We start from the raw sequence: 60,948 nt of genomic DNA, 5'->3' as shown, positions 1-60,948 counted from the left end.
GGTGAATCTCCAGGTAGGAGGGGAGGTATCCCTGTTGAAATCTTGGACTGTCCTCAAATGTACCTCTGCAGCACTGGTATATTTGAAATCAGTCCTTTGAAACATTTCCCAGCTATGTGCTATAGAACCTACTCCCACCCCCCCCCCAATTTCTCACTATAATAGCAAAATTCAACTCAGCCAACTCACCCTTAACATAATATTGTCTACTCCAGGGGTCAGCAAACATTTTCAGCCGGGGGCCGATCCACTGTCCCTCAGACCTTGTGGGGGGACGGGACGGGACGGACTTTATTTTGGAGAAAAAATGAACAAATTCCTATGCCCCACAAATAAGCCAGAGATGCATTTTAAATAAAAGGACACATTCTACTCATGTAAAAACACACTGATTCCCGGACCGTTTGTGGGCCGGCTTTAAAAGGCCATTGGGCCGGATCCGGCCCCTGGGCCTTAGTTTGCCTACCCATGGACTCTTCAGAACCTCAGGCAGAGCCTCTTCCCCATCACTTCCTGCCTTACTGAGCTGCTGTCTGTCTTATCCACAACTCAGCAGTTCCCTTATACTTTTCATGGGGGCCCTTCATCCTTTGCTTACAGGGCAGCTGGACACATTGCAAAATGGAGACCCCAGCTGCTCACAGTCTTAAATTCCAGAGGGTCCATCCAGTGTACTGGCTCAAAGCATTATGTTGCACCCCATTACTCAGAGTAAGGCCTGCAAGCATGAGCCAGAGGTTTTTCTCTCTGCGAGTATATTTGCACCTGTGCATATAAATAGTCATATGCAAATTTGCATCAAGCACTTGTGTCCTAAATCTTTAAAGCTTTTTAACCTAGCAACAACCTTCTACTTTGCAAACACACTCGCCTGCAATTAATTCTTCCACCACCCACCAGTCCTCTCCAGTGCAATCTGACACACATTTCCAAATGGTCCCACTTACACGCACAAAATAAGAAATCTCAGCTGTTTGCTGCAGAGCTGTTTGCCAAATACGGGGAGGTCATGTGGATGTAAAGGTTATGTATTTATATCTTCCGTTGCAATTTACGTTCCAGACAGAGATGTTTTCAGAGATTTTTCAAGACTGAAATGTCCAGCAGATGAGGCTCATGTTAACGGTTGCATTTATTTTGGCGTTTATTATTCAAGAGATCTTCCTGTCTGCATGGCTGAATGTGGGAACATCTGATTTCCCATCGTGTCAGCCAGTGCTGGAAAAATATTATAAGGGTGGGGAGAGGAGGAAAACACTGTACAATTTGCAGCTATTGTGATGTGCAAAAGCATAACTCTAATGCTTTGAAAAATTTCAGGAACTCTTACTGTAACTTTGCGGCCTGACTACCTTGCACTTTCTAAAATGAGATGTCATGCTTTGCTTAACACTTTTGCTGTGATAATAAGGCAATCCGAACAGCTGCAAAATTAACCCTAAAATGCACTTACTGGCCTTAATTATGCTTTCAGGTTTATCACAAAGTGGCAAGCAGAGCAATTTCCTGGGTAGAAGTCGTCTATGAGAGTCAATGCCTTTTGTGTGTGTTCTGGCTTCCTAAAATTGCCTCTTAAATTGGGCTGTAACAGTGCAGGATTTTTAATGTCAAACAGTATTTGCTTCTTGCACAGATTTATTGGGCAATGCTGTCATCTTTGTCATCTCATCCTGTAAAAAACAAGAAAGAAAACCTCCAATGAGAAGGGCTGCAGTAGAGCCAAGTCATGCCATGTCCTAGAGATGGTATACACATCAGTGGTATACTGATACGAGAATTCATGTACACTCCATTTCTAAATTCTCCTAATTCTTGTCACAAACGGAAATGTGGGAAACTTGTGGTAGAAACAGTGTAACATTGGTGCATTTTGATGGCTGTTGCAGAGATTCTGTGGATTTTATTGTAATACTGGATCCAAATGGTCTGATTTCCACATAATAGCGCATAGGGTTATATCCTTAGTTATGAATGGCAATTTTATACACTGCCATTTACAGTGCAATGTTAAGCCTGTTTACCCAGATGTAAGTCCCACTGTGTTCATTGGGGCCTATACTGTATAGGATTACAGCTGTAATGTTGTATGAACATCTCTCGTCCTACAATAATAAATACAGTCGCTAGGGAGGAAGCTTCGCTGAACACAGCGGGATTTATTGTCCATGGGAAGGATGCATCTGTGACCTTCGTTTCTGTGGCTCAGATTCCATAACCACCAGAGTTATTTGCTCCTCAGTCAAACCCCACTTTAAATTTGATGGTTTGAATTTTGATCTAGATTTAAAGCCCCGTTTCATATGTTCATATTATATTTTATAATCAAAAAGCCTTCTCATCTGGTTATTCTGAACTACAACACGATGTTCCTTTTGCTTGCTAAAATGCTTGTAAGCTAGAGATTCCATCAAGTAGAAAGATTATTTGTACTGCAAAAGCTATTATTTTATATAGCAGTAGCAAAATGGCTAGATTAGAAATTGGAATGTCTCCTAAGCAACTACTGAATGGAGATGTTTTGATTAACAGGAACGGTTAGAATAGTTAGGAAAGTTGCTTCTGAACTGTATTTTAATTTACAGACGATTTGATTGACACTATATGTGCCCACTTCTTTTTCAAAAGCATGTTAGCCAACCAAGACAATTTACTTAACATTATTATCTCATCCCCTCCCCCCCCCCAAAAAAAACTTCCCCCTCGGTGAAATGTTCTTCCCAATGAGATGTGCCAAGAACCATCATGAGCATCCCTCTGGCCCCAGGTAAAAAATTTTAACATCACTCAGTTGGCTAGAGTGTGGTGCTGATGACACCAAGGTTGCAGGTTTGATCCCCACATAAGACTGCATTGCAGGGGGTTGGACTAGATGACCCTTAGGGTCCCTTCCAACTCTACAGTTCTATGACCCTATCATCACCCAAGCATTTCACAGATTAGGGTGATCTGTTGATGGCATGTTTTTGCTACAAACGTTCCAGAAGTCTAGTCATGTGAAATGAGTCTTCTTCAAGGTTAAGTTCTCCAGGATAAGTGAAGGGCAAAAAGAACAAAGAACAAAGCTCCAGGAACCTGGGGAACAGTGTTGTTGTTGTTGTTGCTTAGTCGTTTAGTCGCGTCTGACTCTTCGTGACCCCATGGACCAGAGCACGCCAGACACTCCTGTCTTCCACTGCCTCCCGCAGTTTGGTCAAACTCATGCTGGTAGCTTCGAGAACACTGTCTAACCATCTCGTCCTCTGTCGTCCCCTTCTCCTTGTGCCCTCCATCTTTCCCAACATCAGGGTCTTTTCCAGGGAGTCTTTTCTTCTCATGAGGTGGCCAAAGTATTGGAGTCTCAGCTTCAGGATCTGTCCTTCCAGTGAGCACTCAGGGCTGATTTCCTTCAGAATGGATAGGTTTGATCTTCTTGCAGTCCATGGGACTCTCAAGAGGGGACTGTAGCAGAACAAAACAGAGACCTGCCCTACGCTGTAGCTGCTGTTATAATTTTTAAAAGCAACAGAAGAATTGGAAAAGGAAGGATAAGGAGGCACATGCACAGAGAGCTGAAAGAACAGTCAAGGGCCTGTCCCGTAATTTGCCAACCGGCCTGCTTAAAAAAGGAGAAAACTACCGGTAACTGCTACCAGGCCTAAGTTCTTCTTCTGAAGGACTGAGCAAGAAGGAGCCACATGCAAGGCCCGAGGAAACTGTAGCTTCTGGAGACAGCTTTTGGACCACAGGCTGCTGAACACTGAACTGTACCACTTTGCCTTTGGAAAGAGTTCCTTGCAGACATAGGGATGCTTTGAGAAGGGTAGAGGATAAATTGCTTATCTTGCTTTGTTTTAACCCATATGTTCCCCATCCTTTGTACATCCTTTCGACCTACAAGTTCCTTTGCTCATCCATTTCTTTTTTAGAAACTACCTAGCTCCTTATTAAATCCCATATGCCCAGCTGCATAACAAATTATTTGGCCTTCCAGACATTTTCTGACACGGCACAAAATGTGCCTAGCTACATGTTAGAATAAACCCTGTGTTGACTGACTGATGATGATGATAATAATAATTTAAAATGCAGCGTAGAAGGTGAGATGTGTGGAAGGTACAAAAATATGAGGGTTCATTCACTTCTTCCTCCACATTGAGCCACTTTAATTAAAGCCAACCAGGTTTTATAGGAACATTGATATATGCGTGGGTGTCCTTTCATAAAGAGGGAATCCAAAGGGCTGTGAGTCAGGCAGTCTGACTGTATGAAATGAGGAAGCTTTAATTATGACAGTGTTCAAATTAAAACTATAGAAAACGTGTAGATAAAACGCAATGGCTTAAAGTAATTGCTGGTTTTATATGGGATTCCCTTTAAAAACTGGCAAGTGGTTGGATGCAAAACTGCATTCCTATAAAGTATAAAGTATAAACTTAGTAAGTTGCATAAACAGAATCACATCTAGGGCACATCATGCAGCATGAAAAGGGAAGCCTGGGGATAAATCCTTTGGTCTCTTGATTGTTCTGTTTTTAGCAACTTCTCAACCACATGCATCCTGCTCCCCATCACACAAATGCCACTGATAGCGCCACATTAAAGCTTTCATTCTACGCCTGGAATAATCATCAGCCAACATGTTATTCCTTAAAAAAACTTTTTTTTTTAACAAGCTGCTTTTAAAAAAACTTTCTATTTTTGCTCTTTTAAAGCTAGTAACAAACTATGGTAATTCAGATTTACTGAGATCGTGAATTGCTTTATTCCTTTAAAAAAAAAGCTTCTGTTCAAGAACATACTCTGGCACAACATGCAGATGTTTAGAACCAGGTTGATTATCAATAAAAATTGTGAATGAAATTGAAAAATAGCAAGCCAGCTAATACTATAGAATTGCACAACAAGAGTTCTTCAGAATATTCTCATATACAACTGGCAGATGGATAGCTGCAGCGGTGCCAACTTGAATAAAATATTGGGGGGCGGGTAAGTATTTTTTATTCCTTTTTTAAAAAATGTACTCCTTTAAGATTTTTATCTTTCCTTTTCTGCTTTGTTCTCACTTTTGTTTTGCTCTGCTTTTTGTGTGTTTTTTAATCCTCTACACTGGGTTAAGGAGGGCTTTGCATACATATGAAGGTGATGGATGGTTGGTGAAGGACCCTCTGCAAGAGGAGGGGAAGGGAAGATCTCTCAGGGTGGGGGGCTGGGAAAAGGAAGGGAAGTTCCCAGTTGAGAGCTGGTAGGGTTTATTTCTTTCTGTGTGGGGCAAATTAAGATCTACCTATGAGAGGACTTTGCATACTTCTCTCTGTGTGTGTTTAGATTAGTTTGTTTTTTAATTGTATCAAACTATGAAATGTCTAGAAGGGACGCGGGTGGCGCTGTGGGTTAAACCACAGAGCCTAGGGCTTGCTGATCAGAAGGTCGGCGGTTCGAATCCCTGCGACTGGGTGAGCTCCCATTGCTCGGTCCCTGCTCCTGCCAACCTAGCAGTTCAAAAGCACGTCAAAGTGCAAGTAGATAAATAGGTACAGCTCCAGTGGGGAGGTAAACGGCATTTCCATGTGCTGCTCTGGTTCGCCAAAAGCAGCTTACTCATGCTGGCCACATGACCCGCAAGCTGTACCCTTGGCCAATAAAGCAAGATGAGCGCCGCAACCCCAGAGTCGGTCATGACTGGACCTAATGGTCAGGGGTCCCTTTACCTTTACCTTTTATGAAAGGTCTTGATAAAATCTTTATTTAAAGAAAGAGAATTGCACAACATGGCTGTGTAACAGGCTCTGCGCTGCATGGTAACACCCAGTACAGTACATCCTCCAAAGGTGTCTTGCGAGGGAAGCAGCTTTGGGGGGGGGGGAGGTAGGGTGTGAAACTCTTGCATGAATGGATTGCTGCTTACTCTTCTCTGGATCCAGCCATAATCCCCCCCCCCACTATCTAGGAAGAAGCAAATGGTTGTGGTGGTCTTCTCACGAGCATCTGGTAGAACAGAGTGCTGGACCAATGAGCCTTTGGCCGGATCCAGCAGTGCTCTTCTTATGGCTGTGCTCATATCCAGTGAGAGCAGAGATGCTCGTGGGCCTCAACACTGCAATGTTCATCAGAGCCCTGCTGACTGGGCTGGATTTATGGCACAGAGACCTCATATGGGGCAACCGCTTGCTACTCATTTACCTACAGCAGGCTTCCTCAACCTCTGCCCTCCAGATGTTTTGAGACTACAATTCCCATCATCCAACCACTGGTCCTATTAGCTAGGGATCATGGGAGTTGTAGGCCAAAAACACCTGGAGGGCTGAGTCTGAGGAAGCCTGACCTACAGGTTGACCAGGGATAGTCTTTTCAACATAATTGGGACTTCTGAGTAAGTATGGAGAGGCTGAGGCTACATGAGCCAGACCCACCAATTTTCCAGGGACAGACCCAAATTTACAGAAGCCGTCCCAGTTTCTGATTTGATCCTGGAATGTCCTGCTTTTCCTTAAAGGTAAAGGTACCCCTGCCCGTACGGGCCAGTCTTGCCAGACTCTAGGGTTGTGCGCTCATCTCACGCTATAGGCTGGGAGCCAGCGCTGTCCGCAGGCACTTCCGGGTCACGTGGCCAGCGTGACAAGCTGCATCTGGCGAGCCAGCGCAGCACACGGAACACCGTTTACCTTCCCGCTGGTAAGCGGTCCCTATTTATCTACTTGCACCCGGGGGTGCTTTCGAACTGCTAGGTGGGCAGGTGCTGGGACCGAACGACGGGAGCGCACCCCGCTGCGGGAATTCGAACCGCCGACCATACGATTGGCAAGTCCTAGGCGCTGAGGTTTTACCCACAGCGCCACCCGCGTCCCGCTCTGCTTTTCCTTAGGACGTCCCTATTCTCATCAAAGAAATGTTGGAGAGTATGGAATTATGCGACCCCTGAGCCAAGGAGATAACCTTTAGAAGACATCTGAAGACAGCCCTGTATAGTTTTATGGTGTTTTTATATATATTGGAAGCTGCCCATAGTGGCTGGGGCAGCCCAGTCAGATAGATGGGATATAAATAATAAATTTATTATTATTATTATTATTATTATTATTATTATTATTATTATTGAATAGCATGTCCCTATTTTCATTGGAGAAATGTCGGAAGGTATGCATGAGTGAAATTATATACACCCTTATTTATGTAATTCATTACATGCTGTCCTCTGGCAACCCCCCCCCCCCAAACATTATGGGCCAGCTTGCAGGATAAAAAATAATAAAATGACAAAGCAATATTGTGCAACTGTACAAAATTGTGCAGCGCTAGATAAAAGATGCGGACAGATTATTAAAGGAACTAGTAAACCTTACTGGAATCAACGGGATTCACTTCTCCGTCATAATTGGCAGCACAGGAGAGCAATTATGGGGTGGGGTGTGGGGGGGCGCATCCACCCTCATAGCATGTTTACTCAGAAGTAAGTCCTATTGTGGTCGGTGGCGTTACTCCCAGGTAAGTGTGCACTGGCTCTCTCAGCCTCCACGATCTGGTTTCAAGTGCCAGTTAGAGAGGCGGTGGGTGGGCGGGTGGGAGAGGTCGCCTCCCGTGCCCCTCCGGCCCGCGGCAGCCCCTCCGGCCCCCCGATCCCTGGCTCCCCGTCCCCCCGCAGCCCCGCCCCGGACTTCCTCGCGGGGAATCACCTCTTCGCTGGCTTCTCGGGCGGCTCCTCCCCTTCTCGCTGAACGCCGCACGTGGGGCTTGGCCAAGAGCCGGGCGAAGGAAGGGAAGGTGTGCGCTGCTGCCGGGGCCGGTCTCTCCCGCGCTCGAGCAGCCGCCAGCGGGCACCTCCGGCCCCGGGATCCCGACCGGTCCAGGAGGGATGCTGATGTGCCTTTAGGAGCTGCAGCGGAGGCGGCGGCGGCAGCAGCAGCAGCAACCGGCTGGGGGGGGGGGGATGATGGCCACCCCTGTGGCGGCAGGTTTGCGGAGCAGCGCAGGGAGGGTTGCGGTGGAGCGCCGCGGAGGACTTTCCCCGAAGGGCGGCGGGGGTCGCCGCCTCGGAGAGCTCGCCTTCTCGCCTTGGCTCACGCCAGCGCCGCCCCTCCTCTCGGCTCGCCTCAGGGAAGACAGGTAAACCTGGCCGCTTTGGGTGCCTGGTGGAAAGGGGGGGGGGGTTCAAGTACAAAGGAGGGGCATCCTTTCAAGTTAAGGGATCCTAGGTAGGGAGCAAAGAGGGCGGCTCAGAGCCCTGGCAGAGCTACTGGAAGAAGCCTCCATGTGCAGGGGGAGTGTATCTTAATGATGTCAAGAGGGGAAGAGGACAATTGCCGAGATGTCTGCTGGTTAACACTGGAGGCGTTGGGTGGCCCACCTTGTCATGGATGCTTCAGTTGAGATTCCTGCGTTGCAGGGGGGTTGGACTGGATGACCCTCGGGGGTTCCTTTCTGCTCCACAATTCTATGATCCTATGCTGGGTTATAGGGACGCGGGTGGCGCTGTGAGTTAAACCACAGAGCCTAGGACTTGCCGATCAGAAGGTCGGCGGTTCGAATCCCCGCGCTGGGGTGAGCTCCCGTTGCTCGGTCCCTGCTCCTGCCAACCTAGCAGTTCGAAAGCACGTCAAAGTGCAAGTAGATAAATAGGTACCACTCTGGCAGGAAGGTAAACGGTGTTTCCGTGCGCTGCTCTGGTTCGCCAGAAGCGGCTTAGTCATGCTGGCCACATGACCTGGAAGCTGTACGCCGGCTCCCTCGGCCAATAAAGCAAGATCAGTGCCGCAACCCCAGAGTCGGTCATGACTGGACCTAATGGTCAGGGGTCCCTTTACCTTTACCTTTTATGCTGGGTTATTAGATAAGCAGGTAGATTCTCAAGAGAAGACTCTCTCTGGCAAGTAGGGGGAAAGTTCATTTGTTTTAGAGCAGGGGTGGACAACATGGAGGACAACTTCCAGTTTGGGCTACAGCTCTCCTCATCTCTGGCTATTGGCCATCCCGGCTGGAGCTGCTGGTAGTCATTCCGGCATCATCTGCAAGGCCACAGCCCCCCTCACCTCTTTTTTTAGGACCTCCCTCCTCCTTATTCATCCCCCCTCCCAGCAAGAATCAGAGCTTGCAAGCCTTCCCTTCTGAACAGGTGATCTCAGTTTGGGCATCTGTGGGCCAAAGAATCTCTGGCAGGGGGCCCTGTCTGAATTAGGTGAAACTCAAGGCAAAGAACTTGGGTGTCTTTGAACAATTGGGGGAACGTTGACATCAGCACAGAACTGCTAGAAATGTTTCGGAGGCCTGTGTAATTATATATTGGATTTGATTTTGGAAGTAAAATTGGGTTGAAGGTATGTGGTAGAAAATCCCATCAAACTGTCACTTTGCATGGATTTTTAAAAGTTACTATTTCAGTGGGTTTTGTGATTGGCATTCTTTTATGTTAATAACATTTTCCACAGGCAAGGGTGGGGCACTCTATTGCTAAATCTTACCTGGGGAATAGAGAGTACCTGGTTCTGTTTACCATGACAAAAGAACTTTCTGACAAGGAGTCAAGTGACAAGGATAATTTTCTGAAAGTGAATTGAGGCACCATTGTTTCATGTTCACTTTTGTCATGCTTAATGAGACTGGGGCTGCTTCCAGACCACCTGATTTGTTTGCACTGAACTTCTTGGGGAGATCAGGTGATATTTGCTACCTATGGAGCATTCATTCTGATATGTGTGTGGGGAGATGAGACGATATTCCATCAAGCAACTTGTGTTATTCCACTTTACAGGGCTTTTCCCATATTGCAAAATAAGGCATAAGGCACTTCCTTATTGCAAAAAGTCTGACTTGTGTGTTGTGGGGGGAGAATGGCTGTGCATGTTGTGTTGGTTCAGGGAGAAAACAATACTGTACATACCCCAGGCCTTCAAACAAAACCTTGCTTTATTATAACATAACTAGACTGAGGGAAAAGCTCCACCCAGCAGCTAGAATGGGGCAAAAACTACAGAAGGCCAACTGGACCAAAAAGCACCAACCAGTGGCGTAGCGTGGGTTGTCAGCACCCGGGGCAAGGCAAGTAATTTGCGCCCCCTAACCAGTGGATTTGCGCCCCCTAACCCGTGGATTTGCGCCCCCTAACCCTAACCCCCAGATGTTGCGCCCGGTGCGGCCGGCCCCCCCTGCACCCCCCACGCTACTGGCACCAACCGAACCCATCAGCATACACAACAGTAGATGAGTGTCAAATCAATTTTAACTTTGCAACCTGAGTTTTATTGGTATGTGATTGAATCCCCCATGAAAAAGTGGCAGTCTGAAAACACCCAGGTTCTTCCAGTAGCATTCTCTTTAGACTTGCATTTTGACTGTTTAAATTAGATGGGTTATACAGACTTATTTATATATGGAGACATTTGTGTATTTGACATTTGAGATTTCTTGCAATCAAGCAGTTCTATGTTTTTTTAATTTATTGAGGCTATATTGTAGTAAAGTAGTCAGATGGATTTATAATTGCGTACATGTAAAAAGGCAGAATAAATGATTCTGTTGAATTTTCACTGTCTGCTTATTTATGAAATTAATAAATGCAGAAACTTTCCATATGGGCCATAAATGTTCCAGATGCCTAGCAGGTAAAGAGCAGCAGGAAAGTTAAAGAGTAACTTTAAAGCAGAATCGTCAGTATTTATGGTGCTGATGCTAATGGGTAATCAGAACAACTGCGTGTTTTTATTGTTCTAAAAGCTTTAATGGAAAAAGATCTTAAACAATGCATTTGAGATTACCTGAAATGTCACTCCTGATCCCTGCCAGGGACAGTTCAAGACATTTTGTGATGTGAAACATAACATTTGAATGGTGCCAAAATTTGCTGACCATCAATGGGAGTCCCTTGTATTGTTTGCCTCCTGAACTAGCTCTCTTATACTGGTTCATACTAGCGCTAGCTCTGGATTGTGTTCATATTAATTTGAATTTAAATGGGATTTACCCAAAGTAAGTATGCAAGTCTAAAGTTGCCCTTTTATGCAGTCATATTTTGGAATGAGCCCCATTGAACTTGGTGGATCTCACTTCATGAGATCAAGCAGAATGTTTGTGATCCTCATAAGTTAATGATTAACTATGGTTGGTTTCACTTGAACTTTTTACAATATAATTCCTTTAAGGATTAAGACTGTAACTTCAAGCTTACCCAAACCAGAAGACATCACTGGAAATTGTTCTATGGTGCTTAAGATTTTTGTCTCACCCTTGAACCTGCATTATTTTGACTTTGAATTGGCTAAGTCATTAATGAGAAATGGTGGCCAAAGATAGCCAATATTCTAGCACTGTTCTTGTGACAGAAGCAACTACTGTTTCCTTTATAGAAAGTTATTTCCCAGAATCTATGAGATATTTTAGCAGATCAGGTTTTGTACAAGCTTTGAAAGGGCACAGAACTCTTCATCAGGCAGAAGTGAGCAGCAACTGCCTAGTTAGGTTATTTGCTTGCTTATTTAATTTCATTCCATTTATGAATAACTTCCCATGAAACATCTCAAAGTAATTAATAATTTAAAAATCATAAAATCATCAGCAGTAAAAACATGTAAAAACAAGTTTATATCCAATCTAGGATACACTTAAGATAGACTTAAAAGGATTGCTGGAAGAGAAAGGGTTTCAGTAGCCCCTGAAAAGACAATAGAACTGGTGCTTATTGAATTCATAGATTCATAGAACTGTAGATTTGGAAGGGACCCCGAGGGTCATCTAGTCCATCCCCCTGCAGTGCAGGAATCTTTTGCGCAACATGGAACTCGAACCCATGACCCTGATATTCAGAGTCTTGCTACCTTTAAAGTCTGCCTAATGAAATCTCTGCGTCTTTCAGCTTTACATTTTTTCCTTCACAAACATTTTTCATTCTTTGTATTTTTTGCATTTTGTCTTGGAATTAGAGAATTATTTTGTATGAACTATATATTATTCTCTCTCACCGTAGGGGGAAAAAGACAGAACTTGATGTACTAGAAATCCCATCCATACCAAATCCCTTCCCAGAGCTTTGCTGCTCTCCGTTTACATCTGTTTTGTCAGCCAGCCTGTTGCCCAAGGCAAATCCCAGGATAAAACAGGTAAGCCTTACTCAGTTCTGACAGTTAAAGTGCAAAAGAAAACAATGTTTTTTTCCTCAGATTGTTGAGAAAACTACTCCAGTACATAAAAATGAACACATTCAAAATATTGAATGATTTTGTTTTGCTTTTGCAGTTAGCACAGTAAATGTTTTCTTGTTTGTTCACTGCCGCAAGCTTCCAGTGTAGTAGTAGTACAGTGGTACCTCGGGTTAAGTACTTAATTCGTCCCGGAGGTCCGTACTTAACCTGAAACTGTTCTTAACCTGAAGCACCACTTTAGCTAATGGGGCCTCCTGCTGCTGCCGTGCCGCCGGAGCACGATTTCTGTTCTTATCCTGAAGCAAAGTTCTTAACCTGAACCACTATTTCTGGGTTAGCAGAGTCTGTAACCTGAAGTGTATGTAACCTGAAGCATATGTAACCCAAGGTACCACTGTAGTAGTAATAATAATATCTATTCTGTTTGAATGGTGAGTTTCACTGAATTTGATGTTAAACTCCTTTGCTTCCTTCTGCCTATACAAATCTCCCATGTCGTAGGCCAGGGTTGGGACACTGTTATCTCTCCAGATCCTGTTGACTCCAACTCCCATCAGCACAGCCAATGGATGATGGGAGTTATAGTCTGTAGCCACATGTAGAGTCCTGCTGGTTCCCCATCCCAGATATAGACTGTTAGATTCCTCACACCTTCAGCACTCTTCTTAATCATATCTTTATTCAGTAAAGCTTTGTGATCGCCCAGGGAAATAAGGAGGCGAGAAATAAGCTTGGGTGAACTGGGCTACTTTTATTAATTTAATGATAGCAGGAGATCTGGGATACTGATTAGGGCTGAGCAATGCCTGGTTTTCAACATCACGCTATACCGATATATCATGATGTCTGAAATAAGGATGGAGCTATGTAGAGGCGAACAGGGTGATGTCTTGGCAACTGCCACTACTTAGGGGTAAAAAACCCCCACACGGATCCATTTTCATTTACTTTTAACCTATTGTTACAACTGTTGCAACAGGGGCAGCAGGAATCATGAGAGAAGCGATGACCAGTTTTTCCCACATCATGGTTTTGTACATAGCACACCCACACATTGTGCTCTGCGATATATTGCCATGCCGAATATTATGAAACTGTTACCACGATGTCCTGCCCAGAGGCCAGGGAATCCAGATGATCACAGAGCCAAGGGAGAGCAGGAAGCAGCAAGACCAGGGCCAAGAACTACAGGCATTGTTGCCAGCATCTGACTACTGCTGGAAGCTCTGCTTCAGAAGACTGAAGCCAGCTGGTTCTCATCTGCGCCTCCTCCTCTGTGTCCTTGATGGCTGATCAGCTGCAGGTGGAGTCACTCTGCCTTCTCCCCCTTCAGGCTGCTGTTCAGCAGGCAAAGCTGACTCCTGACCCATGACAGGGAAGAACTATTGCCATAATTCAGGCATAGGCAAACTCGGCCCTCCAGATGTTTTGGGACTACAACTCCCATCACCCCTAGCTAACAGGACCAGTGGTCAGGGATGATGGGAGTTGTAGTCCCAAAACATCTGGAGGGCCGAGTTTGCCTATGCCTGCCATAATTGTTGCTGTTACAGTAACAATGTAAGTTAGCCCTCAGTTCTGATTTTATTATAAATAAACAAATTCTTAGGGGAAACTGGTATTTGAAACCCTATTGCAACAGCATGGCTCTTTCTTATTTGTCATCCTTTTTATAAATTGATTTACCTTTTCCTCATAAGGAAGGTATCATAGCCCCCTGATTATTTTAGTTTCCCCTTTCGGTACCTTATCCAACTTTTGGGGACAGGAGAAGAACTGTAAAGGAGATTCCAAATGTGGCTACATCATAGGTTTGTTTAACAAAAATATTATTTGCTATCTGGTTTACTGTCTCTCCGCTAATAATCCTTAGCATGGAATTTGCTACTTTTGCAGCTGCTGCACATGGAATTACTTCTTTCCTGACTTAGCTACCACAGCCCCTTTCTGATTGCCTCAATTTGCACCCCTTTATACTTAATTAAACTGAACCTTATTAGCTATTTAATTGGCCATTCACCCATTTTGAAGAGAAGCTTTTGGATCTCTTTGCAATCCCCTTTTGCTTTTACCGCCCTGAGTTATTTGATGTTACCAGCAAACTGCTCGCTCCTTCTAGGTCAATTAGGAACAAGTTAAAATGCACAGGTCCCAATGCAAAACCTTGGATCTGCTTCCCAAAGTTGGTTCTACTCTTTGCTTCCTGATCTTAAACCAGCAACTAGCCCACAGAAGACTTGTCCTCTTGTCCCATGACTGATAAAGTTAATTCAAGTTAATTGTGAAAAAACCATTGGAAGCCCAGGTATATAATGTTTACATCCACATGCTTGCTGACACTGCTGAGATACAATGTGCTTTCAGCTACCCTCTCATTGGCTTGGTAAGTACAGTTTTGTTTACAACAAAAAAGAGCATACCACACATGCTTTGAAACAGTGGGTTGTGGAAACAGCCAGAGGGGACCCTGTTGCAAGCGGTGCCCTGGATCAGATTCGAGCTAGAAGTGCTGTTGAACTCACTGGGAACAGTGATAACTGTGAGATCAAATTCAGTGTATACAAGTGGAAAGTTGCCTAGAAAGTCCAGCTTGGTTACATTGGATTGCGAAAGCAAAAACTTCTCAAAAATGAAGGGATTAGTTAAAAGCAGGTCAAATGCTTCCAGAGTCCTTGAAGGTGTAAAGTGTGACTTGGTGAGAGTTGGGAGAGTTTTCTTAAAACAAAATCTCATAATGTGGGAAGGTATACAAAATGTGAAGGCTAGTGTACAGTTATTGATGAAGTCTTTTGTGAGGGATCTCCATCTATCTTGCCTTTCTGTGGATTGTTTCTCAGTCTCTTCACTGAGGCTTACTCTCAGGTAAAGGACGATTCTTTGCACATTTATTTAGGAGTAAATCCCATGGAATGAAGTAGAACTTCTTAGTAAGCGTGCCTAGAATTGCAGTACATAGTAATTAGTGAGTCTACATTAGAGTCTTAAGGGAGGATTGGCGGGGGGGGGGGAGTGGGGAGAACATTCTCTTGAGTAAGCAGAAATCCTTTTCCTGATGGAACATTCCCGCGTTGGATAAAACTCTGTGGGTGAAGTCCAAACTTCTGGCAGGCAGCAGCAAGGCTTAAAAGAGCAGTTAAGCGACCACCATATTTAATAGCCTTAGGCCTGGGTAAAGAGAAATGTTTTTGCTTGGCACCTAAAGACATGTAGTGATGGCACCAGGCAAACCTCTCTGGGGAGAGCATTCCACAATTGGCCCGGAGGACATAGAGAAGGGCCTCAGATGACAAGCGCAGGGTCCAGGTCAGTTCTAATGGGGAGAGGTGATTCTTAAGGAATTGTTGTGAGTTGGGGGAGAGCTAAGTCTAGATATCATCTTTGGGATCTTGCCCGTGATTTTATAACCCCAGGATTATATTCCCTCGAAGAAAATGCTGCCAAAATGCTCAGACCTGTCAGCCAAGTATGCTGTGTTTGTTATGTTGAGTCATAGAAACTTATGGAGATTTGGGGGACGGGACATGATGTCATTGGAGACTTTAATAACAATAGGGCTGGCGGTCAGTGCGGTATTTGGGAGCTGGAAGAGACACAGCCCCCTGGCTTGCTCTTTCTGCAGAATCCAAACCTATGGCTTGGAGAGGGCCCCTGAGGGAGCAAGATCTGTGGGGAGTGTTAATGCTGTGAGCCATTTATCACAAAGGCACCACAGCCATGACCTTCCTTCCAGGGAGGCCCAACCCAAGGAATGTGCCCAGACCCTTGGGAACTCTCACTGCTCGGGGATTGGGGCCTGCACAGCCGTATTTCAATATGCCTCTATTTTCAGCGGCACGTCGGTTGCTTTGGGACACAATGAATTAAAATAAATCAGCGGGGGGGGGGGGGTAGAAGGTAAATGTGCAGCTGAAGGATGAATCTTGCTTTGGTCAAAGATAAGCTAGCCGTGACTTCCTCACAATAAACAGTTCAAGGCAAAGTGGGCTACCTTGGAACACGATTGCAAGTGCCAAAACAAAACTCAAGGGTATTTAAAGCCAGGAACATTTTCTTCTGCGGAAACATTTCTCTGCATGTTTATCTCACTCTTAGTTGTTCATAATTTGTAGATAATTTCATCGCATTAGACCAAATAAACCCCATGGTTTATTTTAGAAAAACTGTTGACTGAACCTCGGTGCTGACTAATGCTAGAATGTAGCCAAATACTGGGAACTTTGAAAGAATGTATGGTACAGGACATTTTTTTGATACAGATTGTTGCTCTCTGCCCTCATCCACCCCAACCCTTCAGTGTGAAGTCTGGAACTCATGGCAAGCACAGTGGTACCTCAGGTTATGCACTTGATTCGTTCCGGACGTCCGTTCTTAACCTGAAACTGTTCTTAACCTGAAGCACCACTGTAGCTAATGGGGCCTCCTGCTGCTGCTGCACTGCCGGAGCACAATTTCTGTTCTCATCCTGAAGCAAAGTTCTTAACCTGAAGCGTATGTAACCTGAGGTACCACTGTATAATATTTGACTTGAGGTAAGAAGAACAGAATTTTCTCAGGATTATCTTAGTCCTGGTTTGACAATGCAACCCATGTTTCTTTTGCATAATGGCATAATGGCAGGCAAGCCTCAAGAAGGATTTAAAACAACAACATGGGGGCAGGGAGTTGTAGGAGAGGGTTGCAACTCAACTGCATTGCATGAAGAAGTTTCCAAGTTTAATCTCCAGGTAGGACTAGCCCTGCTGTACATTGGGGCGGGCTGTGTGGAGAGAGTCTCTTCCTTTAAATTCCTAAGAGTTTATCTTACTTGGAAGTAGACCTTACTTGGAAAATCAATACAACCCAGGTGGTTAAGAAAGCCCAACAGAGACTCCATTTCCTCAGAGTATTGCGAAAGAACGATGTCAATCAACATTTGATCACTCCTTCTACCGGTCCACAATAGAAAGTGTCCTTTCATACTGCATCACGGTGTGGTACGCTGGTTTGACATCAACTGATAGGAAGTGCCTACAGAGGGTGGTGAATACAGCACAAGATATTATGGTCTGTCCCGTGAATCCACTGGATGACATTGTGGAAGAACGTTGCCTAAGTAAAGTGAGGAAAATTCTCAGGGATGATTCATACCCTGGCCGGCACTTTCTTGATCTCCTGCCCTCGGGCAGAAGATATAGAAGCATGATTAGTCGCACTAACAGGGTAAAGAACAGCTTCTATCTGTGGGCTGTTAGGCTGCTGAATGAAAAGATAACAACAGGGCAACTGACTTTCGGGTTTGGTGGGTGTGTGTCAGTAAACGAGGGGAATTAAGACTAAGAGAGCTGAGTGGGGGGTGCTCGTGTAATCTCACTGTATACAAGTTATACAAGTGACAATAAAGTATAAAGGACGGGGGGGGGGGAATCCTGCCTGAAACCCTCAAGAGCTGCTGCCAATCAGTGTAGACAATACTAAGCTAGAAGAATCAATGGCCTGGATCTGTAAAAGGCAGGTTCCTATGTGGGATTTTGGATCAGGTCATCTTTATGTGGGAACCACTATGGGATAGCTAGAATAGATGGGTCCTGCAACAAAATGTTGCATTGTGGAATGCTCCTGTTCAGGGTTCTGGCCATTCAGCCATGTCATCTCACTCAGCATTCGGAGCATGCTCAGTCCCCCATTGGGCTGTTCTTGGGTTCTTCCCCCCTTAGGTTTTCATAAAGTAGGGTGAGCAGGAATCACAAGTTAGGCCCATCACATGGAGCTGCTGTTGTAAGAACAAGTTCCAAGGGACCTTGCATGCATTGGGTTGATTACAAAGATTGGCTGGAACTTCTGTGTAGCCTGCCATTATGTTTCATATTTGCATGGGAATTGATAAAACTATAAGGGATGGTGGCTTGCAAAACTTAGGTGGTCATAGAAGAGCATTGCTGCCTAATGTCTCTGCAAAAAATAACACAACAGATTTTTCTGAAATCTTCCAGATCCTCTGGAGGTTTTTCATATTGATACATACATAGTCTCTCATTTCTCTCTCTCTCTCTTTTAATTGGAAAGCAAACATGACAAGATCCCAGAGTTCATTGTCCTAGCTAAGCGGCTACTTTTCTAATGAATATTTTTTAAAATATAAATGACCTATGAACTTCAGATTTCTAGCAATTGCTCCTTACGTTAAAGGAGTTTGCCTTTCACACTTGATTCCCTCTCTTCATTGTTGCCTGAATAGGCTGTGACCATGAAGTGCATGAATATTTTCACATTCTTATAATGGAGAAAGTACTTTGCTTAATTGTTCAGTCTTGCAAATACATTTGGTGAGCTTGAGCAGTTTAGATGATGAGAAATAAAAATAGAAAATGTGCCGAGAACTTATTGAAGTGTAGGTATGGTGCTGACAAAATTACTTGTTGGTTTTTATTTTTAAAATGGTGTACCGTGTAAGGAGCAGCAGGGGTGGGTAGCTTTTACCCGGCAGCAAGTTAGTAGCTTTGGGCAGCTGATTTTGGGCATGTTGACCCTTAGAGTCATTTCCGATTCTATGAAAGGAAGGTGTCATGTTTCAGGTGCCAAAATAACTTGGCTGGTCTTGGATTCGTTACTCCTTGATCTGAGAGGGTCTTTGTACCTTTTGATTGGTTGGCATCCATCTGCCTCAAGAGACAATGGAATGTGCCTCCAGGGGTCAAGTCAAACTTCTGCCTTAGCAGCACTGAAGTGACCAAGCCTGGGCAGTGTGTATGGAGGTCTTGGGGTGCCCAGATGACAAAACCTCCCTCTTGGCCTTGCTGGTGTGGTCCAAAGGAAAGCACCAGCTTGACTGCAGGAGTTGTGGGAAGGAGGCACTCAAGGTGCCAACCAACCGCCTCAGGGACTCCACTCTGGATTTGTGTAGGGTTAACTCCTGAGCCTTTTCTTCTCCCAAAGATGTCCCACAAGGCCATTTATGTGCCATTTATTTACTTACCAAAGGTATTTATAACCTGCCCTTCTCCTAAATGTCACCGGGTGGAAATCTTCACAGTTCAAACCAAAAAATTAAACAATAAGATTAAACAACTCTAGAGCAAAATACAGACTTCAGCTACAAATATAATCCGCAGCAGCAAAAAATTCAAATGCCCAATGCCCCTTGCTCCTCCCTGGAGGCCTAGGCAAGGAGTGCATCTTCTCCTGGCAGTGAAATGACATGAATGTTGTAGTGAGGCACACCTCAGAAGGGAGGTTGTTCAAAAGGCAAGGGAGGCACTTCAGAAAGAGCCTGTCCAACAGATCTCTGCCTCACATATTTCATTAGGCATGGGGACCACCAGTAGATCTTAAACTTTACCTGCAGATCTTAAAACTCAGGCAGGTCACCTTAAATTTTAACATGTTAAATTAGGCCTGGAAGACAATAGGCAGCCAATGCATTTGTTGGCACCAGGCAAATTTCTTTGGGGAGTGCATTGCATATTTAGGGCACCCACTGTGATATTAGCTTTGTGGTGTGAGCTTCTATATTGTACCGTTCTCTGCTATTTCTCCTTGTTAAAACTGTTTGCTTGTTTTTTTTTTTTTAAAAAAAAACCTTCAGCATTACTCCATCCCTGCTATACTCAAACCTCTGCCATTATTTAAAGCCACTGTTTTTGTCTCAGTGTTCTTCCATCCCTGCTTTACTCAAAACTTCTGCCATTGTTTTGAGTATAGCAAGAAGGTAACTGAAATAAAGACACTGAAATAAATTTTTTAAATGGCTGTTTTAAACTTCTCCCACTTCCATTCCTCACCTCTCTTATGCGAAAAAGATAAAGGATACAGAACCCTCAACTATTCCATAGTATCTTCGCACAAAGCATTTCACTCATGGTACCATATGTGTTGTCTTCAACATGAAGTTCCAGATTTAATGTAGTAATTTAGAAGAGATTCTTTTAATTAACAAGCAAATAGCCATATACATAACAACATAGATCAGCTGAACTTGTCACTGATATCTTGGTGTCAAGGTCTGTCGATAGAAAGTCAGCTACCATCTTAAAAAAAGAAAAAGAAAAATCTTGCAAGCCAAGGTGTATGGTGATCCCATGAGCTACAAATAGCCTGTTAAGATGCTGTGTTTATGAGAGCTCAGAGCTGTGAATAGCTGCAAGCCCGTGATAATGAGGATATAGAAATTCTAGCAAACATTGGAGAGACATTCCTAAAAACAACAACCCATGCCTCACTTTTCATATTTGCAAGTGCTTAAAGCAGTAAAGCAGGAAAGCCTTGAAAACGGTTTGTTGTCTTAACAAAATGATGGGAAACCCGTGACTGTTAAGATATTATTGGACTACAAATTCTATTATTTCTGAGCTTAGGTTATGTTGTCTGGAGCTGATGTGAGTCCAGCAATGTCTGATGGGTCACTGGTTCACCCAGACACTGCAGTTTGACACATCTGGGAATTGTAGCTCCGCATGGAGAATAGGGGTCTCCTAAGAACTCTTAACACCCTTAAACTACAGTTCCCAGGATTTTTTAGGGGAAGCCAGGTCTGTTAACATGAGCCTGGATAGCTCAGTTGGTTAGAGTGTAGTGCTGATAATGCCAAAGTTGCAGGTTTGATCCCCGTATGGGACATCTGCATATTCCTGCATTGCAGGGGGTTGGACTGGATCAGTGTCTCTAGCCAGTGTGGTGTAGTGGTTAAGAGCGGTAGTCTCGTAATCTGGGGAACTGGGTTCACATCTCCGCTCCTCCACATGCAGCTGCTGGGTGACCTTGGGCCAGTCACACTTCTTTGAAGTCTCTCAGCCCCACTCACCTCACAGAGTGTTTGTTGTGGGGGAGGAAGGGAAAGGAGAATGTTAGCCGCTTTGAGACTCCTGAAGGGGAGTGCAAGGCGGGATATCAAATCCAAACTCCTCTTCTTCTTCTTCTTTTGGACTACAGTTTCCATCATCCCTGACCACTGCTCCTGCTAGCTAAGGATGATGGGAGTTGTAGTCCAAAAACAGCTCGAGACCCAAGTTTGGGAAACACAGAACTAGATGATCCTCAGGGTCCCTTCCAACTCTATGATTCTATAGTTCTATGATAATAGTGCTATAATTTTGTGGTGGAGGTGGGACCCCAGTGTCAGGAGCTCATCCTGCTCTCGAGTAGGACCCTGGCAGAGACACATGCCCAACTGGCATGTTCCCTCCCTCCTGGTCGATCGTTCGGGAGCTTCAAAAGCTTTCTTCTGCCTGAACATCACAGCAACCGATGCCAACAGTCATCGACACACTTAGGGATCTGCAGTCTTTGCAGCTTGCCTAACAGACCTCAGCAACTCAGCATTTTGGCTAATCTACTTTATTTACGTATAAACACACACAGAGCACTGCAACATGGCTCCCTCTCTCTCTAGCATCAGACAGCAAAGAGAAAGAACAAAGGACAATAGTCCCACTTCATGGAACACAGTAACACAAACATCCTGTCTCCGTCACTTCCCACTTTGTGGAGTCAAAACATACACCGTCATGTGATAGACAAAAATCCCATGACTGCAATAATGGAGCAGGAATTCTAACACCCAGGTCCACCTGCCCACCACAAGAGGTCTAGGGCAGCCATTAGGGAAGCAGCTTCCCGAGAGCACTGGGCTTGTTGCGTATTATATTATACAGAGCTGTATTCATCTGACAGTTCAGTGAGATGCTGAGCTCAGTTGGACTGAGCACACAGAGAGCATTGGGACTGTCTTCTGACTCAGTTTTGTTAGCAATGATAGCTGAAATGATCCAATACTAAAGGCACTAGATTTCTAGTGTAGGGGAAGGGAACTTCATTCCACGAGCTGCAGCAGAGCAGAGGTTGTATTGTGGAAATTTCCAAAACAAAGCAGCCCCAGATTCTGTGCCTAAGCCTCAAGATAATAAAGCAAATGGGTATTTAGTCTAATGCTGAAAGTGATTATATTGTTACTATGGATTTGCTGCTGCTTGACTGTAGTGATATGAGCCAAGGTTGGAGCTGAGCATCTCTTTACTTTGGCAACAAACTGAGAATTGCTGTGCTGTATTTGGCTTTATGGCTTCTGATGTAAAGGTAATTTGACAAGGAGCAAATGTTTGACCCTCCAAGCCAGATTATTTTTTTTTATGACTTTGGCTGGGTCTGCAAGCAGTTCCACATCTTTCACAATCAAAGATGCTGTTGCATATAGACTATTTGCTCGAACATGCATGCTTTTTGAGGAACATTGATTTGCTTCCCTAGTTGCAATAAACAGGGAAAGCTTTGAGAGAGCAGCACCCGGGGTCCTATATCTGACTATCCTTCTAAATTTTGGTCCCATTAAAAGCAGTGCAGAACAATCATTAAACTGATTGGCTACTCAATAAAAGTCTGAACAACCACTTAGGCCTTTTGGCATAAAACAATGTCTTGGAAGTCTGAAGCAAGGATGCCTGCTGAATCTTTGCTGGAAGAGCATTCCAACAGCATGCAACCAGTGACACTAAACACCTGACCTCTGGTTGAGGCTAGACAAGCCTTTGTAACTTGGGGAGAAAACCAACAGTGGTGGTCTATGATCTCAGTGATGCAGATGGTGCTGAAGGTATCCTGGACCCAAGTTGTTCAGGCCATTGTATATCAACACAAGAGCATTGAACCTGGACTGGTAATATATGAGTAGCCAGTGCAGACATGTTACATGCTATCAGCCATCTGCATCCATTAGTAGCCTAGCCACTGCATTTTGGACTAGTTGGGGCTTCCAGAAGCATCAAACTACCACAACAAGTATGTGGATTTGCTAGTAGGAAACTCCTGATTTCCCGCAACTCCTAAAGTGTATGTGCTGTGTATTAACTACAAGTGAATGACTTCTCTTTAGTCATTGGTTGAGCTGATGGGATGTCACAGAAGCCTGGAGACTAGAGTTGTCATAGCTCTGGTTTCACTTTATTGATCTGACATGTCGACGAGGCTGAGCCCAGGAGCTCCATACGCACTGTACAGGCTTGTGCACTGGGGAGGTCACTTCAGTGCTGCTAAGATAGCTGTTTGACTCCCCCCTGTAGAGGTGAACGCCATTGTCTCTTGAGACAGATGGAGGCCAACAACATGTAATGCCATAGAGTGTTCATGAAGGGAAAAACAAGCATTAACCAAAAAGTTCAACACAAGGGGCTTTTGATAATAAAGTCAGAAGAAAAATTAAATATCAGGAGTGAATGAAATGGATAAAATTATAAAGTGGGTATCAAAGCACAGCTTGAATTGTACAATGAAGGAAATAGGAAAAGAAGAAGGTCTTGCCTGTTTATAGATACTGCCAAATAAGAACTTATTTTAAAGGTGTTTGCCACCCCCTGTGTGACTGCAGTGTCCTATTTTTTTAAATAAATAACCTCTAAATAGAGGTGAAATTGGAAGACTCAGTATCACCCCTAGCTGCTTGAATATTACATGTCAATTCTCCTAGATAGCTAATGAACATAACTTTTTAGAATTGGTTACATAGCATATAGCATGAAAGGGACGCGGGTGGCGCTGTAGTCTAAACCACAGAGCCTAGGGCTTGCCGATCAGAAGGTCGGCAGTTCTTCCGTTGCTCGGTCCCTTCTCCTGCCAACCTAGTAGTTTGAAAGCACGTCAAAGTGCAAGTAGATAAATAGGTACCTCTCTGGTGGGAAGGAAAACGGCGTTTCCGTGCACTGCTCTGGTTCGCCAGAAGTGACTTAGTGATTCTGGCCACATGACCCATAAGCTGTCTGCAGACAAACACCGGCTCCCTCGGCCAGTAAAGCGAGATGAGCGCCGCAACCCCAGAGTCGTCCGTGACTGGACATAACGGTTAGGGGTCCCATGAAGCGTATTTCTAGCCCTGAGTGATTACTAGCTGAGCAGCTACCAGAAGACATGCAATTCACATTATAAGATCACATACATTTTAAATGCTTAAAATAAAAAAATCTCTTGCAGAGAATGTAAGAGACTGTGCTTGCGGTGGGAAATAATGCAGAAAGCTGAGAAGGGCTGAATCTCCAAAGTTTCCTGTGCATTTGCCCAGCCTTCTGTTGACTGGCGTTATGGAGCAAAAAATGATTCTATCACATTGCACCTTTCTTTGTTGTGCAAGGCAAATCACTAGGGAATTAAGGCTATGGGGAAGGACTATAGTTCGTTGGTAGAGCCCCTGCTGCTGCTGCTGCTGCTGCTCCTTTGGCGATCACTCGCAGCTGAGTAAGATTATCTTCCATGGTCTTAGAGGTGTGTCCATAGGTGACTGTGGAGGCCAGTTCTGGATCCAGACATCCTTCCACAGTGGGGAGATGCAGGAGGTCCTGAGTTCAAGTCCTGGTGTCTCCAGGTAATGCTGTGAAAAGATACCATCTAAAACCCAGGTTAGTTGCCAGTCAGAGGAGGTAAGACTGAGCTTGATGCACCAATGGTCTGACTCAATAAAAGGGAGCTTCCTGGCGATATAGATTTAGGGTAAACCCTAGAAATTAATGAATGCTAGGATTTTGGTTATTTGTGATATGAAGGGAGAATGCAAGCTGCAAAGGAATTCCTGCGCTCGCTTACGCAAAGCAACTTGGCTGAGCTAGAACAGGTGAGGGACATTAACAATACAAGAGAACTCCTTTCCCCCTTGCCCCAGGTGTGAACAAGACAGGAGATTTGGAAGATTGCCAGGGTAACTGCGGGGGGGGGGGGGCAAGGGTTGCTGGGAGGAAGAAGAGCTGAGATCCATCTTGGACAGGCTTGAGGCTGCCTGCGCTGCTGCCATGAAATGACCACATCTGGACTCCCTCTATTCAGACTGAAGGTGTAAATAAACCATATTTCTTAAAGCCATGACAGTCTCTGAAGCATCTTCTATTCTCCAAAGGAGCACGGACCCTGTGTGAGTGAGTGCCTGAGACCCCCATGGGCGCTTGGCAGAGAGAGGGGGAGACACCCAAGTTTTGTAACACTGTGTTCCTGTGTTGTGGTTTAAGGACTGCCAGATCATGATCACAGGTTACTGCTTTTGTCTGGTCCCCATCAAAATTTATAAACCTAATTCTGTGAATGGCTTACCGAGATAAAAAAAGGATAAGCTTCATAACGTTAGCTAGACATGCTCCAGCATGTTTGTGCGCCTGTATTTAAGAAATGAGTTATTGGATATATTGGCATGGTCTTTCCTCCCTTGTAACTGATTAAGACTTAATTCTTTAAAATTTCTAATTAATGAGACCTGGAGGTTGTTTTTTTGATGTGTTTTTAACCCTCTTGTCTATTGTCTGTCATTGGCTACATTCCAGCTATTTCAAGAAAACACGACAGCAGTTTTGGCAGGGATTACTAGTCCTGAGTGCTGAAGGAGCTATGAGCTATTCAGGGATGTGCTATAAAAATATGGTTGTGCATTTTCCTGTAGTGTGCAATAGACACTCCTCTTTTTAAGAAAAGGCCAGAGAAATATCCCATTGTCAAAGCTACTGCTTCAATTTAACTGTCTGCCCTTATTGGCACAAAAAGAAATTACCCTGGCTTGGCCAAAATGGGAAGTAGGGAATTTTGGGGCCTATTTTTGTGACCAGCTCAATAAGTAAGTTGGCAACTGAGACGCAGGAAGATAATTGACTCTCCTGGACCAAATCTATTACCAGTTTAGCAGTATGTAACTCCCTCCCTTTGTTGTTGGAATATATCCTCGTCTGATAAAAAAGCAGATCCGGATTATGCACGTTGCTTATATTTTCAGCTCCAATTCATGCCATTTCTAAGGGTTGCATAACAGTTTGGAGGTAAGGAGTGTGTGTCTTTCATTTCAAACTGAAACAATTAATCTATCTGGGAGAGGAGTAAGATGCAACTCCCCGCTGCAGCGGCGAAAGCACTGTAGGCAGACGAGATTTTGAGTGATTTAAATGCTTGTTCAATCTGGGTCTTTAAACTTAAAAAGCAGAAGTATCGCAATGTGTTTCCAAGGACAGAGGAGGAGTCCTGCCCATGTATCGGCCTACCATTGGCTAGTTCTGTCTGGGAGTCATCCTTAATTGGCTTTCCGAAGGAGTGGATTCACTGAAACAGCATGCCTTTTATTGCTTTGCTAGTCGTCTCTATGCACCGACTTTCATTAAGGTGTGGATGACTGGGAGCTGATCCACAGAGGGGTTTTTTTTTTGGTCTTCTTAATTTTGCAAGTGGTCTGGACAAGAGTTTCTAAGCTAAATTAACTGTGACCGACAGATATGAGCTTGTACGGAAGAAGGGCAACCTTGCCTGTGGTTACTCCAATAGTTCTGCAAAAACGGGTAGGTGACTTCGGAGGCTGAGGGGCAGGGTAGGCATGTCTCTGTTTTGGAAGCAGAAGTTACCCATAAGTAGAATGTAAGTATTGCCTCCAGTGTGGAAGGCATGCTGTGCATAAATTGCTGCCTTTCCTCTTAATTTAAATGTGGGATCTCCAGCCTTCCTGAGGATTTAGCATGTGTGCTCCATTGCAAAATTATGCAGTTCATCAGTTGCCCTGGGAACTTGGGCAGCAGGTTGGAAATGACTGAAATAAATGGATAACTAAAAAAAAACCCCCGAACACATCTCAGCCTTTTTCTTGCTGCTGTTTCTGCTTTGATATGTAGATAAAGCCACTCCTGTTGTTTTAAATGTACTGACATTCTATAAGATGGTCACTGGAAATGAAGTAGTTTATAAGACCCAACAGAGTATTAGTTTTTGTTTTTTTTAAAAAAAGAGGCCTGGCTTGTGGCAGTCCCTTGTCTACGAAGTAGCTAGCAATCAGTCAGATGGGTGGCATATGAATAATAAAATTATTATTATTATGGGGCTTTAGTATTTTGATTAAGATTATGTAAGCAATGTTAGATTCTTTCCTCCCTTGTCCGTAAGTGTGGTGATTTCTGTTCTTGTAGCCACTCCAGTGAAATATATTGCTGCTATAATTCATTTCACAGTGAAAACTGGAGGCGTTTTAGATACATAAAAAATAAAAAAGTCCTGTTTTATGTTTTGGCTGGTTTATTTCTTCCCAACTTGGGGATCAAGTCGTATTTTTCCCAAGCTGACCAGAAATAACCAGCCAAAACATTCAACAGGGCTTTTAAACGTTTTAAAGCGGTATGTGCTGAATTTCTGCCTGTCATTAACCTGTTACAGGCCAAGAGTTTATTTCAGGAGAAGGAAAAGCCCCAGAAGTTCATAAACTCTTCATTCTACCTTTACTGAACTTGAAATCATGAATGTTCACAAAAGCTGAAGAGGGGTGGGTAATATCTGTAACGTGGGAATCAGTTTTCATTCATGATGAGATCTCTCAAATAAAAGTCGCACGAAATAACCCCGCTCCCAAAACATGATTCAAGTGCTTGTTAACTGATTCGAGGACATGTCCGGATACTTCACTTCCAATGCTGTGTTCCGCTGAAACTTCAGAACATGAATGATGGTAACAAGGTTGGCCCCAGAGGGTGTTGAGGTGAGGTTTTGCCAGGCCCCGCAGACCAGCAGAAGGCTCTCCACCCAAACAGGCATGCCATTTCTATTTAGTACGGGGTGCAGCTGGTGCTGTGGGTTAAACCACAGAGCCTAGGACTTGCCGATCAGAAGGTCGGCGGTTTGAATCCCCACGATGGGGTGAGCTCCTGTTTTTTGGTCCCTGCTCCTGCCAAGCTAGCAGTTCGAAAGCACATCAAGTGCAAGTAGATAAATAGGTACCGCTCTGGCGGGAAGGTAAACGGCGTTTCCGTGCGCTGCTGTGGTTTGCCAGAAGCGGCCTTAGTCATGCTGGCCACATGACATGGAAGCTGTATGCCGGCTCCCTCAGACAATAAAGCGAGATGAGCGCCGCAACCCCAGAGTCGGTCACAACTGGACCGAATGGTCAGGGGTCCCTTTACCTTTACCTTTACGGGATATGCAAGATCAGATGCAGCCCTAAGACAATTCCATGGCTCACCTCTTAGAAGGCAAGGGATGCTCACTGGGGATTGCTGTGCTTGGGGGCCCCCAGAATCTTAGATCCAGCACTGACTCGCACCATTTCACTGTGATACACAAATTTATTAGCATCCCTGTCTTTTCAAATAGTGTCTGGCTTGCAAGTTGTACTAATGTGCCATTGTACAAATGCATCATGTGCCCGACACTCTTCACAACTTAGAGCAGACTTGCCGAACTACAACTCCCATTATCCTCTCCGTTAGCCCTGCTAGCTGGGGCTGGTGGGAGTTGTAGTCCTGCCATTTCTGGAAAGGGCACATGTCCCCCACCCTTGCAATACTATTACTGTGTTATGACTATTTACTTAAGCCCTCTTGAGTTTAATGGGGTTTTACTCCCAAGTAAGTGTGTACTGCGTAGGATTTCAGTTTTAAACTCCACAGGCCGTACAACAATCCTGCAAGGTTGGTTGGTATATCTTGTAAGCTGTTCAAAATGCTGCAGGCAATATAGTGCTTTGCCCGAGGCCTCCTAGTAGAATTGCTAGCTGACCGTAAAAAATAGTGTAGATTACTCCTGTGCCTTTAACATCCCTTTGATCTACAGAAACCAGCAGGCGAAGCTTCCCACCAGGTGGAGATCAATATTGCTTGCCAGCTGCTGGAAATTGGATCACAATTAAAGGCACAGGGCTTGGTTCAAAAGTTGACAACCCTGCCAGCCAGAGTGGTTATGGGCAGTGGTGAGGTTTAGATCAGGGACTTGCTCATTCTGAACTCTGTTCCAGCCAGTATCAGCTATGTTTTAAAAGTTTGAAGATAAAAACTAGAATGTGTGTCACTGGAAATTGGAGTAACACACCATTTTCTGTTTAAATGGGTTGTGGGTGCTGCCGATGTGTACCGTTATCCAGGGAGCTGTACTGAAACCAAAGCTATAGTTGGAAAGACCTCAAAGAGAGGCAGAATCCTGAAAAGAGAAATGAATGTGATGACAGCCTTTCCTAGTGAACCTCTGCTAGACCTAAACCACTGTTAAAATGAGGAAGATAGTATTCTAAGCAGTGGATTCGGACCTCTTAAAATGTGTGTATGCTTCTTGGGTGACGGTGGTATTTGGTTCTCATGTTCTGGATTATGCTTCTGCAAATAACATGTAGCAGTTCATTCTGTTGTAGAGTTGGGGTTTGATTTACTCCTGACCACCATCCTCCCAAGTCTATAATACCTCACTCCTTTACTTCATTACAGTTGTAGATAGGTAGCCGTGTTGGTCTGCCATAGTCAAAATAAAAAAAATTCCTTACAGTAGCACCTTAAAGACCAACTAAGTTAGTTCTTGGTATGAGCTTTCGTGTGCATGCACACTTCTTCAGATACCTTAATGGACTTCCATTTCATGCGGCTCAATGTGGTGCCTTCCATGGTTCCAGTTACAGATAGGTAGCCGTGTTGGTCTGCCATAGTCAAAATAAAAAAATTCCTTACAGTAGCACCTTAAAGACCAACTAAGTTAGTTCTTGGTATGAGCTTTCGTGTGCATGCACACTTCTTCAGTCAAAATAAAAAAATTCCTTCCAGTAGCACCTTAAAGACCAACTAAGTTAGTTCTTGGTATGAGCTTTCGTGTGCATGCACACTTCTTCAGAAAATTTTTCTTACTTCATTACAGTTAGTGGCAGTGGTTTGCTCTAAGTATTTGTGCGTATATGCCCAAACCGAAAGCAATTTCAGACAGGATCCTTAGTTATTTGTCTCAGATTTCTGTGCTGAGCTCAAGTTACCCTCTTATTCATTTGCATGATACTTTGTAAGATTGGACATACCATGTTGTTTGATTTGTGAATGGAGGCCCTTCAGGTTATACCATCACCAAGAAAAGCCTGCCAGTTTAGGACTTGGGGAAAGGCCTTCTCCGTAGTGGCACCCCAGTTTTGGATCACCCTTTCCTCGTTCATTGCTAGCTGAAAACCCCTGTCTTAATTCAGGCCTTTTGTCTTAGGTGCATTGGACCATGGAGGTGGTGTGGGGATATTTATGTACTAAATTGCAGTTGTTTTTAAAAAATGATTTTTTTTATATTTTAAAAAATTGGTTTGAAGTGATTTTTATTGTTGTGAGGTCATTTTAATGATGAAGGATAGGATATAAATGCTGGAAAGGAAACTAACTTTGTAACTTTTTAAATACTTTGTAAACCACTTAGAAGCCTGTTTTGGCATTAAGCAGTGTGCAAATAAATAAGAAAGAACACTGCACCCTTTTGCTGAAGTGCACACATTTTTTATCCAAAGGTCAGCAGCGTGTGCTTTGATTCCTTTCCTTTTTCTTTTCTGATATCTTTCAGTGACCTTCATGGAGCTTTATGAGTTTTCATTTTTTTAAAAGGAAAGCTGAGCTAACAGCTATATTGTATGGGAGCAATTGCATGGAAAAAGGCACAATCAGTGAAAATGTTTTATATGCCCTTGAACAAGAACATGGTAATGAGCCAATGCTTACCACCTTCCTTGGCTTGATGAGGTTTCTACCTCTCCCTGTTGTCCCCCCCCACCCCCACTTAGATTTTTGATTTCTCTTCCAACCCCTCTGCTCATTTCTTCCAAATACTTGAATATTCTTCATATAGTAACCAAGGAAATTGGCAAGGCTAGCAGCATCCAGCGCTCATAATCCTCTTTCCTTGGCAGAACTCCCTGCCTTGGAAAGGGGGAGAGGGAACAGATTTCTTGCTATTGAGGAAACCGGCGCTCCATGTCTTTGTCCTAGTCTTCTCTCAAATAAATTAGGCTTCCAGAAGGTCAGAATCTAACCTTCAGACTGTTAACTTGCCTTGGAAGTATATTGGGCGGCCTACCGAACAGTTATTTCTGCCAGCAGTAAATCTTGACTGAGTGGACATTTGGATTCTTTTGTGGATGCAGATTGAAGAGTATTGTAGCCTAGAAACTGCACATAAGGAATTGCTTACAGACCTTTGGTAGTAAAGACTTTTTTTTTTTAACGCAGCACTGAAGCGACTTTGATGAATTATGTGTAAATGTGGGTTCTGAGTTTTTCTGTAATATCCCACAAACTAAACTTGATACACAGATGCCTGAGGTCTAGACAGCTTTTCTTCCTGCAAGTTGTGCACTGCATTTGAATCTCCTCTACCATTTCGTGTGTGTGTGTGTGTGTGTGTGTGTGTGTGTGTTGTTAGATGCATGAGTTTTAAAAATTGCTTTAAAGATAGGATGGAAAATGCTTGGGCTGCTGCTTTGAAGTGTTTTAAAGAGGTACACATGATGTGGCATTCCGCAACAGAGGCAACACTTCTGTGTTTGCAAATGTTACACCGCATGGTGTCATATCAGTGTGCTGAAACAGAGGGCAATGGGTGGAAACATGCATCGTCATATCCCTTTGGAGGGCCCTTGCAGCAAAGGGCAGTGATCGACAACAAAAGTGTGAGCAGAACAACTTCCCCTCCTCACCCTGCATGTGCCCTGTGCCATCCTCAAGTGTGCTCCAAAGAGTTGGCAGGGGAACCCCCAGCACAGATTTGGGGGACAGAGGGGGAGGAGAAATCCCCTTCCGCATCAGAGTTGTTCCGCTTTCACAAAGTGATGCATTGAATGCAATCTCTTGTGTTCTCTTCTCGTACGCACCCTTTCGTAATAACGGGCATTTTTGCTAATATAAAAACAAATCTCTTTCAAATCAGAACCAATGAAGGCAGTGAAGGTCCTGTGTGAGTGCCTGGAGGCGGTTGGAGGATGGATGGCGGCTAACAGATTGAGGTTGAATCCTGACAAGGCAGAAGTACTGTTTTTGAGGGACAGGAGGCGGGCAGGTGTGGGGGGACTCCCTGGTCCTGAATGGGGTAACTGTGCCCCTGAAGAACCAGGTGTGCAGCCTGGGAGTCATTTTGGACTCACAGCTGTCCATGGAGGCACAGGTCAATTCTGTGTCCAGGGCAGCTGTTTACCAGCTCCATCTGGTACGCAGGCTGAGACCCTATCTGCCCGCAGACTGTCTTGCCAGAGTGGTGCATGCTCTGGTTATCTCCCGCTTGGACTAGTGCAAAGCGCTGTATGTGGGGCTACCTTTGAAGGTGACCCAGAAACTACAACTAATCCAGAATGCGGCAGCTAGACTGGTGACTGGGAGCGGCCGCAGAGACCACATAACACCGGTCTTGAAAGACCTACACTGGCTCCCAGTACATTTCCGAGCACAATTCAAAGTGTTGGTGCTGACCTTTAAAGCCCTAAACGGCCTTGGTCCAGTATACCTGGAGGAGCGTCTCCACCCCATCGTTCTGCCCAGACACTGAGGTCCAGTACCAAGGGCCTTCTGGCGGTTCCCTCCCTGCGAGAAGCCAAGTTACAGAGAACCAGGCAGAGGGCCTTCTTGGTAGTGGCACCCGCCCTGTGGAACGCCCTCCCACCAGTTGTCAAAGAGAAAAACAACTACCAGACTTTTAGAAGACATCTGAAGGCAGCCCTGTTTAGGGAAGCTTTAAATGTTTGACAGACTATTGTATTTTAATCTTTTGATGGAAGCCACCCAGAGTGGTTTGGGAAACCCAGCCAGATGGGCGGTGTATAAATAATAAATTAGTACTATTATATAAAGTTTTAGAAAGTTGGTAAAGGGTGAAGTGATATTTAGACATTCTTAAAACAATGCTTTCATAATTGAATACCTCCAAGCTAGAACATCTGAGCCCACCTTACATACTGGGTCACGTCATTGGTATTATCCTGCACAATGTTATCTGGAGCAGGGCTTGCCAACGTGGTTTCCATGTGTGTAGCCCACAGAGGTCTTCCCCAGTGGCTACAGGGGCTACAGGCTTCCCCTTGCTCATCCCTTCTCCTGATGAAATTAGGTTTGAAAGAAACATTCTATTGTAACCTGTAGAATAGGGTGCCATGTGTGGGTGAAGGGGGCCCATAACAGTTTGCAAATGTGCCCATGGGCCCCCAGACGTTGGCAGCCCCTGATCTAGTCTGACTCGCAGTAGCTCCAGAGGAACTTAAGCAAAGGACTTCCTCAGTACTTCCCATCAGGGAGAAATGCCAAAGGGGGTTGCCTCTGTACACACCTGTGGTCCCAACGTTTCCATGTCACACATGCTTTAAATCATTGGCAACCTATATTCAGGGCTTTTTTCCCAGCCGGAACACACCAGAACTCAGTTCCAGCACATCTCAGGTGGGTGCCGATGCCATTACAAGCGAACAAGGAAGTTGTTCACGGTGAGTTCCAGCAACTCTTTTTCTAGAAAAATAGCCCTGCCTATATATGTGTATCTGTTGGATTCCCCCCCCCCCCAAGTTATATCTATAGACGGTTCTTAAACCGGAAGTAATTGCGTCAAATATCGCACACAGAGCAATTCTTACAGAGGAAGGTTCTCCCCATGCTGCAAGGATAAAACAAAATCACCTGCTAATGAAACCAGCATTTTCACATTTTACACGTCTGTGTGTATCAGCTAATCTTCTTTTGTCTTTTTAACAGGTAATCAAAATATATAGTGAGGATGACTCTAGCAGAGCTTTGGAAGTACCAAGTGATATAACAGCCAGAGATCTGTGCCAGTTGCTCATACTAAAGAACCATTATGTGGATGATCACAGCTGGACTATGTTTGAACATCTCACTTCCTTAGGTTTAGGTAAGTACCGCTTGCTTCAGAAAGTGTGTCGTTTACAGAGATATTGCTAGGGGGAGCTCCAGGTCTTTTGTGCTGGGCCTCGGATTGCCTGTTCTTCTTAATCTGCCCTCTTAATATGCTCAGAGACCTAAGTCTGCATTTGTAGGTCACGGGCCTGTGCCTAAAGTATCTAGGAGTCTAGAGCCACTGTTTTGTATGCTGCGCTGGGCGTCACAAACACACAGAAACACTTGCAAGCAATGCAGTACTAAGTAACTGTCCTACCAGTGCAAGGATTTACACTCGTGAAATGGGAGCGCATGCCCCCAAATCTTTCGTAGTGGGATGGGGGTGCAAGGAGAGGGCTGAAAGTCCTGCCATGCAAGTGCACTGTTAGGACAGTTCATAGAACAGTAGAGTTGGATGGTACCCTGAGGATCATCTAGTCCAACCCCCTGCAGTGCAGGAATATGCAACTGCCCCATGCGGGGATCGAACCTGCAACCTTGGCATTATCAGCACCACCCTCTAACCAAACTATCCAGTTGCTTAGCACTGCATTGGATAGAAGCCTAAATATCATCCTATCCGGTGCTTCTTTTTTTAAGAAAAATAGGTACCAGTATTCACCATGAAGTTACAGTAAGTGCCACAATATTAACCAGTGCTTTTCTTCTAGGAAAAAAAGGTTCCCGTGCTGCGTACCCTTGAGTACCCCCAGAAAAAAGGCACCGATTCTATCCTATCGGGGGGGGGGGAGGCATTGTCTTCCACAGTAGGATAAGAATGCCAAACTCATCCAAATATTTCCAGAGGGTTTTTTTGGGGGGGAAGGGGATGTATTTTTTCAAATAAAAAAACAGACTCCTAAATCTGTAAACTTGCATCCTTCATTGCACATACATCAGCCCCACTGCACAGAAAGTCAAAAATATTGCTGCAAGGACATTGTTGGCTGTGCTGCAGTTACAGTAGTGATAGCCTACTGCATATTTCAGTGTGGATAGTGAATGCCTTGTCTTCTAAATTACATTTTGTTCCACTGAAGGAGACTTGTCGGCATCCTCTTACAGGGCCATAAATTATCCTGCTGAGATTTGATTTAAAGTCCACTAAAGCAATCGTGGGGAATTCAGAACTGCGGCTGTTGAACTTCTGAAAGCCCAGATCAAACCGTGCTATGCCAGCAGCGTTTGAGCTGTGCGGTTCTGAAGCTGTGTTGAATTAAGTAATAAGCGTGAAAGATAGAACTTTTAGAGCTTGTGCTACATTAGCAATGCTTGCCCGGGTGTATTGGAGCCGCAGCTTGTCGTTAGTATAATCGCTTATGAGCGGTAAGATAAGTACAGATTTTAGGTGCCCAGTAAGCCTCAGATCTAATGCTGGCTTTAAGCGCTTTCACGTATTGCACATTCTTTAAAAACGCGCAAGGGGAACCTGCAGAGGGAATAGCATTCACCCCAGAGGTAGAACGAAAGACCATGCCCATCATTTGAGGTCTGGTGGGGGCAGAGAAGCCTGCCTCATGGTCCTTTTTGGCTGTGATGTCAAATTGGCTAGGGCTCAGTTCTGTGTATACAGAGGTGGATTTAGGTACAACCAAGGAGAGCGCCTTTTCAAAGTCTGGTAAGCACTTGCCCAGCTCTGTGAAGCGGGCATGAGGGCTCTGCCAGGGTCCTAGAGTCCTCCTTCCCACAGCCGGACATGCGCTTACTGGGCTTTGGGAAGGAGTTGGGAGGGCTCTAACACCCTGGCGGAGACTTGTGCCTCCTTCCTAAAGCCCACAGACTTAAGGGCGCCCCATTAAATGTTGGCCTCTCACAGAAGTTCTCCTATTCATAGAATTACAGTGGTGCCTTGGTTTACGCACTTAATCCTTAAACCAAAGCGTTCTTAAACCAAGGTGTGCTTTCCCATAGTAGCGGGGGGCTCAATTTACAAATGGAACATGTAAGGCAAAGTTCACAAACCAAAACACCTACTTCCGGGTTTGCAGCGTTCTTAATCCAAGTTGTTCATAAACTAAGCTGTTCTTAAACCAAGGTACCACTGTATAGAGGGAGGCGGGTGGCGCTGTGGGTTAAATCACAGAGCCTAGGACTTGCCGATCAGAAGGTCGGCGGTTCGAATCCCTGCGACGGGGTGAGCTCCCGTTGCTCGGTCCCTGCTCCTGCCAACCTAGCAGTTCGAAAGCACGTCAAAGTGCAAGTAGATAAATAGGTGCCACTCCGGTGGGAAGGTAAACGGTGTTTCCGTGCGCTGCTCTGGTTTCGCCAGAAGCAGCTTAGTCATCTGGCCACATGACCCGGAAGCTGTACACCGGCTCCCTTGGCCAGTAAAGCAAGATGAGCACCGCAACCCCAGAGTCGTTCACGACTGGATCTAATGGTCAGGGGTCCCTTTACCTTTACCTTACCACTATATAGATTTGTAGAGTTGGAAGGGGCCCTGAGGGTCATCCAGTCCAACCCCCTGCAATGCAGGAATCTCAACTAAAGCATCCATGACAGATGGGGCCAGCGAGTGTTGTAGTTCAGCAACATCTGAAGGGCATTGTGTTGACTGCCCCTGCATTACAGAAGTGAAATGTTTCTTTTCAGTAAGAGATTGCAAAAGATGTATTTGTGTTACTTACTAGCTCAGGAATAAATAATTCATGGTAGCTGTGCTCCAAACTCTCTTACGAACAGACCCAGCAGCTGTTCCAGTGGTTCATGAATAAAAGGCCCGAACCTATAAATCATCGCAAATTGAATATGGTGCTTCTATTTACTGCAATAATCACATGTCAGCTTTTGTAATGAGTGTGTGTGTTAAGTGTTTACACACCATGTTAATTATTAGAACATCGCTCTTTCTGGGGTTTTGCAATGTGGTGCCAGCTGCTTTTAACACTCTAATTTGTGCAGCTGTAATATGGCCAACACGAGCCTTCTAAAATCATTTTCGTTGCTGGTCATTTTTGGTCTAAATTATTCTCCCCCCCCCCCCTGTGTGTGTGTGTGTGTGTGTGTGTGTGTGTGTGTGTGTGTGTTTGGCAAAACATTCCCTTGTAAGTTTTCCAGAGCTTTTACTACATGGTTTCTCTTAACCCGGAGCTCCAAAATTTCTAAGCATCGAAACCTGGCTGCTGAAACACAAATGGAATTCTGGGCAATTTTTCAGCATGCCAGGTAGCTTATTATAGTTTGCATGTTCAAAATCCAACATTTCGAGTATTCAGAATTGACAGATGTTTTGAATATTCGTAAGTTCTTTAACCCCCCCCCCCAATAACTTTTCAATGTAATTGTCCACACGCTGTGCTGAATCAGAGGATCAGGCTAACTAATCCAGTGTTCCTGCTGCACTGCCTACATGTTTTCTACCCAATGAAGAGGAAATTGTTCAGGCTGGGGGTGGTGAAAGATGCCTAGAGCTCTTCACTGGTGCCAGTGGAAGTGCATTTGCCATAGCCAGGAATGGGGAACCTTGTGTTCCCTTCTCAGCAACCTTCCAAGGCCAGCATGCCAGTGGTGGCTAGGGCCCTGGTTCAAAAGTGAGCAGAACAATGAATATAAATGCTACCTTTGTGCAGCAGGCTAGATACAGCTCTCTCTCTCTCTCTCTCTCACCTACCCACCCACCCTTCTCTATCCTTTATTCAAGCATGCAAGAGGCCTTATATGCCTTTAGGTACCAGGCGAAAATCTTCATCCATAAACAAATATCTGAAGGCAGCCCTGTATATGGACATTCTTAATGTTTGATGTTTTCTTGCGTTTTTAATATTCTATTGAGAGCTGCTCAGAGTGGCTGCAGCAACCCAGCCAGATGGGTAGCAAACTAATAATAATAATAATAATAATAATAACAACCAGGCCTTGGGCTGATTAAGATCTTATACCCCTTTTAAAATGTGTTTGTGGGAAGGGGGTTCTTGGTTTGTTTGGTTTTTGTTGCTGTTGTTGTTTTTATAATGTGTTTTTGTGCTTTTGTGTTGCATTTTTTTATGCAGTGAAATGCCCTGAGATCTGCGGGTGAAGGGTGGCATGCGAATTTAATGAAGAAAAGTAAAATAAAAAAATAAATATTGTGAGAGTTCAAGGGCACATTGCAGCCAGGGGGAAAGCACCCAATGGAAGTCCCTAGCAGGGTCAAGGAAGGGCTCCATCCTGGGGAGAGGGGATTGTGGCCCCGGGGAGAATTCGAAGGTTTTGGAATTTTGGCATTTGGCCCCTGAGTGTGGGGTTCCTCACCCCTGACTTGCACGACCTGTTCGGTCAGTGAAACATTATGCTACTTCAGGTTGGTGGTAGAGCAACCCCTGGGATTTCTGCACCAGCTTAACTTTGTGTTCTGCTAGTGGAAGGCGCTTTTGGTACTGCTTCTCTTCTCCAGTTCCATGTACGGAAGCTGGTCAGATGGGCAGTTGAATCTTATTTTCACAGCAGCCTCTTCCATTGTGCCTCAGGGCAACAGGCTAGCTTAGGGGGCTCAGGGGAAGAACCTGCAGAGCTCACATCTGTGTCCTCCAGGGCCTTCCTGCCACCGCTGCTCCTTGTCACCCGCAATCTGCTGCCTGAGGCAGCTTCCTCACTCTGCCTAATGGCAGGGCCGGCAGTGGGTGGGAGTTTCAGGACTGCTATAAATCTAAGCTGTTAAATTTGCACAGTACAGGAATGTTTCATTTTTATACTGTAACCCGCCTTGCGATCTTTGGATAAAGGGTGGCATATAAATAGATTAAATAAAGGGAAGGAGGAAAATATTGTGTTTTAAACAACATCACTGCTGCCTGTGTGAAGGCTTTGAGAGAGAGAGAGAGAGAGAGAGAGAGAGAGAGAGAGAGAGAGAGAGAGAGGTTAATACTTTCTTTTGCATGTATGTGTGGAACATTGATATGCCCACTAGGTGTCGCTGTTGTTTATAACTTACAGATACTTTACTAACTTTTAGCAAGGGACTCAAGTGCAGAATTTCAGTAATTTGTGGTTTCTACTGGCATTGGTTGTTTTTTAGTTTTTTGAATTAGTTGAAGGCTGAAATGGTAAAACTGGAGTTAACCATGTGTTTCATACTGGTCCAGGAGTTTGGCCATCATAACTCCCTTTAATATATTACAGGATTGTTGTTGTTGTTGTTGTTGTTGTTGTTGATTAGTATATTGTCCTTCATCCGAAGGTTCACAGCATAAAAATGTGGAAGGAAAGAACTATGTATGCCATTTTGAGGTCCTTGGGGGAGGTGGTATATAAATTCAACAAACCAGACCACAAGGGAGCATTCATTCAAAATATCACACCAAATGAACACATTTCTAACCCCCACCTTTCTCGTTTTATTGCTGCTATGCCCCCCCCCAAACCATAGCTTCTTCTCAATTGGGGTTCTCCCCAAACAGATGTGCGGAGAGTGTGGGGCTTATGTATTGGGAAGCAATATAACTACCCCCTGCCTAATTACATCGTTAATCTTCCCTAAACCTCGCCCACGGGAATCCCAAATGGGGAAAACGCCACTCCACAAGACTTTGTGCTTTTTAAAAACAAGACTATAAACATGCTTGACCAGAGCCATTGATGCAAGAAACAAAAATAAATTGATTTAATTCATGGCTGACTATGATTAGATATGAGTTGGGTATAAGAGAGCAGATGGAGGGAATAACTACAGACAGTGCTATGCTGGAATCTGTCCTCCAGCTTCTCAGATGTCTTCTTCCCCTTCAAGAGAGGCTTCCATTTTTCTGCGTTCTCAGAGGGTACTTCAGAATTTCTTTAGAATTTCTGTGGGTGTGCATTTTCAGCTTTCCCAGTTATTCCAGGGTGGCCAAGAGGGGTGTTATGTAGTGTAGTTTCACCCTGGGCCAACAGGGGGATAATGTATATAGTTTTCACTCAGGTCTGTAGGTAGTTTTCACTCAGGTCCGCGGCAGTTAGTTTAGGCGGGAACTCTGAGCTGTTGTAGTTACAATGTTGACAGCCGGCTGCCTATAAATACAGGCCGGCTGAGCTGTTCGCAGTCAGTTCTATTCCAGCTTGTCTTAATAAAGAGCTACTTGAAGAAATCGCTGTGCCGGCTGCTATGTCAACCCACTACTTAATACTGGCGACGAGGATGGGATTGGATGGACATCAGAGCACAGCCAGATGCGGCCAGCCTCTGAACTGAGCTAAATCACAGAGCGAAATCACTGAGCGAAATCACTGAGCGAAATCACTGGGCAGAACCAATTCAGAGCTGACTGTTCTGTCTAGAGCACTGTGTTCCATCCATCGCCCTTCACGCCGGCATCGGAATCATGGCTTCACTTGTGCCTCTACCGCCGTTTGCGCCAGCCTCTGAGTCATGGGACTCCTACCTCGCTCGGTTCGACTGCTACCTCCAAGCCAACGAGCTGACAGCAGTATCAGTGGATTGGAAGCGGGGCCTATTCCTCAGCCTCTGTGGGCCTGAGGTGTTTGAGACGGCCCGAGCATTGGTTGCGCCTGAAGCAGTCCAGGCAACACCATGGGACACGATCCAAGAGAAGCTCCGCAACCACTATGCACCAAAGCCTTCCAAGATTGCTGCCCGCCATGCGTTCTACCACCGGAACCAGGCAGAGGGGGAGTCAATCAACAACTACGCCACCGCCCTGCGACAGGCTGCAATGCACTGTGAGTTCCGAGACTTAGACGATGCCCTGATGGATCGAATCGTCTGCGGGGTCTGGGACATCCATCTGCAACGGCGTCTCCTAGCCAAGCCAGACCTCACGCTACAGAAAGCCATTGAGGAGGCTGTGGCCTCAGAAGCTGCTGAACGCTCCGCCCAGGAGATCCGCAAGTCCAGCAGCCCGCGTCTTGCTAGGGGGCCAGTTCCGGTGCATCATGAGGAGGCCAGCAGTGATGAGGCATCCTCCAGTGAAGACGATGACGTGCACCAGACAAAGCGGGAGCGCAGGAAGCTCCAACAGAAGTCCAAGGGCCAACCGGAATGTGCTGGTTGCGGAGGCGACCATTCCCGTGCCAAGTGTCGATTCAGAGACGCCATCTGTAGGAGGTGTTCCAGAAGGGGCCACATCGCTAAGGTCTGCCGATCGGCTCCGTCTGACACCCCCCCTTCATCGACTCGCAAGTTCAAGTCTTCACTCCAGTCTGCCAAGGAAAGTTGTTTCGCTCTCACCAACTGCCGCTGCCCGTCTGGAACCACGATTGGCCAAACCGACTCGTCTACGCGACGCAAGCTGAACGTCACGGTGCTCATTGAAGGAGCTCCATGTGACATGGAGATCGACACCGGGTCTGCCCTGTCCGTCGTGTCATGGAGCACCATCAAAAGACTGGTACCCAGAGTATCCAAAAGGCAACTCGACTCTCACCGCGTACACCTGAGAGACTATCAGGGAAACAACATTCCCGTGGTAGGCGTTGGCCGGTTCCTGATCGCCTTCAAGGATTTTTCAGGCCTGCTCCGGTTGGTGGTGGTCGAAGGTCAGCGGCCAAGCCTCCTAGGGCTAGACTGGTTTGATGCCCTCGGCCTGGAAGTCACCGGCATCAACTGCATCTCTAACGCAGAGACTGAGGGTCTGGTCAAAGACTTTGCCGAGGTTTTTGACGGCACCTTGGGACAATATACTGGTATGCCCATCTCCTTTAGCCTTGATCCACAAGTCGCCCCCATCAAGCTTAAGCCACGCCGGGTTCCCTTTGCTCTCAAGGCTAAGGTGGACGAACAACTGGACAAACTGATCGCCCAAGGAGTTTTGGAGCCCGTTGACCACGCAAAGTGGGAAACCCCCATCGTCACGCCTGTCAAGCCAGATGGGTCGGTGAGAATCTGCGCTGACTACAAGTGCACAATCAACAAGGCACTTCAGCAGCACGCTTATCCGGTTCCTGTTGTCCAACACCTGCTGCATTCCCTGGGTGAGGGTAAGGTCTTCGCTAAGCTGGACCTTGCCCAAGCCTATCAACAACTGCCAGTCGATGATGCCACTGCTGAAGCCCAGACAATCGTCACCCACCGGGGGGCATTCCGTTGCCGCCGGTTGCAGTTCGGGGTGAGTGTGGCTCCTGGCATCTTCCAAAGCCTTATGGAGCGTCTCCTGCAAGGGCTTCCGGGCGTGGTACCATATTTTGATGACGTCTTGGTGTCTGCAGAATCACACCAGCAGCTGTTCGAGCGCCTCCGTGCCGTGCTGACCAGGTTCCAGGAGGCCGGGCTCAAGGTAAAGAGGGAGAAGTGCCTGATTGCCGTTCCACAGGTAGAGTTCCTGGGCTATCTTATCGACGCCTCCGGCCTTCATCCAACCACATCCAAGATCCGCGCTATCCAGCAGGCCCCCACCCCAAAGGACAAAACGGAGTTGCAGGCATTCCTGGGGCTGCTGAACTTTTATAACATGTTCCTGCCCCACAAAGCCACTGTGGCTGAGCCTCTTCACCGACTCCTTAGCACTAAGACGCCTTGGGCCTGGGGTCATCGAGAGACGGCGGCCTTCAACGCGGTCAAGGCTCTCCTTTCTTCAGACAGTGTGCTGGTACAGTACAGTGAATCCAGGCCGCTGGTCCTTGCCTGCGACGCCTCACCTTTTGGCATCGGTGCTGTCCTTAGTCACCATTTCCCAGATGGAAGAGAAGCACCGCTCGCCTACTTTTCCAGGACACTATCTCCGACGGAACGGAATTACAGCCAGCTCGACAAGGAGGCATTGGCACTTGTGGCTGGAGTGAAGAGGTTCCATGAATACCTCTATGGCAGGACTTTTGACCTCATCACTGACCACAAGCCACTCCTGGGCCTCCTCGCCGGTGATCGTCCAACTCCACCGGTCCTCTCACCACGCATGCTGCGATGGACTGTTTTCCTGGCTGCCTACCACTACCGGCTCATCCATCGCCCGGGAAAATCGATGGGCCATGCCGACGCCCTCAGCCGTTGCCCTCTTCCAGCATTTGTGGAAGACCCGGCTCCAGCTTCATCGCTCCTTCTGATTGAGGATCTTCCGGCAGCGCCTGTCTCAGCTGCCACTGTGGCCTCCGCGTCTGCCCAGGATCGCACCATCAGCCGGGTGCTCAACTGGGTGTGGAGGGGGTGGCCACAAGGGCCTTTTGCATCGGAGTTCCAGCCCTTCGCAACCAGACAACATGAACTCTCAGCTCATCGCGGCTGTCTGCTGTGGGGAGACCGCGTCGTGATTCCCCAGGGACTCCGTCAGCGCGTCCTGGAGGCTCTGCACGTTGGCCACCCGGGAATTGTCAAAATGAAGGCGTTGGCTCGGTGTTACGTCTGGTGGCCTAATATGGACGATGCCATCACTGCCTGGGTATCCGCCTGTCAAGCGTGCCAAGAGTCGAGGCCTGCACCACCGGCAGCTAAGGGACACACCTGGGAGACGCCAAAGACACCCTGGTCGAGGGTGCACATCGATCTGGCTGGCCCCTTTCACGGCCGGACCTTTATGGTAGTGGTGGACGCCTATTCCAAATGGCTGGAGGTCGCCCTGATGCCCTCCACCACTACCGAAGCTGTCATCCGGGTGCTGCGAGGCCTGTTTGCAACGCATGGGTGTCCTGATGCCCTTGTCTCTGACAACGGACCGCAGTTCACGTCAGGCACGTTTGAGCGGTATCTTTTGGGACTGGGCATCCGCCATGCCCTAACGGCACCTTTTCATCCATCCAGCAACGGGCAAGCGGAAAGAATGGTGCGCTCGACAAAAGAGGCACTGGCGCGCCTGGACCGGGGAGACTGGCATGAGCGGGTCGCCGAATACTTGTTCGTGCAGCACATCACTCCTCATGCGGCCACAGGGAGGAGTCCTGCTGAACTGCTTATGGGCCGCCGCCTCAGGTCACCGCTCGACCGGCTACACCCAGACTTTGCCGTGGCTGAACCCCCAGGCTGTGCCAACGCACCACGGTCATTTGTTCCAGGAAACCAGGTCTTTGCCCGGAACTATGTGGGGGACATTCCTTGGGTGCCAGCCACAGTAGTGGGAGTCACTGGACCTCGTTCGTACCAGGTGGCACTCGAAGACGGACGTTTGTGGCGGCGGCACATAGACCAGCTTAGGCGCAGGGTTGGCGACTTAGACACTACCGAGGTGCCCCCAACTGCGCTTGCGGCTCCAGAAGAGACAAGTACAGATGGCGAGGCCCCACCTACACCTCCCTCGCAAACTGCCAGCGTGGAGCCGAACCAAGCCGTCTCAGAACAGACTCAGACCACTCCACTTGCGGAGGCTCCACCCACAGCAGCGGATCCAGGGGAGTTGGTTCCAACGCCACCTAGGGTCACACCACAGCCTCAGCGAGAACTGTGTGGCCCTCCGGACTTGGCTACCAGTCCCCGGAGGTCTGGCAGAGTTTCCAAGCGCCCAACTCATTTAAAGGACTACGTTGTTGGACAGGTATCACTGTTGGTCTAAGTATGGGAAATGTAACCGATATGCTTTTGTGCCTAATTGAACCATTACGCGTAGTGCTGTATATAAGGAAACCATTACGATTGTAACTAACGCCTTATCTCGGTGGGGAGGGGTGTTATGTAGTGTAGTTTCACCCTGGGCCAACTGGGGGATACTGTATATAGTTTTCACTCAGGTCTGTAGATAGTTTTCACTCAGGTCTGCGGCAGTTAGTTTAGGCGGGAACTCTGAGCTGTTGTGGTTACAATGTTGACAGCCGGCTGCCTATAAATACAGGCCGGCTGAGCTGTTCGCAGTCAGTTCTATTCCAGCTTATCTTAATAAAGAGCTACTTGAAGAAATCGCTGTGCCGGCTGCTATGTCAACCCACTATTTAATAAGGGGTATATGTGTTTTTTACTTTTGGGCAAATCTTTCCCCAGCGCTCTGGGGGGCCTTCCTGGAAGCCTGTGGGCACCGGTCACAAAATGGCTGCCATGGGGCCATGCCATAGCACAAAATGGCTGCCACATCTAAAAGAGCAGGGAAGGAACCAGGACCACAAAATGGTGCAGGCATCCCTTTCCCTCACTTTCCCCTCAGTTAGGTAGGGATGGAAGACCACCAGCACACTTGCTCACAAAGAGAAGCCCTTTCCACATTTCCTCTGTTCAGAACAGAAGAGAGAGAAGATGCCTAGCCCTGGCTTCTAGAGAAATGTAGGGGGACGTGTTCTGTATAGGAGAAATCAAGCCAGATCAGACAGGAACTGAGCAAGAAGAGCCCAAGTCTCTTTGTGCATTGTGGGGATGTTTACTGAAACTTCTTGTGGGCCCCACAGAAGGGACTGGTGGGCACAGAGGAGCCCATGGAGTCTATTGCCAAGCAACAGTGCACGTTATCCGAAGAGCTTCTAGAATTTTCTTTCAAGATGTGGCTTTCAAAAGAAGTACGGTTTGGCATCTCTTGGGCTTTGTTCCAGAGGCAGAATTTGATGGAACTAGCTTCAGTTGTGATAAACGCGACGAAACACTCCATTAGAAACATATGGCATAGAATAGGCTTGCACAAAACTTGAGGCCGCGCAGTGAATGCAGCCTGCTAACTATGCATTGCGGCCTGCATTTCTCTGTTCTTCTTCCCTGCAGGCAGCAAAGAATGGGAGTTTTCACGAGTCCCTGGTAGCCCACCATATACAACTGCATTTAACTTGATAGGCCATTAAAGTATAGACCTGGCTTGGGCTCTGTACCATGAATTCTTTCTGATGTTCTATCACTCTTCTTTATTCTGGCAGTTTTGTTAATTGATTGAAAAGCATTTTGAAGTATTGGTTGACCAAGAATGCTGTCGTAATTTTGTAAATTTGATGTAGCTTTTGTTTTTGTAGAAAATGGAAAATTGCTCAAACCATGTTGTAGATATCATCTCTCATTCCAAGATGGCGATGATGACTGTTCATTTAAATAATCCATAATGCAATCAACTAAAGGGTTAATATATTCTCTTGAATATATTCAACATGTTTTTTTTAAAAAAACAACCCAAAAACTTTCTGCACCTTCCAAACCTGCAAATGGTGGCATTTTCATAAATGTCACTTTGACATCCATGTAACCACACTTAAATGTCAGACCAGTTTGAAAGCTTTCTTTAAAGTCTTTAAATAAGCATATTTTGAGACATGGCTCAGTCTTCAGCGTGGTTTTTCAATCTCTCTGCTGCCATGAAAATTAAATGTATCTTTTGCAGCAAAATGGCCTTCGTTATGTCAGGTTGATATCTACCAGTGTGAATTTATTTGAGCAAGTGCATGACAGGAGATGCGTGTGTTCTGCATAGCGACTGGCCTCGTTAACAAGACTATGGATTTGGTGCATCTCATTTTTAGATTTTCTCATTGTGGAAGGTTTGCTTGGTTTACTCAGTGAGGAAGTGGGGGGGGGTAAAAGTATTAAATGAGTAGTAGCTGGAGCCAGACTTGCCAATGGACAGTCTTCCATTACCAGTGTTGAAGAAAAATTCAACAGCCTGCCTGGTCAGCATCTGTATGTGGAATGGACCAGGGCTGACCAGAGAGCCAGTGTGGTGTAGTGGTTAAGAGCGGTAGTCACGTAATCTGGGAAACCGGGTTCGTGTCTCCGCTCCTCCACATGCAGCTGCTGGGTGACCTTGGGCTAGTCACACTTCTCTGAAGTCTCTCAGCCCCACTCACCTCACAGAGTGTTTGTTGTGGGGGAGGAAGGCAAAGGAGAAGGTTAGCCGCTTTGAGACTCCTTAAGGGGAGTGAAAGGCGGGATATCAAATCCAAACTCTTCTTCTTCTTCTTTTTGCCTCAGGCAACAAAATGGGGCAGCCCTGGTCATAGTTAGATGAATATAATGCATAGAGTGTCAGACATCTTTCACTGAGCCAAACTACGCACATTGTCATACCCTTGGGGACATAATTCATGCCAGCCCAGATGCAGGACCCAGCCTGTTTGTCCCTGCTTTCTCCTTCCTTCCTTCCTTCCTTCCTTCCTTCCTTCCTTCCTTCCTTCCTTCCTCCCTTCCTTGTCATTCATTTCTTTCTTGCCTTTCAGCCCTTTTCAAAAGTTTCACAACAGCTACTGTAGTATCATTATCTTGAGTGACTTATACAAATTCTTGCATTTTACCACTGGAGGTGAATTAATTTAGGAGAATTGCTAGGATTTATGTTTCTTTTATTACACAGAGAGAATAATTGAAGACCATGAAATGATGATTGAAATCCAGTCAAGATGGGGGATTGAAGAAGGCAATAGATTTTATTTTAGAAAAAATTATGCCAAATACGAGTTCTTCAAAAACCCCGAGGTAAGTCATGACTGTATATTGATTTGATTCAATTACTAATCCTTAATATTTAGGGTGGCTAGTCATCAGTTATGGCACCCAGTTAAAAACGGACTATTGCCAAGAAATGTAATTAACTTTACCATTGCATACACACATACACCCACACCCTGATAACATGGATATAATTCTAGGCACTGAGGGTCAGCTGAAACAAGTTTCTGCCAAATACCTAACAAGGCAACACAGCATTATTAGAATAAGTGGAAGAAGTGGCAGGGCGTTTGGGCTCTGTTGAGTTCCTTTATCTTACTTATTGCTGCCGCTGCTCAAACAGAGTATAGCAGACTTGCAAATAGTTCTGCAAAGCTGTTCCCATTAGTACTAGCCCATGCCACTGCCTGGGTGGCCACATGAATGTTGCCCCACCCCCATATTCAGACATCTCCCCACTTACGTGGGGGCTGCGTTCCCAAGTACTGCATATATATGTGAAATTGTGTATTGTGGGGAACACACTCTTAAGAAGCCTGTAAACCTCTGGAAACCCTTGAAAGTGTTGCAAAAGTTCCTGGGATTGCTAGCTGTTTTCCCACTCTTTTTGTGCCATTTCTGCCGTTTCCCCACTCTTTCCAGTCCGTTTCACGCCTTTCCCCCCAGTTTAAATTGATTTGTTAAATTATTTCCTGGCGCCATGCATAAACGTGGTTGCAAGCATAAGTGGAGAGACACCTGTACATTCTACCTGAACGTGGCAGCTTTAGATATCTCTTTGAGAGAGAACCCTGATTACATAGGGCTCAACAAATCCACCCAAGTACTAATCCTCTTGATGTTCTGAATGCTGTGGAAGACCCTCCGTTTATTATCAGGAGTAAAGCATTAAGAACACTGGGTGCTGCCTTTAGTCGGATTATTTCTCTAGCTATCACTATTATCATTCATTTCATTTCTATAGCACTTTATAGATTTAAAATCTCAGAGCAGTTTAGAACACATTAAAATATCAAATAAAACAATCCAGATAAAAACATTACTGAAGAAACTCAAATATAAAGTGTAGCCCAGTTTTGTCTACTCTGGCTGTAACCACTGGTTCAGAGCCCAGGCAGCTCTCTCTATTTGATCCTTTTAACTGGACCTGCCAGGAATGGAACCTGGGTCTTTCCGCATTCAAAGCATGTGATCTCCCACTGAGCTTTGGTTCTTCAGCGTATAAGCAGACGCTGTAAGGCCTTGTTTTCAGGCAAGGGCAACTACTGTTCTTATTTTACAAGAGGGCTCATAAACAGGGTAGAAAGGAAATGAAATCTAGGCCTTCTAACTAAATGTGGTGTGCATCTGTGAATGTTTCCTGAACCCTTCTAGTACTTTTGTTTTTTCTTTAATAGACTTTCTTCCCTGCACACCTGATATCCCTCTCAAATGAGATCAATGGAGCCATGAGCCACACGCAAATACTGCAGGTGAGATGTTGATGTTTTAAAAACGGGACCGCTCAGCTGAGTGTGTCTGAAAATCTCAAGCATTGCCTTCGTTTCACAGAACAATAGGGCTGGCATGGCCCGGCACTGTTAAGAACGGCATAGTCCCTACCTATTCCCCAAATTTAAGTGCTTTATAAAACAAACCTCCTTCTTCACCCTCACATTCTGTTCTACAGGGAGTTCTGGTTTAAGGATAGCCAGTGATGGCTTGTGCTCATTAGAAATGTTAAGACAGAAATCTGGGTGACCATCAGTGAATGGTATCTTCTAACTTTCTCCTCATCCTCTTTCCAGCTATAAGGGGCAACACTGAAACTAAGGAGGAGGAGGGAGCTGACATGTAGTACCGGTGGCATCGTGTGGGGGGGGGGGCACAAGGGCTGTTAGGGTGTGCATGCTTGCATCGCTGGGCTCTGGTGAAAATGGCTTCTCCATGTGAACCAGGAAGTGACCTCTCCAGACAACAGAATGACTATTTCCTTATCTCTGTGGCTGCAATCTCTTCTTGGATGACACGGATGCCATTAGACAGTTGAGCGTGCATGTGTACTCCATCCATTTCCCTCCCACTCCCCTCTGTGCAGCCCTGGGCACTGGTAACCCACGCTATGCCACTGGGTAGTACCGCCCTCGGGACTGGTCTAAGTAAGGAGGCAGGCAGGTGTGGGCAGGCTGAGGTTAGTGGGGCAGTTCCCCATTCAGTCTGAACGGACCAGCCTCCACTGAATAGTTTTCACATTATTTCACCACTAGAAGTCATTTGAATAAGATAGCCTGTTCCATGTGCCTGGCAATCTGATTGTTCTCATAGGTGGGCTCCCAGACAGGAGTTGTGAAACAGGTTATTAGATGCATACAGACTTGGTTTCTTAGAAAATATTTTTTTAAAAAAAGTTATTACTTCTGTTAGCATCAGTTATTTACATGCTAAAGAGCGGGGGTGGGGACGTGGAAAAAGATGTACAGTGGTACCTTGGTTATCGAACTTAATCCATTCCGGGAGTCCGTTCAACTTCCGAAACCGTTCAAAAACTAAGGCACAGCTTCCAGTTGGCTGCAGGAACTTCCTGCACTCAAGTGGAAGCCACGTTGGACATTCGGCTTCCGAAAAACATCCACAAACCAGAACACTCACTTCAGGGTTTGCGGCGTTCGGGAGCCGATTTGTTCGACGACTAAGCCGTTTGGGAACCAAGGTACCACTGTATTTTTTGCTGTGAAGATCGGGTCTGCGTTGGCAAATGTAAGGTTGGCAAATGTTAGAGCTCAGTAAAACAAGTAAAATGAGAACAATAGCAAAATCAGAACAAAGGCCCAGCTAGTCTAGCATCCTATTCTCACAGTGGCCAACAAGAAGCCTCTGAGAAGTCCACCAGCAGGACCTGAACAAAACTTTCCCCAGTTGTGACTCCCAGCTACTGGAATGCAATGGCATGAACTTCACTGGCAAGGCTAGTGGCTAAATAACAGCAGGCTACCATATCCTTAGGGACACAGGTGGCGCTGTGGGTTATAAACCACAGAGCCTAGGACTTGCCAGTCAGAAGGTCAGCGGTTCGAATCCCCACGACGGGGTGAGCTACCATTGCTCGGTCCTAGCTCCTGCCAACCTAGCAGTTTGAAAGCACGTCAAAGTGCAAGTAGATAAATAGGTACCGCTCCGGCGGGAAGGTAAACGTCGTTTCCGTGCGCTGCTCTGGTTCGCCAGAAGCAGCTTAATCATGCTGGCCACTTGACCCGGAAGCTGTACGCCGGCTCCCTCGGCCAATAAAGCGAGATGAGCGCCGCAACCTCAGAGTTTGTCACAACTGGACCTAATGGTCAGAGTTCCCTTTCCCTTTCCCTTTTTAACATATACTTAGTAACATTAGCAGCGTGCAAAGTGTTTTCAGAGTGTGTGGAAGCTCTGAGGTCCTTTCGCGAAAAGCTTAGCAATATAGGAAACCAAATAACGTGTTCCGTTTCAGTCAGATTAGCAGCTGAATTCCCACAGGCTTCTGAGAACTCACACTCCTCACCTGTCAGCGCAGTCTGAAGTTCCTCCAGAGCTCCCAAATATGCACAGGAAGGAGTAGCTGGATAAAGGTCTGTTCCTGTGGGATTCAAAGTGGTATTTTTTCCCCTTTCAGATGTTTTTAAGTTCCAGTACATATCCTGAAATTCACAGTTATTTACATGCTAAAGAGCAAGGGAAAAAAACCTGGAAAAGGATGTACTTTTTGCTGCGAAGATCGGGTCTGTATTTTTCCACTAAGGGGACGTCAAAGGTAAGGTGGGCAAATGGTAGAGCTCAGTCAGTATGCATCATATTCTCTCCACAGTAAGGGATAGTTTTGTACTCCTTAAGGCCTCTTGAAAAAGCCAAGCTCCCCCTCCCTCAGGTTTTGTTGATGATGCTGAAAAGTGAAGAAGACATTTATGGTGCAGGCAGGCATGGAACGGGCTAGGGGTTTTCGTTTGTTAATATTCGAATAAATGAAAGTGTTTTTTATAACTTGCAGAGTTAACTCGCAAAGTGAATTTTTAGCATGTCTTTTTTAAATAGGCAGCTAAACAACTGTAGGGCACTTAGTTGGTGAAGGCTAGCATAGGCATTACAATGGTTTTGGCTGTAAGTTGCTCTGAGTTGCCTTTGGCAAAAGAAAGTGACTAATAAATTAACAAGGGATAATAATAAATGGGCGTTGATCGAATTTTTTCACTTCAGAAAAGTAAGTTGTTGCATCTTACATTGAAACACCTTTCTTTTATCATTTAGATGCTGACTTGGGGAATTATAAAGAACGGTCTTCCCCCCCCCCTTTTTGGTGTAAACAATTTAAGATGTCCGTAATAGTTTTATATTGCTCTTCCTTTTAGGAGCCAAGGCACCTGCAGCTTTTCAGTGAATTCAGCAGTAGTGACATATATGTGTCTTTGACAGGCAAAAAGATATCTGGCGTGCCAGTCAGCTATGGGTTCTGCTTTAAGGTAAATGCCTAACCATTTTGATAATAAATAAAACATATTTTTTGTGGGGAAGGGGAGGATTTATTTACTTCCGTTAAAAATTGGCACCAGGAAAAATAATATTGAAATTAAATTAATTTTTTTAAAAAATGAAATTTTGATTATGAAATGGGAGAATTAGTGGCCTTTATTTCAACAGGTATTGTCTTCAAGATATGAATTAATGCTAAAACAATATGCTGTGGCCTTCTAGCCTCAGAAAGCAGGAGGAGCCAGAGAGCTGAAACAACTTTATGCAGAAAGTGAACAAAATAGGACCTGCTGGGTGACAGCAATTCGGTTGCTTAAGGTAAATGTCCTCTTCTCCTATTAATTGCCTTCGCCAATTATTTCTGTATACAAAATGCCTCGTTCCTCTTTTACAGCCTCTGGGTAAAAATGGTATTTTCAATCTCCTTAAGCTCTGTGTTTTCTGTTTTTACATATATACTTTTATACCCCACACTTGCCATCATAAATTTTTTGTTTCCAGTGTAGTAAGAAACAATAAAAATAGAAAATGATCAAGCCTATGTGAATAGAAAGTAAAATAAAAACTTCTAAGTTAAAAAGAGTAATCTTAGTGGTTCTTATACTTTATTAGCTGGAAAAATTGTTATTCCGCCCCCTTTTGTGGTTGTATATAACTCTTAGTTACCCTTTAATGATTAAAGCATACAGACACGACAAATAAAAAGTTTAGTAATAGTTATTATTAATAAAGGGTCTTGAAAGTAAGACCCTCTAACTTCAGTGGGGCTTGCTCCCTAGGAAATAATTTTAGGATTGCGGGCACACAGGGTTACTTGCCAATACAGGTGAATTTTTATAGTACGACTAAGAGGGAAGTTTAAAAATTATATCACATGCCATGCTCAACAGTCCCCCAATCCCCAGGGGAAATTTCCATGGTTTGCAGAGGAAATGGTGAATGGGGCAGATCCGGGGCCATGAACTCTGTTTTGTTCCTGCAAGGGGGGGGGGGGAAGGATCCAAACCTATATGGCTGGCTGCTTTTGGAGGAGAATGCTGGCATAGGTAGACAGCTTTTCTGTTCTTAAATATTTTTAAAAACTCCCTGCAAAGGAGTGTCAACATCCTTATCTTGGAAACAGAAAAGTAGCTACCTACTAATCACTTCAAAGCTTTTTTTTTTTTTAAGGGGCGGGCAGATTATGGAGAGAGGCAAAGTGTGATGGAAATTACCCACTTTCTGGTTGGCACAATTCACCACTGAGTACTTTCCGACTGTTGATCTTGAAATCCACAAGACTGTAATAGCTCTTATCCTTCTTCTTTGTTTGTAGTATGGGATGCAACTTTACCAGAATTACATGCACCCCTATCAAGGTAGAAGTGGGTGCATTTCTCTGAGCACACCTGTGGTAAGTACTTCTCAGCTCATATGAAGCAATACCGATCCACAAAACCTGGCCTGCTCCTTTCTCCCAGCCCCCACCCTGCCCCAGTTATCCACCAGGTTTTCCATAGTATTTCAAGAGTATTACATTATGCTGTAATTTGTTCTCAGGGCATCCCATTACCTGCAAAGATTTATTTAGTTTATACTATTTTAATTCATAGTGTTTCTGTCAAAGATGTTAAAACTAACCGTAGCTCCCTGCTCCCCTTACATGAACCATGCACAGGATCATATGAATGAACCTCAGTGAGATGCTTTCGTCCATTTTGATATGTGCCTGTATCTTAGCAGCTGCTGGAAAAAAAGTATTTGGGTTGCTTCTATATAGAGTGCAATGCAAGCTCAACAAAAGGTGGGGAGGACAGTGCCTATATCTCTGAGCTAGACAAGCTTTGGGGGGGCAAGGCCCACATGTTGTGGTAGGTAAAGGGGGGTACAGTCACACACACACACACACACACACACACACACACACACAAAACCTCACACATGCGTATAAACACGCACACACAAACTTTCCCACCTCTTGCACACACATACAGTGTTTAACCTGCCTCACAGTGCTCCTGATGCCACCAAGATAGTTGTCTGCAGTGATTTTGGCTATACAGTGGTACCTCGGGTTGCAGACGCTTCAGGTTACAGGCTCCACTAACCCAGAAATACTACCTCAGATTAAGAACTTTGCTTCAGGATGAGAATAGAAATTGCGCAGCGGCAGCGGGAGGCCCCATTAGCTAAAGTTGTACCTCAGGTTAAGAACAGTTTCAGGTTAAGAACAGACCCCCAGAACGAATTAAGTTCTTAACCTGAGGTACCACTGTATGGGGAGCACTGCTGCTGTCGGGAGAGATGTTTAATGTTTCCCAGTGGACAAAAGGTATTTCTCCCTGTGCCAAAATCAGTGGTGCTACCTGGCTGATGATACCCCACCTGAAGTGACGGCACCTAGAGTGACCAAGGGCTACATCTAGCTCATGTGTTGCCCACCTGTGCCCTCTGTGGGCCATCTCTCTATTCACTTAGTTACATGGCTCAGAATAAGCTCTTAGAATCTATCACGTTCCAGCAAGAGATATGGCAAGACCACTTAGCTGCCGGACATAGATAATTCTTTTTACCACTTTTGCCATCATCCTAATACCATTTAAATAGGTGGTCCTCCTCAGATAGGCGTTTATTTCTTCTTTTGCTTCCCACTGCTGCAGTGGCTGTCAGAAAGTTATCTCACCCATTTTTATATTAACTACCGTAAAATCTTCCCCGTAGATGTACGAGTAGAATTGTTATGGTGTCGAATAAGCAGAGAGCAGAGTGTAAACCCTCTTATATATATGAAATATCTTTTTTTCTGATCTTGATAACTGGATAATCCCTCAGGACATATTTATTGCAATATATATACAGAACACTTTTGCCTTATTCTTAATATACTTTCCAACTGGCTAATCAATAGATGCAAAGATTATTATTGCTCTGAGAGTGGCTCAGGGAGAAGCCAAATGCTGTTTCTGAAACAGAAAACTGAGGAGATATTGTGAAATGTTTCGGTCAGTAATGTTTTTTAATGGATTTTTTTCCCTTTTCCTTTTTGCAGAGAAGTGTTTCAGAGAATTCTCTAGTGGCCATGGACTTCACAGGACATAAATCCAGAGTGATTGAAAACCCCACAGAAGCCCTTTCAGTTGCAGTAGAAGAAGGATTAGCATGGCGGGTAGAAAAAAAAGTTCATTACAATGTTTTTTTCTGTTGGTTTTTTCCCTTTCTTTCTTCTGAAATATTTACGATTTTCTTTCTTTCTTCCCACGTAGAAAAAAGGGTGTCTGCGACTTGGTGCTCACAGTAGTCCCAATACTCTGCAGAATGTGTCATCAAATATAGGTATGTACCATTCAGTGGGTCTCATGGAATGCAACACTATTGTTGTACACAAAAATGATCCTAGTAAGAATTTTCCCTCCCTTTCTTCCTGACACTTCAGCCATACACAGTTCACAGCCGTGGTTTCACCATAAGATCTCTAGAGATGAGGCGCACCAACTAATTTTGCGACAAGGACTGGTAGATGGGTAAGAGTTCCAACTATTATTATTATTATTATTATTATTATTATTATTATTATTATTAATTATATTAAAATTGGACTAACTGTTAACTGCTTGAGCAGTCAAATTGTCCCCACAAGTCGCAATGATAAAACAAAATCAGACATAACAGGCATATGATACGCTAGTGGCTACCTTGAAAGCATGTACAGGTGGTCCTCAATTTGGTGAGAGAGTTTGTGGCACCAGCTTGGACGTCACTACCTTTCTGGATACAGTCATACCTTGGAAGTCAAATGGAATCCGTTCCGGAACTCTGTTTGACTTCCAAAATGTTTGGAAACCAAAGTGTGGCTTCTGATTGGCTGCAGGAAGCTCCTGCAGCCAATCAGAAGCCGTTCCAGACGTTCGGCTTCCAAAAATCGTTCGAAAACCAGAACACTCACATCCGGGTTTCAATTGCTCAGGAGCCGATTTGTTCAGGAGCCAAGGCGTTTGAGATCCAAGGTACGACTGTATTTTGTGGTTTCCTAAATTTAGCGTCCTTGATTAGGACACTATACTTCTCTTGATGCAGCCTAGAATAGCAACCCACCCTAACAGAACCACTAAGCCTCTCTTGATATGTTTGGCCCTGCCTCTGCGTTCCCATTATCTAGCTTGGCAAACGGTGGAATTGGGACCACAAAGTTGCTGAGATAACACATCGATCTTGGATATCTGGTGAATGTTTGGTTCTGGTTTTATTCTTTGGCCACTAGATGGTGTGCTGAAATACAGTGATCTTAAGAGAGGTTGAGAATGCATTCATTTATTGCTGTCACTGATTTGCCACTTAAGTAGATAAAATAATGTCTCTTTGCCATGAGCAAGTACTTATTTCTGCCCCTAAACTTTGATGCTTGTTAGGAAAGTTACAAAACTTTAACAACAACTCACTGCTGCCAGATTTTCATACTTGTTTGATACTTGTTTCTTTTCCTTCACCTCCTAGTGTTTTCTTGGTACGGGATAGCCAGAGTAACCCCAAAACCTTTGTGCTGTCACTGAGCCATGGATTGAAAATAAAGCACTTTCAAATTGTACCCGTAAGTATAGCCAGCAAGTTTGTGGACCGGTAGTAAATTTTTTCTTCAATGGTTTTTATACTACTGCCAAAACGGTGGCATGCCTCTTGGTAATTCATTCTGTTTCTAATGGCTAAAACCTGCTGCTTACAGTTTTCTGTGCAATAGTGATGGTTTGAGAATTAAAACCTCTCACACATGAAAATGGAATTCTAATGGAACTCCTTACGATAGTCTCTGCATTTTCTTAAATCCAAATGCAAGTGTGCGTATGTATGTACACAAACACACATTATTTTGAGTGTTATCTAGTTTTAAATTATGGTGTTTTGCACATTTTAATTAATTAATTAATGCAGTATTGTGAGTTTCCTTGTAAGATTTGTTTCCCCCTAAAAGGTAGGATAGAAATCTATTAAATAATACGTGTGTGTGTGTGCGTGTGTGTGTGTGTGTGTGTGTGTGTGAGAGAGAGAGAGAGAGAGAGAGAGAGAGAGAGAGAGAATATGAATGTATTGTATATATGCTCTCTTTCAGATTATAGGCCTGTCGTTCTAGTTTTATTTTTCTCCCCATATGTTTTGAGTGTCCTAGGACTTGGCAGAATCTGTTGAGAGTCAAAAGGCAAGGACAACTTCCTTATATTTTATCAGAAAACGGGGCAGCGTTAGTAAGCAAAAGAGGAATGTTTTAAAAACACAGTGAGTCAGAATGAACACTCAAAAAAGGCAGGTCTTTACCTCTATATTAACACAGCAATGCTATAATGCCTGCTTGGAAGTAAGTCCCATTGAAGGCAATGGAGCTTAATTCTAGGTTAAGTATTGTATTTTTCGCCCTATAGGACACACTTTCCCCCCTCCAAAAATGAAGGGGAAATGTGTGTGCGTCCAATGGGGCGAATGCAGGCTTTCGCTGAAGCCTGGAGAGCGAGAGGGGTTGGTGCGCACCGACCCCTCTCGCTCTCCAGGCTTCAGGAAGCTATCAGCAAGCCTGGGGAGCCTGCGGGAGTTCCTGCAGGGCTCCCTAGGCTGCGGATAGCAGCCTGCTGCCCGGAGCACGGGGCGCGCTGAAGCCGCGGCTGGGGGGGGATATTTTTTTTTTCTTTATTCCCCCCCCCCAAAAAAACTAGGTGCGTCCTATGGGCCGGTGCGTCCTATAGGGCGAAAAATATGGTAGGTATAGTTAAGCAGCCGAGTTCTGCACCATGAAAGGCTAGAATGGGCTACTGGAAAACATTTTTACAGGGAAGGACACCCATGTGCTTCATTTGCTTTGCCTGATGCTCCTGTTGGACATGGGGATGGGCGAAATGGAGCTATCCAAGGAACGCAGGCCCAATTTTGCAGATGCTGGAAGTCTGCCCTGTGGCTTTCGAGACTTTGCTCATCCCTCCTAATATATTTTCAGCAATATCAGATCTCTGGATAAGCTTCCCGCATTGTGCCATTCTTCTGCCTGGCATATGCAAGTGCTTCCAGAGTTAAAGCAAAGCATATTCAAATCTATCTCTTTGTTTTCGGATTTATGGCTTACCTTCTTGCCTCAAGGTGAGAAAGGCAAATAATATTAACCAGTAGAACATCACAAAAACGAAGAAGCAAATCAGTGACAATGGGCAAAAACCTTCAAAGCAATATATATCCCTTTCTTTATTATTTGTCTTAGAACTGCAGCCTTTAAGTGATTAGCTTCCAGTGTTTGTTGAGAAGCTACGGCACGTACAGAAAAAGAGGGGCACATCTTCTTGTTGCCTTGGCAACACAAGGGTGTGCTTCCTTCCCCCTGCCCCCCCAAATGGCAAACGTTACTCAGCTTTGCAAGGCCCCCTCCAAACTTTTTGCAACATGAAGAGTCAACATCACAGCCTGCAAATGAGGCTCCAGAATGATGGGAGCTGATCTTCAGGTGTTGGAGGATCTAAAGTCCCAATCTATACTTGGTCTTGATATTCTTAGTGTCAAATGAGTATCCACCTAACTATCATCGCAGAGGCTGGGTGAATGAAATAAGGATTACAGAGCACAATGGAAATTATTGTTGATGTGGTGTTTCCTCTTCTTGCAGCTGGAAGAGGAAGGCAAGCTGTTTTATACGCTGGATGATGGCCACACCAGATTTTCTGATCTCATTCAACTAGTGGAGTTCTACCAGCTCAATAAAGGCATCTTACCTTGCAAGTTAAAACATTACTGTGCCCGAATTGCATTTTAACCAAAATGTTAACACCTCACCAAAGCCTCGTAGGATAGAAAGGCTGAATGTTCCTTTTGACAAAGAAGTTTTGTAAATGAAGGGAGTAAACAAAAAGCCAGTGAATGTAAATTTCAGCTTGCAAAGGAGGATTTGTATTCACCATAGCAAAACAAAATCCAGTACTTTCGTGTTAGAGTTGGCTAATCAACAGTTGATCTTCCACAAAATGAATCTGAAGCTGAAATTGTAACGCTGCAATCCTAGGGAGTATTTTTCAAACGCCAATAAATGTCTTTTTCACTAGTTTCCTTTATCCCTTTCAAGGTGTGTCTCATTTTAAGGCAAATCCTTTTTACACAATTATTGTAAAACATAAAAAAGACGCAAGCATGGTGGTGGGGTGCAGTGAGACCGATCGGCATGCCGCACATTTTTTGCACTGTATTTTTGGATTCTGTTTCAAAGTTTGCCAGTTGAATCTTCAACAGATTTGGAAAATGGTGGGAGTAAAGTGAAAAAATTTTGGGCAGTAGACTGGTGCAGAGTTTTGTTTTTTTTCCATGGAGAGATCATGGGTGAACAGAAGCACACATTTGTGGAAAGGGTGAGGAGTAATGACGTCGTCCAATGATGTTCTTTGTTGGGGCACCCATTGCTGCTGGTGTGAATAATAGTGTGACATGCTGGTACAGTGGTACCTCAGGTTACATACGCTTCAGGTTACATACGCTTCAGGTTACACACCCCGCTAACCCAGAAATATTACCTTGGGTTAAGTACTTTGCTTCAGGATGAGAACAGAAATCGTGTTCCAGCGGCACGGCAACAACAGGAGGCCCCATTAGCTAAAGTGGTGCTTCAGGTTAAGAACAGTTTCAGGTTAAGAATGGACCTCCAGAATGAATTAAGTACTTAACCCGAGGCACCACTGTATATTGCTCAAAAAGCCACAGGTCCATAACACAACAAGTGCTTCAGCGTGAAAAGAACGTTAGCAAATGGGACAGAAGCACTGGTATTACAATCAGGGAAACTTAATGCAATATTCCCCACTTCTTTTTTGTTTCTGAAACATCTGGAGGCACTCTCTCTTTTCCTTCAGCCCTGCGCTATCATTCCCTCTCTTTCCCCCTCCCTGGTCTAGCTCAACTCCTCCTTGCTGGAGATTTCTCTGAAGCCACCAAGACAGGACATAACAGATATATTTAAATACGCACGCAAGCTTTCAGAGGTTAAACACTTGATGGTCTGTGCATAATCAATGTGTACGGTAGACCAATTATGATAGCTTTAATGAAATGCATGAATATTTAAAACTTAATGGATCTGACTTTGTAGTCGGCCTTACAGCCCTTTCTTAAGACATATGAACCAATGGTAAATGTTGGCCTCAGGAGGGCAGCAGCGTGCTGTGGAATTTGTAGAAGGCGCCATTGTTTTCCTGTCAGCTCCCAGAAACAGCTGTGGCTTCCTGGTCTCTGCGCACCTTCCGAAAACCCAGCGCTTTTTCTCCCTATAAATTATTCACTTGTTCTGTACCAATTAGTTCTACCAGTTGCAAGGTTTGTTATCAAGTTAAGCTTCAAGACAGAACCTGAATTCAATGAACGATTAAATATTTATTAACGCAGATGATTAAATATGCAGATACTCTGTGAAGCTTGTTCTTGGAACCATTCTATTACCTTTTTCAAAAAATACTAATGATTTGTATAATTAATTTTTTTATATATTAAGTGTGTGTGGGGGTGCCTGAAAGATTTTATAAAAGCAGAACTGAGAGAGTTTTCAGGGGGTCAGAGGGTTGCAGGACATTAAAATGAAGACTGAAATGTTATGAAGGTGGGGATCCTATTCAAGGCTCCAAAGTTTGTGTGTGTGTGTGTGTGTGTGTGTGTGTGTGTGTGTGTGTGTGTGTATATATATATATATATATATATATAGAGAGAGAGAGAGAGAGAGAGAGAGAGAGAGAGAGAGAGATGGTTCTCAGATGAGCTCCTTGGGAAGCTTTCCTTATGATCGGTGCTAATTGTGCCACTGTTTAGCAAATTTTGAAGACGGCTCAGTTCATTCCATCACAATTCATACTTCAGAGAGGCAAGAGAGAGAGAGATAGAGATACACTTACATACGTAAGAGTACCTACAACTCTAAATGTGTATTTTTTTTTCTGTCACCACCTTAGCTTTTACGAGTAGAAGAATAGTTCTGGGGGATACCAGTCTTAACGGGAGTTCTTGGAGTGATACAATTTTTAAAAACATGTTAGGAATCCTGTAACGCTGCCATATTCTTCTGATCTGTCGTAGGTCTTACAAGTTCCATGCTTCGTCTGTCTTGGCAGCTACACCTTCTCATCTCAGAATAAGGTAGAACTATAAGTCTAGTCCTAAGAAAATAAGAATATCAGATCTCGAGGGGAGGGGGAGCTCTACATTTTTTACGTTCACAACGGGGTCTGCCAAATTTCCTAGCCTTTATCCCGTCAAGTCACGTGTCGCCAAATGTCTCCTTTAAACCATAATTGCTTTTAACAGGAGCGGAAGAACTCCTGCACCCTTTGAGAAGAGAGAGGGTGGGAAGATTATGGGATGGGGGAGGGAATGCCCTCTCTCAGGCACTTGCAATATCTGTACTGCATTTCACGCTTTGGTTCGCTTCACCATCAACTTTTCGAGAGAATGCTTTGCAAACAGCTGCTAACAGGCGAGTGTCACTTACATATTTTGATTGATTGGTTTCCATTCCAAAGACTTTGGGATAGATCACAGTGCCAGCAACAGACTAGCCTCTCTGCCTTCAGGTTCCAGTGCCAGGAAGACAGGAATAGGCTCTTTTCAACTGAGTTTTGTAATGCTGCTTATGTAACAGTACTTGTACATTCAGATATGC

The 60,948-nt window shown here is 45.0% G+C and overlaps 1 protein-coding gene across 10 annotated transcripts; it reads left to right on the top strand.

The window, feature by feature from the left end:
* The first annotated feature begins 4,751 nt into the window (after positions 1 to 4,751).
* On the top strand, positions 4,752 to 58,356 carry LOC308578848 (growth factor receptor-bound protein 14-like). 10 transcript variants are annotated; one of them, XM_081179420.1, is made up of 14 exons: positions 4,752 to 4,965; positions 11,930 to 12,062; positions 33,518 to 33,674; positions 46,747 to 46,868; positions 48,239 to 48,313; positions 50,464 to 50,601; positions 51,194 to 51,304; positions 51,537 to 51,632; positions 52,630 to 52,707; positions 54,343 to 54,459; positions 54,557 to 54,626; positions 54,727 to 54,814; positions 55,785 to 55,878; positions 57,925 to 58,356. In XM_081179420.1, exons 1-14 carry the CDS (start codon positions 4,919 to 4,921, stop codon positions 58,069 to 58,071), a joined length of 1,473 nt encoding a protein of 490 aa, XP_081035546.1. In that variant the 5' UTR covers positions 4,752 to 4,918; the 3' UTR covers positions 58,072 to 58,356. The 10 variants fall into 10 exon arrangements, with proteins under 10 accessions (XP_081035546.1, XP_081035544.1, XP_081035547.1 ...); XM_081179418.1 differs by lacking the exon at positions 4,752 to 4,965 and adding an exon at positions 7,728 to 8,079; XM_081179421.1 differs by lacking the exons at positions 4,752 to 4,965; positions 50,464 to 50,601 and adding an exon at positions 7,728 to 8,079.
* The last annotated feature ends 2,592 nt before the right edge of the window (positions 58,357 to 60,948 follow it).

This window comes from Podarcis bocagei (assembly GCF_964188305.1).
Source record: "Podarcis bocagei genome assembly, chromosome: 1".
Lineage (NCBI taxonomy): Eukaryota > Metazoa > Chordata > Lepidosauria > Squamata > Lacertidae > Podarcis > Podarcis bocagei.
This window is presented reverse-complemented; position numbering and strand designations above follow the sequence as displayed.

Excerpts from the sequence above, each read along its gene's own strand:
- LOC308578848 (XM_081179418.1), top strand. The coding sequence starts at position 7,904 with ATGATGGCCACCCCTGTGGCGGCAGGTTTGCGGAGCAGCGCAGGGAGG. Across the intron at positions 46,869-48,238 it reads AGTTCTTCAAAAACCCCGAG|ACTTTCTTCCCTGCACACCT; the intron begins GTAAGTCATGAC and ends TTTCTTTAATAG. Across the intron at positions 48,314-50,463 it reads GCCACACGCAAATACTGCAG|ATGTTTTTAAGTTCCAGTAC; the intron begins GTGAGATGTTGA and ends TTCCCCTTTCAG.